General features: G+C 45.9%; 2 protein-coding genes across 2 annotated transcripts; both read left to right on the top strand.

Annotated features, from left to right (window-relative positions):
• The first annotated feature begins 3,266 nt into the window (after positions 1 to 3,266).
• Positions 3,267 to 7,490, top strand: LOC131209678 (prestin). Its single transcript, XM_058202802.1, has 6 exons — positions 3,267 to 3,744; positions 3,851 to 3,963; positions 4,960 to 5,306; positions 5,390 to 5,497; positions 5,612 to 6,015; positions 6,088 to 7,490. The coding sequence occupies exons 1-6, from the start codon at positions 3,710 to 3,712 to the stop codon at positions 7,106 to 7,108; spliced, it is 2,028 nt and encodes a 675-aa protein (XP_058058785.1). The 5' UTR covers positions 3,267 to 3,709; the 3' UTR covers positions 7,109 to 7,490.
• Positions 7,491 to 11,500: 4,010 nt separating this feature from the next.
• LOC131216550 (exostosin-1) lies at positions 11,501 to 71,000 on the top strand. Its single transcript, XM_058211066.1, has 10 exons — positions 11,501 to 12,366; positions 43,723 to 43,875; positions 65,071 to 65,145; positions 65,415 to 65,541; positions 67,618 to 67,737; positions 68,735 to 68,989; positions 69,093 to 69,380; positions 69,462 to 69,706; positions 70,657 to 70,728; positions 70,892 to 71,000. The coding sequence occupies exons 1-10, from the start codon at positions 11,501 to 11,503 to the stop codon at positions 70,998 to 71,000; spliced, it is 2,310 nt and encodes a 769-aa protein (XP_058067049.1).
• The last annotated feature ends 1,089 nt before the right edge of the window (positions 71,001 to 72,089 follow it).

Below are 72,089 nucleotides of genomic sequence, written 5' to 3'. Positions count from 1 at the left end.
AGTGGTCACAGGAAGCCTGAAAATATCCTTTCGGTGAATCCCTCTAAAAGCCCTTCGCCCTGTGTTACAACATTGATCCTGACGAGTAGTAATTTGAGACCTGCTCGAGAGTGAGAGAGAGAGAGAGAGAACGAAAACACAGAGAATAATGACACAACTTTCCTGTACAACAAATCTTTGTTTGTGTTCCTTTCTCGGTCAGTTCTTCGGTGGTCCAAAGGGGTTGTTGCACTCTTATGCGCTCTCTCTTTCTTTCTCTATCTGGCTCCCTTCGTCTATCGCCGAAGCCCTATCAGTGTCAGCGGAAGCGAGAGAGCACTAACCGGCTAAGATGAGATGGCATGCTGGAACAGAATGGTCAGTGCGCAAGCGCATGTTCTGACATTGTTTTGTAGGTTCGCCGTAAACACAGGCACGTGGGAGCGTTTCGTCAAACAGCTGAGACAAAAGAGTAGACTTATCGCGATCGGTGGCGAATCGCACCCAGTTAAAAAGGAGCCACCGTTCGCGAACTTTTATAGGCTAGCAACGGTAATATATCGTGGTGAAGACACACCGACTTGCTCGCAGTTGAAGGTTTTCCCCCGAAGAATCGCGAGTGTGTGTTTGTGTCGGTGTGAACTGGCCAGGTCCGGCTTCAGTGTCGAGTAGTCGAGTGAAACTGCAGAAAGTACGATTTCGCGGAGGCAACACATTCATCGATACGGCAAACCGTGTGCGGTATGTTCGAACAATTGTTGATTCCGTCGCGACCCCGGGCTTGCTTCGATTAACACCCAGCTTTACAAAGGGACGTCTCGTTGCGAAAGCGGTCTCCCGAGTGCCATCTGCCCGTGTCGACAAACAGGCTTTTCCAATGTTACGTCATATGACCTAGTCAATACTGTTTGCATGATTTCCGAGAGGTACTCGGCCGGTGGGCAGCGAGCGAGCCCGAAAAGGGGGGCGGCCAATCTTCGGTGATAGTACAACATTGTGTACAATCTGCTGACACTACCACAACCTTCGGCGCGGCGTACTATGCCTACTGTGATGTTTATAAAAGAACCAAAAACCTATCACAACAAACGAACGAACCGAGCGGCTTATCATCCGCGTTGGAAGTAGATTGAAATGTGACAGATACCGTAACGTGACAGACTCCTTTCGGAGAGCATCATTATATTAATTTTGTGTTTGATTGATTAGCACTCACCATCGTAGTCGAATCGAATGGCATCAACCGTCCATCGCATTGTCTCATTACTGTCACATTACGTACGCTTTTTCGATCTTTGAAACGGCCGAACTGAAGCAAGATGAAGACTCTGGAAGAGATGTGAGTAGAGCACGGAAGATGAGGAGCATAAGTTCGATTTCGTGTTGGTGAAGAAATGTCGAAAACGGTGCCATTGCACCGTCAGTCTGATACGGAGCTTACAGTCTTCACAGATAAGTATAACAAAGGCTCACTGCGGACATAGCAACTCCCAGCCGGAGCAGAAAATGGCCATAATACACCTGATAACGGTGGAGGTAGACCGATACGTGCCGAGTTTCCAAGAAAACGTTCTGAATTTTGGGTTCGAATTATTTGTTTAACGTGCATTTTGATTGTTCAGACTGTCAGCGATAAATTAATCTGTTTGTCCGCGCCGTGGGGACGACGGTAGGCCGCTGGGAATCGACATTTGATTGTGGCTCAATTGAAAGGCGTTCGTGATTGGCGTCTGAGGATCCTGTAGCCCTGATGAAAGATTGATGTGATAGAATTGAGCAACGCAACTGGTAAAATGCGAACCGTTCAAACGTTCAGCGTGGCAACAGTCTTGATCATAAAACGATGCAAATTAGTTAACCTTTTTAATTGAAATGATTCAGAGAACATTGTTCGCGTGATGAATGTTAACTGTCTCGGAGAGCTGCGTGCTGAAGTGAGCCCTTCCGAAATGGTGGTATTCAAATACTTCTGCCATCAGCCTCAAAAATAATGAATGAATGAACAATTAATGTAGCGACCCAATTTATAAGTGGTTCATGTGCGGCAAGTGACTGCAATATTGGTCCGCTTAGTGGTCTGTTAGCTTATCTAAATTGGGTCATCAAAATTACTACTTACCGAGCATTGTTTGGCGCTTCAGATGTTGCACACAATCGCACTGGTTGTTTGAAAAAAAAAAACACTTGGAACCAATTTTACGATCGCAATCATACGTGACACGCAGTTTGTGCCGATCGCGTAGAGGACCGCGGTGTCCGGCTGCGCAGGTGTTGCCAATTACATCAGCCACGGCCAAGTCCAAGGCCGTGCGAGAATCGAAGCCGGTGGCGAGGTCATACGTCAATGTTGGCGACAGTGTGACCGAAGCTTGGCGTTTCTGTGTGCAAAGTCTGACGGACCGCTAAGCGATCGATACTTGGATCATGTTATCCGATGGTCAACAAGAACGGAAGAAGCTATCGCGGAGATCCCCGCTACAATCCCCGCGGAGGGGAACAACCGTCACATATTTGGTCACTTTGAAAGTGAAAACACTAGGTGCCACACTCACACACCGATGAAAGACGCCGCGGCGAGTCTCGACATGCGTTTTTCGTTCGCCTTTTCTCTCTCTCATATTAGTTCGTGTGACTCTCTTTGCCGCGATGGCGTCCTCAATCAGCTGCTTTTGTCAAACGAACCGCGAGCGCGAAGCGATCAAACTGAAACCGCGTGTAATCAAACTCCGATGAGAGGCGCGCTCTTTGAGGTGGAACACCCTTAGGATATGTCATTTGGACTTTCTACAAAAATGAGGCTGTTCTGTGCTTTTGCTTTTGCAGTGCTTTTACAAAACCTGGGCTTCTGTAAATTTGTGGTATATCCAGCAAATCAGCAACCAGTAATTGACAACCGGTTCAGATTGAAACGTTCACACCAACCACCTGTGAATAAACACCAACCACTGGCCTCAAGTTTTTCAACGAAGCTAGTACTTCGTTAGTATTCCCAGATTGTCAGTTGGATTGTAGTAGCAAACGGCTCATATGGGATCAGCATTTTCTAAGCTAAAAGTGATCCACCTTCAACACTTTAAATTAAATGCTCAGCGCCGCGGTAGCTCGCTCTCCATTTTACGTTCAACTGACGCAATTAAACCGCCTCTCTTTCGTGCGTTCGATTCTCAATGAGCGTCGGGTTATCTCTCGCTGACCAAATCGCGGTTGATGTCACAACAACATTTTACGAGCGCATATCTCCCGCTTGACTTTTCAGAACGCTTCCGACCGTACGGTACGGTGGGTTCTGTGCCGGTTTGCGGGAGGCCCTCCAAAAACGCATTGTCGATCGTCGCCGCCTCGTGTTGTGTGTGTCCAGAAAACGGAAGTCAACCCGCACGACTTTTAGCACCATTCACCCATCGATCGTGGCTGAAGTTAGTGTTATCGGAGAGTGCCGTGCACGGGCAGCACGGGTGTCCGTGATTGCGATTGCGATTCGTAGCTGCCTTTGTCTCAGAAGGGACCGATCACAGGATCGCGGCGTTATGCAAGTGTTGGCGTTTCGCGTGTCACACTGAAAGTCGTCTGTCATCGCATCCCGGTCGAGGCGCACTTTCGGTTCAACATTCAGGCGCGTCCGCTAGAGTTCTTCGTCAACTAGCCAAGAGTAACAATCGCAACAGACCCCCCAAGGTGTCGGTGACATTTGAGCTCGAACTCCGTGGGTTGCCCTCGGCCTTCCAGCAAAATGATCAACCAGAAGGCGCCGCTGGAAGACGACAGGTTCGTTTTAGTTTTATCTCTCCTTTGGTTCTATTTCCACCAACCGCGTGCAATCTAATTTTGTATTCCCATTTTCATGCTTTGCCGGCGCCTTTGCCTCTGAAAGAACGACGAAAGGGAAGCCCCAGTACAGCGAGCAATCGTACCTGGTCAGCCGGCAGTGCCTTCAGCGGGAAGATTTTAACCAACTATCGCAGTACGAACGACTCAAACCGACCGGTAAGTGTGTGTTTTTCCGTTTATGTACACACATATCGCAATGCACTTCTCGTGGTGCAGATAACGTCATCCAAAACATTGTAGCTCGTATTAATTGCATAGGGTTTCGCTCGTGCATCAATTTCAGTGTATCGTGTGGTCACATGGCAGTTATGCGCAGCTCATTGGCGATTAAGGCCCAATTGGCGTTGGAAAATTTGTAAATTTTATGTGGTATTTATACAATACTTCGGTAAGCTAGATTCGTGCGGTACGTTTTTGCCACTTTGTATTCGCTGCACGCATTGATCTTATTGCGACCATTGGGCACGTTTTATATCTATTAAGTTGGTTTGACTATATTTGGAAGCGGTCACCTTACTGGTTTTCCTGGTAGTTTGCCAAAAATTTAAAAATATTCTCTACCAACCCGGAGACGCGTTGACACAATTTCTTCACGAATCGCCTGACCCCTTTCTAAAACAAATATTGCCTGTTGCCTATTGAAATGCACTCATTTAGCCGATGGCAAATCTGTGACGATCAGTGAGGATGTGGCCGCACGGCATCGTCATTCCAGTCCGAACTTTAAAAGTGCCGACTCATCTCACATTAACGTTGCTGTAGATCAGTTTGGCACCGAAGAAATCAAATTTGCCAGAAGATGTGAAAACCTTTTCACTGACACAAATTCCAAATGTTTGCAGCCCTCATGATCACGTTATAATTGAATTCGATTGAAATTTTAAGCAACGTTCTTTTCGAATCGTGAGCGACTACTCAATGTAAGCTTTTTAGTTGATATTTTTATTTGGTGCGTTATCAGAAATGTATGTGACGTGGCATCCACGAGGTTTGGCTTCATAATTGACCATTAAATTCAACAGTATTATGATAATGGGTAAGCAATTGCGCAATTAATCATGTCTCTCGTGACACACGCGATAACTGCAGGTTGATGGGGGAAAAGCCACAGAATGGTTCATGAATTGTTTTCCAAATCTGTTTTTTTTTCAGCAATAGATTCGATCGGATCCTCCATACGGAAAGTCAAGTGCCTGACGACCTTAGCAGGATTCTTTCCGATCGTACAATGGCTACCACAATACTCACTGAAGAACGATCTTGTGAGCGACATGACGGCCGGGCTGACGGTGGCGGTCCTGCAAATCCCGCAGGGCATGGCCTATGGAATACTGGCCGGTGTTACCGCGAACGTCGGACTGTACATGGCCTTTTTCAACTGTCTCGTGTACGCTGTCTTCGGTACGTCACGCCACATTTCAATGGGAACGTTCGCCGTAACGAGTTTGATGACGGCGAAAATTGTAGTAACCCACGCGACGGCCATTCCATCGATGGTGGTGAGTTTTTCTTATCAAGTTTCCATTACATGGCTGTTTTCTCATTATTACTAATTTTTGAATGAAATGTTACCGACTTACAGCCCAACGGAACCGATACCGTGATGCCAACGTTAAGCCCAACCGATGATGTCCTTTACACTCCCATCCAAGTCGCGACTGCTGCCTCGTTTGTAGCTGGAATTTATTACGTAAGAACATTGCGTTCATTGATCTGATTCAGATTCCCACTCATTCGTTCGCTCAATTAAGCCATTTTACTGATGTCTACCAACCCTGTATTCTCTGTATTGATTTCGCTGTAGTTTATGATGAGCGTGGCCCGCCTCGGAATGCTTTCGTCGCTGTTGAGTGAACCGCTAGTCAGTGGCTTTACGACGGCGGCCGCCGTCCATGTCATGGTGACGCAAGTGAAGGACCTCCTGGGCATCTCCATACCGCGGTACAAGGGAGCGTTCAAGGTGATCCTCTCGCTGCGGGCGATCTTCGGGGAAGTCCAAAACTCCAATCTGACGGCCGTCTACACCTCCGTGGTGGTGATTCTTTTCATGATCTTTATGAACGAGTACCTAAAACCGTGGCTTGCGGGAAAGTGCCGGTTTCCGCTTCCCGCCGAACTGATCGCCGTTGTAGGCGGTACGGTTGTGTCGTACTTAATAGGATTAGGGCCAAAGTTTGGTGTTGGTTTGGTGGGCGCGATACCGACGGGGTAAGTTGAAGCGAAATCGTATTTTCGCAACCCATCGTCACAAGAACGACTGTTAATTCTTTTCAATTACAGTATTCCACCACCTGAATTTCCCCCATTGGCTCTTATTAAAGCGGTTGCAGTTGACAGTATCGCAGTCACGATCGTGGGCTACTCGATCGTTATGTCGATGGGAATGATTTTCGCCCAGAAGGATAACTACGAGGTGCGCCCGAATCAGGAACTTGTGGCGCTCGGTGCTACGAATGTGGTTGGATCGATGTTTTCCTGCATACCAACCGCCTGCTCACTGTCCCGTTCTCTAATCCAGCACCAGACGGGAGGCAAAACTCAGATTGCGGGAATCTTTTCGTCCCTCATCATACTGGTGATACTCTTGTGGTTGGGTCCGTACTTTGAAAGCTTGCCGCGTTGCGTGCTGGCTGGTATCATCGTGGTGGCGCTCAAGGGCATGCTGATCCAGGTTTACCACATCAAAAAGTTCCATCGTGAGGGACAACTCGAGCTGTTCGTCTGGTTGGTCACGTTTCTTTCGGTCGTCATCATTGACATCGACCTCGGGCTACTGATTGGAGTGGTCGTCTCGCTGGTCGCCTTATACGTGAAGGGCTGGAAGACGTACTACAGCTTACTGGGCACTGTGCCCGATACCGCCATCTACGTTGACATCGGCAGTCACCAGCGGGCTGAGGAGCTGCCGTACATTAAGATCTTCAAGTACACCGGTGCAATAAATTTTGCCAACAAGACCACCTTCAGGAAAGCCCTGTATAAGCAGACGAAGGTTCTGCAGCGCACGAACGTATCGTTAGTGCCACGCTACAACGGCGAATCGACGGGACTGCAAGCGACAAGAACGGTTATAATCGATTTGAGTAGTGTGCCGCATATCGATACTGCGGCTTGCAAAATGTTCACCGATATTAAGACACAGTTGGAGAAGCTCAGTGTAACGCTTCTACTGGCCACTCCGGCGGACTGTGTCTACGATACGTTAATCCACGCGGAAGCAATCGGAGAAGGAGGATTCCTCATCTTCCCAACCATACACGACGCGGTTTTGCACGCACAGGGATCCCTTTCCAATGTGTAACGCTGCGGATGGTTCAATGTCGCTGTTCGTGAACAAACAATGAGCAATCAATTGGCTCTAATCCTCAGAATAGTGCCTTCTTGGGGCTGGCCAATGAAACGGTTACCCAAAATTGGTTAGACAATATATGATGAAGATCTTATGACTAGCCGTAGATGTAGAGTCCTAGGGCCGACGACAGCCGATCTAATTTGGAATGAAAATTGTTAAAAACAGTGCAGGTACGCAATGTGTTTTGTTTTAAAATAGGTTTTTTCCATACCATGCGGGTTGTGGCCCAAAATATAATGCCGCCCATTTTGGCGACGCAGACTTTTCCATGCAGATTATACAAACAAAATGTCACATTTCATTAAATTACTCGTAATAACAGCCTGTAGAGGATGTAGCTCACTAGTTCAAATATATGGTGAAACTTTTTTAAATGCCTTTTATGTTTTGCTCAATCAATCCGAACATGATTGGACACGAAGAAATGTTGCATTCGGTCTGACCATTGCTATTTCGAATGATATGTAATGCAATAACTAAGTACTGTAAAAAGGCGAAAGATTATCTTACTTTACTGTAACCTCATGGGAGAGGTGACATCCTACCAATCATGTTGAACTATTTAGACTTTCGCTCTGCCCCAACGGTCATTTTAAATCCACCTTCGCAATAAACCACTTCGCCAACTTCGCCCCATCAACTCCAGAACGTGTTTCCGTACTGTTCTGTCATTTTAAATCTTCATCCCTGTCGCACCTATCCTCGGCCCTCTCGCTCAGCCTGGGCCGAAGGCCGGAAAATTCAAAACATTGCTCAGCTTTCTCCAGCAATCTCGTTTTACGGTAGTGTGCGTGAGGTGTCTCCGAGCAAGCCACGGCAAATGCTGTCAGTTGCGTTGTGCCAGGCTGTGTGTTGGCTGCGGGCACCGATTTTCGCCGTCCGGAATGTCAGCAGTCGCGCTCGGTACGTCAAACAAATAGGGTTAACGCGAACTCGTGGACTCGGGATAGTGTGTTAAATGTTGACTAAAATAACAGTGTCCACTGTGTGCCGTACCAGGATACGATAGGAGGGAAGTACAAAAGTGGTACCATCGATCGGGGGCTGCCAATTGTCCAACCGTGCCGAAGCGGGGCGTTGTTTTGTGAATGTTTGTGGGCGGTGAGTTCAGCTGTCGTGTGTGGATAATGTTCCTCCCTCGCACGGAAGGACACCGGAATGCCCTGTCGCAGCAAAAATCCTCGGGGCTGGGGCCGATCAACGATTCGAGTGGCTTTTGAACGAGAATTAGCAAAATGTGCTCACCTTCCAAAACCTTTTCAGCATCGCACTGACAGCAGTTTCTTGCATCCCTTTCCTCGGCTCTCTCGATCTCTCTTGGATGCATGTAACGAGACCCACATGCGAATGTAAACAAAGTGTTGTCTGCCCGGGACGCTGCTGACTCCCGCAACGCGCGATTAGAGTTGTCGACGAGAGGCCACTGAGAAAATCGATACTCGCTGCCAACCAGCCATCGAACTAAACCTTGGAGTGGTCCAATAACGAGGGGCTGGTGCTTCTCCCAAACAATTACCCCATGTTGTCAGCGCATGGCACACTCTTGTACAGCTTTCAGTACTGGCAATATAGCTTTGTAGCTTCCTACCGCTACAGTGGTGATCAAAATAATAGCATCCACGTTTCAGTCGGCGAACCAACGTCTCTGTTGGTCGCTGATAAATATTGTACGTAAATAAGCATGAGCTGCGTACATAGTATGTGCTTGCTTGTGTGGTCGTATCAATGTTTGGCGCGCCGCTGACTCATACCGCATGACGTCGTCGTAGGGCAAGCGGCCGCTGGCCCTGGCAAATTCTCGACCAACAATGATTTACTGTTTCAGTTCTGGCGCCACCAAAACCGAGCACTGATTACGTGTCCGTCCACTGCGCCACACATTCCGGAGCCGGCCATACCGAGACACGTTCGAGCCGCTTTTACGATCGTTTCTGTTGATACCAGGCTTCTTCGAACGCCTTGCCGGCTGTCCCCAGCGCGGTTTGGGTGCGATTAAAAATACATCTTAAAAACGCGCTCTGTTTACTTATCCGGCCACCCAAGGGTAGGTGAAACGATCAAAACAAAACCGCATCGGATCACACGATGAGCCGCATCGAAGATGGCGCTAGGTTCGAGCATCGAGAAACCAGAAATGAAGTCGACAAAAGAAAGTGCGAATAAACGAGGCATGTAGTTTGTCGAAGCATACTAAGTTGTATTTTTGACGGTATCCGTCTCAACGATCAACAATTGGCATCTCGAAAGCAGAAAGCAGTGCAGTGATGGTGCTGAAATTGCCCGGCGCTCCCGGTTCGCCAAAGTGTGTATGATTTAATTTTTCGGTTGCCGAAAAAGTTCCCAACTCTTTCCCTCGTTGTAGCGGTGCAAGTTTCAGCGGAGAAACCGGTACGGAAGCTAGGGTGCTCCTGCCAGAGCTACCCACACATCGGCGCATGAAGAGAGAAAAAGGCTACGGCGAAAGGAAATGGCAGTGGAGTGTTTGCTGTCACAAAATTTAAATTATGCAAAACGGAAGCTGTCACTGTGCTAGGTGGTGGCTCGGTTGTGGAGAAGTGCAGCAATACGGTGCACCGCCCGATGCACTTTTTCGCGCGTGTGTTTGTGTGCTGGCCCGAGTGAATTCCGAGTCTGCGGAGGCAGGAGCATATGAGAGGTTCATGTGGCTTCTTTTTCTATGTATTCCCTTCCATCGCGAAACAGGTCCTTCTGCTGTGCACACATTCGTCCGTCCTGTTGGTGTCGTCGGCCGTATATTTGTGTGTGTGTGCGTGCGTATGTGGTGTGCGGGAAAAATGCAAAACTCGGCCAATAGTGTAAAAGGGAAATAAATCGATCAACACGTCCTTATTTTCCCGTCTGGCACGGGCACCTGCAATACCCCCGGCCAGCCCGACCGGTTCGACGTGAATGTTCGGGCTTGCGTGTGCTATGTGTATGTGTGTATGAAAGTGTAGTGTATCCTGAGGGTCCTTTCGGCCGTCGGTCCGCTTTTATTAGGATTCCGAAGCGTCCTCTTGCTGTTTGTTTAGTCAAATGAAGCAGAAAAGCAAAATTCACTGGCGCGCTTGGTATTAGCGCGGTGCAACAGCCTACTGCTGCTGTGAGGTTCTTGTGGCGATTGTTGGGAAACCATGCGAACAGTGCTGTCGGTGTGACCGTGTAGGAAGACCGAATAAATTCGGCAAAAAGTGGTCTTCACGAAGAGATAACCGGGAAGCGGCCAACATTTTGTCCCCAGATTGTGGTGGCGTTAACAAGAATACTGGGAAAATCATGCGCTCAAGGTGTTAAGAAAAAAGGTAAATTATCGTTTCTAAAACTTAAAACTCCTTGTTTTCCAGGATAAATGACGATCCTGCATTCGGTCGCTAATTTGCTCCCTGCGATTACATAACTGTTAATTACGGTCCTTTTGCGTAAAAAGGATACCGAACACCAAAGGAGGCCGAGGAGTAACTGAACATAACCCAGTCACGAAAGGCACATTTGGCGCGTCAATCCATTGGCCCTGAAGATGATGGATTGGACGCCATTTCAGAACCGACAATCAGCCTGAAGTCACACAGAATGCGCCGTTTTGGTCGGCCAATAGTGGATTGTTTATGGAGTTGTAGATTAAATAATTTTGCACTGTTACTGATTAGCCACCGCACGCTTGTATACCGCAGCGAGAGTTGGCGCCAACCGCACGTGACCGTATGTATGTGCGTGTGTTTGTCGTGACTACCAGCCATACAGAATGCGGTTCTACACATCATAATTCATAACTCCACAGGCGCCACCGGCACCCGCCCCATCAACTCACATGCCCCGCGATGTGTCAACAGTTGATAAACGGGGAACTTCAATTTCGTGTTTCGCGCTTCACGCTTCAAACGTCGGGGCTAGCGGGAATGTTTTCCTTTTTTTGGCATTCCCCTCGTTTCGGAGGTGGTCGGCCTTGGTGGTTTGGCCAAAATTACTTACACTTCGAGCATATTTACCGAAAAACCAAGTTTACTTTGATGCGGCTTAACCACCGAAGTTTCTAATCTCTGCCTTTCGGCCTCTACAGTTTGTGTTTTTGTTTGTTTGCTGTACTTCTCAGGAATTACGCAGGAGGGCGTAGCATCGGGGCACTTCGCCAACTCGGAAATCGCAGAGCAGTTCGGAGCGCGCCAAACAGATAGGTAGAATGCCGATCGTCGTTGGCCGGATGCTAAGGTGGACGCAGCGCACGAATGATAGCACCTCCGGTGGCGGTTCCCGTACGCACAGCGATCGTTAGCCGTCGCCACCGGGCCACCGGATCGTGGGTCGTCGCACTGCCGCACCCAGCCGCGGTGAAGGGGCGGAAAAATGCAGGCCAAAAAACGCTACATCCTGGTGATCATCTGTTGCGCCTTTCTGGGCTACTGCTACTTCGGTGGCTACCGGCTGAAATGGTTACAGACCGTGTTCCACATCCGGGTGCGCCGTAACCCGGACACGCTGCCCTGCTACCACCAGCGGCACTATCAGTACGCCGACCCGGAGGCAGCGTACGCCGGTGCGGACGAAGTGCCGGACGATGAGCTGTATGCGAGTCCACCGGGACTGTACGAGCCGCGGTACCGGGTGGAGGGCAGTCCGAATCTACGGACGTCGGATGGTGCTGGCGGCGCGAACCTGCCGGTCAAATCGTGCCGCATGGAGACTTGCTTCGACTTTGACAAGTGCACCGACAAGAGCAGCTTCCTCGTATACGTGTATCCGCCGGAGCCGCTCAACTCGCTCGGGGCGCCGCCGCCGATTAGCCAAAACTATCAGAAAATCATTTCCGCCGTCCAGGAGAGCCGGTACCACACTACGGACCCCGAGCGGGCCTGCCTGTTCGTGCTCGGCATCGACACGCTCGATCGGGACGCGCTGAGCGAAGACTTTGTGCGAAACGTGCCGTCGCGGTTACAGCGGCTCCCGTACTGGAACAATGGCCGTAACCACATCATCTTCAATCTATACTCGGGCACCTGGCCGGATTACAACGAAAACGGCCTGGGGTTCGACACCGGGCAGGCGATTCTGGCCAAGGCGAGCATGAGCGTCCAGTCGCACCGGCCCGGCTTCGACGTCAGCATTCCGCTGTTCCACAAACAGTTTCCCCTGCGCGGTGGCAACACTGGCTTCGTGGTCAGCAACAACTTTCCCGCCAACAAGAAGTATCTACTGGCCTTCAAAGGCAAACGGTAAGTTCCCGCGGGAGGAGTCTCGGTTCGACAGGGGATGCTGGGTGTCTGAATTCTGAATCTACCGCAACCATTGATGCAAACTATTCGACTTTTCTTCGGAGTCACAACGTGTTGTCGTTAACATGTTCATCGTGAGAAGTTTATCTGCCTGTTAATCTTTTGGTTTATCTTGTAGCTCTGCATGAATCGAATGATGAATGTAGCGACAAGTACGGTCAACATGGGCCAGTGGCAAAGTCAACATGGGCCAACGCAGACATAGGTTCACAACAAACAGTCGTGAGTGTTGTGTTTGCACTCCGTATTGGCAAGGTGCGCGAGTTTTTCCTTTGCCAAGTACCCTCCAGACGCCTTGCAGTTCATGTGCTGGTGCGTGCGCAATTGTCACGGCAAATTGAAGTGTAGTGCTGTTGACATTTCATTCCATGGCTCAGGTCACGTACGCGGAAGGATGCTTCCAATTGGAAATGCTGTTAATTACGGACCTTGCACCTCGCAAAACGAGATTTATCGTTCCACAATCACACCACAATCGAGTTAGAAGGGCCCACGTTGCCGTTGCGTCAATCTTTACGGACGCATTTTAGCTTAATAAACAATTAAGATGTCTGCTATCTGATCTGCATTCATTCTAGGTACGGTTCATCACCATGTGCGGGGGCCACCTCCTGCCTGACAAATCACTGTCCGTGCGGATAAATTGTAACATGTGCTGGCTTCCGGAAAAGTTCCAGTAGCCCCATAGAAGAACCGAGCGGGGGTCGGCGTTCTTCATTCCGGTGGGCTTGGCATCCTTGTTGTCTGCCTTTTTCTGCAAAGTAATTGGCCCGCCAGAGTGGTAATGGCACTCTTTCTTTCGCTCGTCCTGTGCGCTCGTTACGCACCAATGCCAACCCGGGGCTGTGCGCCATTGCCGGGTTGCAGGTCTGCCAACATGAAAGGTATCCCGGTTCCCCGTTGTTCCCTTTCGAGTAATAAATATTGTCGGCTGCGTGCGTCGGTGTTGGCGTGAAGCATGGTGAATCGAATCGGTGTTAAGGGCTGTGGGTTGCCAGTGCCCGACGTCCTTTCTTCGTCATCATCGGAGCCACATTAAACCTTCACACCGACCAACGGACCGACCCAACCATTTGCCGTTGCGATACTCTGTTTATGCATTCATTAGGGAGAGTGATACGTGTCTACACAATTTCCCACTCTCTGGCACTTTGACACAAACGCCCGCACACAGGACCCGAGTGCGACACATTCACGGAAGCCCCTTCTGGGATTTCTTCTCCGGCTGTTGCCGGGCCGGGTCTTGCAATCTGGCGGTGTGTGTGTTGGGGAGCTGACTGACTTTTACAAAATCCACTTCCCTCGAAGGGTGGAACCGCACTGCGAACGCGGCGAACAGTTGTCCGGAGGGTGTACCGAACCTCACGATGCACCTTGCGATTCACGGAGAACGTGCCATTCTTACGTGACTTTATGGCACCAGGCGCTGGGGAAGCCACAGACAGGGGCGCAATCAATATTTGGCCTCGCGTTTACGATTTGTTCATTATTGCGACGGGATTGCTTTCAGGGAGTTTGATGTGGCGCGCGTTTGGAGGGTTTCTCCGCTTGACGCCAGGGGGTTTTGTACCTTCGGATGGCGACTATTGGAGTGATTTTAATATTCTTTTATGTGGAATTTAGTGTCGTTCCCGTAATTACGCAGTTTAGTAGCACCAACAACGCACCAATCGAAACATACCAAACGCGGGGAAGCACGGATTTGCACAAATGACCAACGATGGTCTATTTTGTACGTCTCGAATTAAGGGGCATCGTTCCACGATCAATTGAGAGATTTTTTAAATAGAAGAGAACTTCCAATGTGTCTTTTTTAGTAACTTTTTCTTCGCGTTTTGCGGGTTAAAGTTTTACTTTAAACCTATCCTAATAGGAATCCCTCTCGACCGAGGCGAGCTTGCACGAAGATGGTAAATGTTTGCTACTCAAATTGCTGCACTCTTTGCCTTCGATCGTCTCTCGGAGTCCTCGATACGTAATCCATTTCTTTCTATTTGTTCGCCGACGACAACTAATCACGGTGACAGTGCCCGATATCGTATCACCGGACACGCCGAGTAAACGGGGACAGTTTATGAGCCGCGCCGGGAAGCTACGGGTACCTAGAGCAATCTAGATTACCGAGAGCCAGAGCAGTTGTTCGAACGAATTAGGACATAAATTCAATTGATCCGTGGCCGGCCGAATCGAAATTGAGTTCAATCCCGGGGTTCCACGATTGAGGGACCATCGAAGAAGCGAACCGAGGCAGCAGCACTAGTAATTGGTCCTGAGCAGGACCTCGGGCTGTGGACCACAATGGAGAATCTATCGAGCTCGGTTCCATGGGTAATCAGATACATATACATTTTTCTGGTTGCATCGTCCGTGTTTCTCTCGGTCGGATCGAACCGATGATTAGGATCCGGTGCCTCCCTCCGTCAAAGGAGCGCGGCAGGCGTTCTGCGAGGCATGGTCTTTCTCAAGAAGAACGGCAGACACATGAAGATGTGCTTCTTCCAGGTCAGGTGCGCTTTCGGGTGATTCGATTTCCAATTAAAAGCTCAGCCTTCGCTTCGATGCTGAGACCGGACCACATGCTGCTAGTTGCATTAAACGTTGGTCTTCAGAGATGACGGGAAAGTCTCAGTATACGTGGCAATTCTTCGCTGAATGCTGAAGATGTTGTGCCTGTCCATTTTTGTGTTAATATTTTCATTTGGCACACTTACCCCAAATCTGTGATTAAAATATTATAGCTTCTGTAGTTTTCGAATAGCAACCTTCGCAGCGTTGAATTTGGGTCCTCTTTGCATATGGTCCCTTCGACACCACGCAGCTACTTCACTTCAATCGTTGATTGTATGTCTTCTCCGTGCTCTAGAGCGTCTCTAGCTACTGGTAGCAAAGTGTGTACCATTTCAGGTCACTAGGGATCGCTGGGGGCTCTTTCGAGTTCGCATGTTTATCCAAAGCCCACCGATGCGCGTGAGTGAAAAGTGTCCTCGCAGCGTCGTCCTGTGTAAACGACGCTCCGATCCTCTGTGACGCTGCGCAAGGTCCTTGATAATAGTTCTTGCTGGGTCGCTGCGAGGAGAGTGGGCCGTCGGCGATCCACCACGGCTCCATCGTCCGACACAACAAAACCTCGGGCGCGAACATTGTACCTAGGTTAAACTATTTCCAAGTGCAAATAAGTAGCAATGTGGGCGATGTGCTCTGTAGGCACAGCCAAGGTCCCTAGCCGAGCGGCATCCCCACACACACCCAGTTCAGTTCCTGTGCCGTGCTGTAGCCAAATCCTCTCGAGCACAAAACCGGAAACCCCTCGGAAATATGGCGGCCGCAGTCGCCGCACCACTCCACCCCGCGCTTTACGGGGTGTGTACGGAAAACTTTCCGCACACAGCACAGTGCGGAGAAAATAAATAATTCGCTAGAAAATTGCATTAACGCAAAGTTTTATAAACTCCTAAACTTCGTTCTATGGGCGGTGGCTGCGGCGGCGACGTGGTGGGTGGTATGGAATGTTCGTGATGTTTCCGTTTCGTGATGGAATTGGTTTTTCGGGATCCGCACACAAACACGGTTTATTTATGTGATTTACACGATTTTTTATAATTTTCACCCATTCTTGGTTTTGTACAGGGGTTGCATGCGAAAGGGCACTTTGGGACGGCATTTTTCACCTCAGTGTCCTTCAAACCGGGCGGTCGTGTCTGTAGATTGACCCCAATTAATAATGCCAAGGTTTTTCTCGTTATGTTTATGCTGTTTTGGAATGATCACAATGTTGAACATAAGTGCGTTTGTTAGAAGATGTTCGATACATCAACAAACGATTAATCACATACGATTAAGCGACTGAATATGTAGCTTAGTTTAACTTTGAAGATCGTAATGGACTAGTCTTTTAACTGCTTCGCTCGGGTTGCATTGCTGGTTTCGGGGTGGCTCGTTGGATCGATGGCTAAATTACTGACAAAAAGACATACATTTTTTAGTTGTTTTTATTGCTCCCCTATTGCTCCCTCCCTTCACAAGAGTATGCTTATTCTGACAAGAATAATTGAAATATTTAGGAAGTAATTTAAAGTACAAAGAAAAATTTAATTTAATCAAATCCAGGCGAAATATTTACAAAATATTTGCTCTAATCCTCAAGAACAAACTAATCGTTGGACATACATAAACGATACTAAGCATCAATCATGGTGCAGTAAATGGACATTAAGAAAGCGGTCCTCTCAATACAAATCCTTTCAAAATGTCCTCCAAATTAGGTATCCGTGTATCTTCTCAAATGATCATTGCCTTTCGAAAAAATAATCAACTTTATCACGATCAAAAGCTAATATTATGGCTCATCAAAACTGGTTGAAACGAAAGAATACACAATGTTACTTCTTTCGTCGAGGTTCTCTGTCATGTCTCTGACACTCCTAAACGCTTCTCTTAATCATGACAAAAGGTTACATTTCTGTTGCAAATTTTGTTCGATTTGACATCAGTTTGAAACTAATTTGATCTTTCCTATCTTGAATTTGCTATCCCTCTATGAAATCATCAAATAAACAGCTTAAATCTCAAGAGGGAGGCCACAGTATCGATGGTAAAGATAACGCAAACGGTAGTAGTGCCATCAAATTACACTACGGAACGCCGAGGAAATACACATAGAAGTACCACCCAGAGATGGACAGTGGGCCGGAAAATGTGTCTCTCGCAGCTTCCCCATAAGAAATGTGGCCAAAAGCAGCTTTCGCTAAATTAAGTTTTCCTTGTAGCAGCCTCTGTTGGTCGTTTGTTTCTTTTTAGAGGGATGTTTCAAACATGTTCCAACGTTACTGGCGCCTTCTCTACGCATGTTTTCGCGAGTGTTGGGCCGGATCGTTGGTGCCGTGGATGGGCAATTTCTACCTCAAGTTGTTTGGTGGCCTAGTACGTGGATGATACGTACGATAAAAAGTTCCAAGTTTGATTAAATAAAAATTGAACGTCGCAGCATCTCGGGGTGTTTCGTCCGCGTTCCCGCTTCAAAGGCGCACGATAAACTACCAGCCCCGACGGAGACCGACAGGCCGAGGGTTGTAGCCCGAGTTAATCTAGCCCGAAGAAGTCCCTCATCGTGTACGGATCGTTCGCTGTCGCGCACAATCTATTTGTATTTTCAGATTTAATTTTACTTTAAACAAATTGCTTTCTTGTCGATGGCACGGCCTCCCCCGGGGAGGCTCAGATTATCGTTAAAATAATGCAGTTGATTTTGAAAAGATGTCGCGTAATTTTGCCATCCATCTTGTTGACGGCGGCAGGGTCCGAAGGTTTTGTTGGGAGCAATTTCGCTCCTAAATTGAAGCACAATTCGGTTAATGTTATTCTTGGGCTGTTACAATCGTGACGCCATTGAGTTTTCAATATCGCCATCGTGTAGTTGGTAGCTTAAACAGTACCAATTTCGTTTCAATTTTTGATCGTCAAAATGGGGGTGCTTTAAGAGAGAGAAAAAATCGGGAAATTGTTTCAGATGTGGATGCCAAAATTGTCGCAATTCAGCTCGCAACACCATAACGTTTCATTTGTTCTCACCACATACGCATCATTATTTACTTGGTTAACCAACAATAATCGTTCTCTTGGGGTACGGATAATTTTGTCGTCGAAACACACCGCCACCACAATTGAAACACGGCACACACGCCTAGCTGAATAATTATTTTTGGTGCTGCCATAATTACTCAGAGCGTCCTTTTGCATTGCCTTTACGGAATGCACTGCATAATACGATTCATGCGGTGCTTGTTCGAGAGGAACACTACACCATCGGCCATTGTTTCGAACCATTACATGCATAATGAGATTCGCTGTACACGAGCTACATTTGAAATGTAGGCCTGGGCCCCGTGAACCGAGTCTGCAACTGGCAACTGGCGTAGAACTGGTACATCCGCTGGAAATTGAATGCATTGCATCGCGGATTTAATTCAAAATTAACTCGAAATTCACGAAAACAGTATGTAACATCGAGCTGTAATCTGTCATAAATCTCCCGTAATAAGTTGATCAGCTAAGTTTGATGTCTCTAGTTTTAGTCGCAAAACAGTCGTTATCCTTCCGCCTTTTTAGTCGAAAAGTTAATGATTTTGCAGAGTTTTTTTTGCTTTTCTTGTCCCGATCAAAATGACTGGAACTGCTGAATCTTGCTCTTGAGTGTTTTCTCACTCAAGAGCAAAAAAGACACCGGAAGGTGCCTCCGAAACATCTTCTAAACGGAGCAAAAGATGGCAGCAAAAGATGGTGTAACGTAACGTAGCTTCGGAAAGAAGGAAATTGAATGGAATTTCGTCACCGAACCGATTCGTAAACGATTTCGATTCGGTTCTTATACGACGTTGCTCGAATCGGTTATCGTACCATTTAAACTACTGTAATCGGTTCTGAACTAATCACGAACCGATTTGGAATGAGTTTCGATGCTTTGCCGCTTATGGCTCAGTACGGGTAATGCTTTTTCATGCGCTTTGATATAGTTTTAACCATTCAAAAACACGCTCCAAAAGTTTAAACAAACATTGAAAAACATTGAGAACATATTGTGTGTACAGCTTCGAGCTTGTACTGTCCGACCGACCCACTTGTTTCAAGTGTTGCTATCGGTTGGATATCATTAATCCAACACACAGCTTCCGCAATTGCCTTGCGAAAAGTTTTCATCAAAAAAACAAGACTTTTTTCGGTGAAATAAAAATAGCATTTATTAATGATAGAAATAACCTTGAAATAAAAAAACACCATTCAAAACATGGCCCGAAAGCCGCGACGTGCTACCGGAATGAGTACCTCTAACTCCCTGTGCTAATTATGTTTTCCCATTTACAATGCGGAGCAGAGTAATATCCGGAATTGAATTTAATTCCGCTTATGAGGGTGAAGGGTTCCAGTTTTTATTCGGTAGAAAAAAGTTCATATTATTAAAACCCAAACCCGGGGTCGCTTTTCGGCGTCATTAGGATTGCCACCGTGCGCATATACGATGGCGGCCGGCGATAAACTTCTTTTCCATATGCTGATTTGCCGGCAATAAAAGCAGCATTGTTGAGCGCCGGGACGGACGAGCCTGTGCTCGGAATTTGAATTATTTTGCATAGTTTTATTCCAGTGTGCCGAGTGCCATCGTTGGCGCTGGTGACAACGGCAAGCCTCCGCGGAGCTTGGATTTGATTGAGAAGTGGCGGCAGCATTTCGCGAGGAACGCGCGCCCCGGGGGGGGGGGGCACCCTTCTATGCTCGCCGCGTTCTCGGTGTTGAGATTCTTTTCCAAAAACCCCATGCGTGTGTGGGTTGGCCCCGGTCCGCTCGTCGTCGTCGTCGGGGTTGATGGGTTTCGCAGAAGACAAACGCGCGGAGCACAATGTGTTCCCATAAAAAAGGGTCAGCCGGTAGCGGGCGGCCGGCTAGCTGGCAACGCTCGCCGGGCTACATCTCGGTCCGGTCTTATGCTGCGCTCCACTCCGCTTTTATGCTCCGTCGCAACCGTTCTTCGCCAGATGGCTGGGTGCTGCGGTGAACCTCGGAGATAAAAGCGTTTTGCTTGGTGCATGTTTGGAATATAAAATGTTTTAAGCATTTCGACTGGCGGCGGCCGTTGTCTTTATTTATCATTTTTGTAACCAGTGCCGAGAGGTGGGAGTTGCGAACGCGAAAAATTTCTCCCCGCGTCCGGTGTGATAAAACCTTCTCCCGCTCCCGAACGTGAGCCGGTGGTGGCCACGAAGGGTGTCACGAAGTAAGTTTGTCGTGTTTCACGGTAAATACACGCGTGCGCACTCATGTCCAAATGGTCTGGATGGAGGTCTGGAAAGTAAAACCGCGGCCATCTGTGTGCGATGCTGCAGCCCACAGCATAGCAGCGCATCCGTTGCGGCGAAGTAGAAGAAATGGCACCAGTGTGACAAATGATGTTCAATATGATTTGCAGTCTTACTGCTGCTTCGTGCAGTACCCGTGTCGAACAAGCAAACACAACGGTCGTCTTGTTGAAGTCGTGCTAGGTGCGGTGTTCCTCAGTTCGTCGGTCACGCTCTCCTTTTGATTGTTTGTATTTTATTACTAATTTAAATGTTGTCCAAAATTTAAAAAAAACGTCTTGGCTCGATGGATGTTTTCCATCTTTTTGGTCGCTCGGCATACTGGCTGCGCCGAAGGCGGTTGTGTGTGCAGTAAAATATGGCCCTGCCAGTGTGCCGTTTCAAACATTTTTCAAAGATGTCAACATGAAGGATTAAAAGCATAAGCCTCTCGGGTTCGGGTGCGGGCGCTGCGGTGACACACTAATAGATCTCGGGGTTTTCCACGTCATCCAGAGCGTGTATGTATCAGCATGGGGAGAGCGGATTCACAACCAGCGTGCTCCGGCTGATGAGGAGCTGAAGCCGAAGTGCTAGATTTGAATTAATTACATTTTGTCTTGATTACGGTGCTGCTGCTGCTGCCTCTTTTTGCGGCGTCGTGACGAAACTTGAGAACCCCGTTCGTGTCTTCACTACCCGAGTGAAGGAGATGGTAAACTTATTCTGAAGAGTTGTTAGCACGCTTTTCCCACGCTGTTTCCAGTTGTAATTTAAATTCCCAAAGGCACATTTGCAGTGCTTTCGGAGTGTAGAAGATTGCCTAGAAAGCATTCTTTATTATAAAAATCTCTCGCGGAATACGGACATACTTTCTTTCTGTTTTATGCTTAAAACCACTCCGGCATTGATGTGTTCGGTGTTTAATACACGCCGTAAAATGACAACTAAGGAAAATTGACCTAATTTAAAGTGACCTTGAAGAGCCGTATTTTCCGCCTTTTGTGGATAAATGTTGTGTATGTTACATATTGTGAATTTTATTTAGTAAAACCACTACAGAGTAGCGTTTTTGTTTCTTATCTGCTTTCTGTCTCTGCTTGCATTATCAATCAGTAGTTGTTTGGTTTTTTAATGCTATCGTTGATAACTTATCCAAAAACGATAGAAAAGGATAAGGTTTATCATTAAGGATAAGGATAATTATCATTACATGACTTTTAAAACACGACAGTACAAAAAATACTCGACCATGAAAGGAATAAGAAGAACTATTTCGTCGGGATTACTTCTTCCAGCACGATGGCTTGACAACAACAACTTCTTGTGTTTATCATAATTTAATTTCGGGAACAATTATCCTTTTTCGACAACTCCAACGAATGTCTTTCGATCAGAGCAGATTACAGAAAACCTTGATTGTTGCGGTCATTATCAGAAGTTTTCAATTGTTTAAGTAAAGCAATAAATGTTGTTGAAATCAACTCGACGCCAGTCTGATCATTCTAGCTGATACTCGTACTAACAATTGGAAACAAGATTGTTTCAGCGTAAAACTCCTTAGTACCTTATTAAAAATGGAACCTTTTCAACATGAAATTATCGCATAAACGACGAAACATGCATTACTGTCTCACACAGGAGTCCGCTGAGCTGGCTGTTAATGTAATGCCAGAAAAAGGGATCAGTATTATTTTACATCAAATGAATGTTTATGAAAAGGAAATTAAGATACGCCATGAGATCATTATTTCGGTGTTGTGGAGCTTACAAAAAAAACGGAATAATTTAGTACTAATTTCAAGTTCTCCGTAAAAGGTGTTTTTGGCGGTTCAGTAGCCGCCGTTTAAAAGGGGCCATTAGCGCCATTGGTTGCAGCACCGGGCTTTTACAAGCATTCAACACTCCCAACCGTGGCGGTGGCGACGCAATCAGACTTTAATAAACATGTTATGGAACGTTATGGCGGTGTGCAGTTCGTACGGAACGGAACCGGATGGTACATCGCTGCTCACACAACCGTACACATTACAGGTTCCGTTATTAATGATTACCTCGTTTGAGTGATACTGGCACACCGTCCATGTTCTTTTGTCAACCCGGGTTTCGTCCGGGTTCCGTTCCTCGGCGTCCCGAAAACATCCCCCCTCACCGGGAACTTTCCCGGGTGGCGCCCTCACGAGCATAAAGCAAAAAGGAACGGAAGCCTATTATAAGTCTCGTTCAGCCGAGTGACAGGAAGCGCAGACGATGTCGCGCACATCGCCATCATCATCGTCATCATCACCATCACTATCACACGCCGGTCCCGAAGGACGACGATGCTCAATCACGTAAAAGTTTCACAAACCAACCTGCTGGCCATCGCCTCTTCGTCGGGGCTGGCAATGATGAGGTGAAAATGCGATCGAAGGTGTTTGATTTTATAGCTTATCCTGCTGTGTGGGTGTGTGAGTGGAGTGCATGATGAGGGAAAATGCGGATCCGGATCTGCCTTCATGTATCAGAGCGCTGGGCTCTGTTCCGGTGGCAGCCGTCCCGAAATGGGCCGGCCCCCGAGTGGCGCTGTTGTCAAAAATATCATGAATTCCGCGTGATGGTGGTCGGGGCGTCCTTTTTTGGCAGCAGGACGCGAACCCATCGAAATTGACGGCGTTAGTGGATTACGTGGCGTGCTGTGTTGCGTCGGACACGCGGAGCATAGCGTGCGGTTACGGCGGCAGACTCCCGTAAAGGCGCTAAAAGGATATTGAAATGAAAACCGAGAGGTGCCCACCGCCACCGGTCCGATGATGAGCCGCCGTGTTCGTGCCGCGCTGATGTGGAGCTCAATAGACTTTGCTTGATGTGGGTCACACCGATTTCAATTCGGGAGCGCGCGCGTACCACCTTTTATGAACCACACGGCGGCGGCGGGGTTTTTGATCCTACCGTGGCGCTTGCATAATCGATACTGCCACGGGGGTCTCTTATGCAAAAACTTGATGGGACAGGCTACTCATGTTTTACTGTTGGGGTCACATGAACAAAATACTAAAATGTGCCATAATATGAAAACATACTAATGCATGTTTCCACCAAAAGCATCGTCAACGGGAACAACAATGAAAAAATGAAATAAAATGAAAGGGCAATAAACTGAATACAAAATGGGCGCAATAAACGAAAGAATAAAATTAGCAAAACGAAAATAAAACCATCAAAATAAAACAGTTCAGAAGACAAAAGGTGCTTAGGGACCAGAAGTAGACTCGGAACGTACCACTTGGTATGGATACAAAACAGTAGCTCAAAACTAGCACAAACTCGGTCCCAGACCGTCACACTGTAATGTGTTGATTCAAACGTTCCGATTATTATCGAGTTTTGGACGTCCAAAGCGTCATCGACGTTATCAATTACTGAAGAATCATCATCGCTTTTTGGCAAACTCCGCCTTTTGGCAAACTGAGGTTCGCGCCGCACTAGAGTGCATGTGCATTAGAGGTGCGAGATTATTAGCCCGGTCGAGGCGTTCAAACGAAACCACACCTCAGGGGACACAAACCGATTGATGATGGCTCGAAGAGGACGACGACACATCGCCGACGAAACGGTATTTGGTTTTGACTGCCACAGAGCCCACGGTACGCGAGTTGTGGTTGTGTCTCGATTCGTGGTTCGGTGATAAAATTTTGATTGGTGACATGTTCGATCGGGAGCAGTGGCAGCGACCACATGGCACCCACGTATGCTCCGTGAGCGCGATGTTTATCCGCCAAAAGGCGCGCTTATTGCCGGCACGACGGACGCGGAAAGAATCAGCATTGGCGCTCAATTATTGTCACCACCCGGGGACCGGCGAAAAACAAGACAAGCAAACGGACGCGAGCACACTCCAATCCGTCGGAAGAGCGTCCCGATAGGTTGCTATACGTTTGGGGTCCATCTTTCCTGCTTATGCAACGAGGGACACCATGCTTCAGGCCCAAAAGAGCGTATACATCTGAAGTCATCGATGCAGCTGATGATGTGTACATTTCTTTAGCGTGGCGATCGGCGACATGCGGGATGTGTTCGAAAAGCTCTGACAATTTAGTATATACGCGGGCTACGTATATTCGATTTTCGATTTTTTAATGGCGTCGATGATGAGCGAAAAAGACGAAGAACAATCGATGATGAGCGGAAGAACATCCAAGCCAAACAGCTGTCAAAAATTGACTAATCACTCAAAAAGGTCGAACTTGTCACCATAAGTCATTCCGACACCGTTTACATCCGACATTTTCGAGACAGGTTTTGACCAATTTTGCGATGTGGGCTCGATCGTTGACATTTAAAAAAAAAATCAGCCTATCATGTCTTTTATCTCATTCTCGTTATTTTATGGCCAAAGCTTGCTGCAAACGCATGAATTGTTGTGGATGGAGTTATCCTTTAATAATTTCATTAGGTTTTAAAAGCTCCACACGTTGCATATCCACCATATGCACCGCATAATCTTTGCAAAGTGAATATTTCGCTTTGGTTGCGATGGACTTGGTTCACCAAGCTGTATCAAGTGCTTCTTGCGTTTAGGATTCTTGTAATAGCTCCCCTTTTCATCACCAGTGACGATTCGATACAAAACCCCCTTTCTTTTCAGCCGCACAGTCACAAAATCGCAAATGGTTTTCCTTCTTTCGATGTCTCTTTCTTTCAATTCATGAGGAATCGAATAAGACATTTTTTTAATAATTCCCACGGCACTCAGGGGATGCGGAACTGTCGTGTGGTCAACTACTCACATTTCTTTTTGCATCTGACATGCGTTCCGATCGATCAATGCTATCAATTCTTTATCATCAACCTTTTTTGGCTGTTCAGGCGGATCAACCTTTTTTGGCTGACATTCGTAAAAATTAGATGACTTTCGGAAAAACTTTTCGTCATATTAAGATAATCCCCGCAAAAACACTTTACGAGGAACAAAACTTGACATGTTCAAATGCTTAAAAAGGTGTTGTTTACACTTTAACATAAAAAGCCTATACTGCGTTAAATGCGTAATGACAGTAGCTATCAAACACGTATTTCATAAAAAAAAATTAGTTATATTTAGTGAGTAACGCTCTATTGTTGTATCTATCTATCTATTGTACAACCGCATGAATTAATTGGCAGACCTAATACTTGCATACGAACCTCGTTTAATGACACAGTCCACGAATGATTAATAATAAAACAAAACTCTTCTTCAAGCAACTTCTTAAATGCTCGCGGCAAAATAAAGGTCACACTATCGCGCTATCATCGGCGGACCCGACCGGATCGCGACCGGACGCGGTCTTCATTTTGACCACTCAATCGAATCTGCGTTCGTTCGAAAATTCGTCAATAGATTCGATTTGTCCCTCGTGATGGGATCTCGTGCTCCCGCACGATTGCCAATTAATAGCAGCAGCGACGGGTAGTGTCTATTTTAACCACTGCTGATAAGCAAACACACCGCGCACCATCGGCGGCCATGCCGCGAAATATGCGCCATGTTTGGTGCTTTTTTGATGGGGCTGGTTCGGATGTTTCGGAGCGCTTCCATCGACGACGACGACGACGCTCCGTTTCGATGGCCGCAGGTAGTGCCTTCCAAAAGCGCACTGTGTGGAGACATATTGATCACCTCATGCTGTTTGAATAGTGTGCGGCCGGACAAATTTGACTAATTGTGTTGACTGTTGCGTTCGATGCGCATCATTTTAAACCCATTAGCGATCGGAATGGCGCCCACCCGCCATTTTAGGTTTTGGGGGGAAGGTGGCGTAAAAAAAGTGTCTTCGCCCAGAAGCACCTTCCCGAGTATGGGAGGGTAATGTAATTTCGGTACCGGCGGGACTCGCTGAATGTTAAACAACTGCCGCCCGTGTGGCCGCTTTTGTGGTGCCGTTTTGTGATATACGCGTAGCCATTTTTCATCCCTTTCATAGTGTACGTAACTAACATGTTGTTCGATCGTGATGTAAATATGCACGCCGGTTATTCAACATCCGGAGCGATCGATCATTCCGCTGCATGGTGCGCCCCACAGTTCGACAAGTAAACTGTAACGGCAGTAACCCGGTTAAAAATAGTGTGTCCTATTGTGCGAATATTGTGATTTATTCTTATTACTCCTCGTGTACAATAGAAAGCGTGACACAACAATGATTAATAACGGAATAATCGGGAAAATATTGACTCGTTTTTGGGTCACCATTCTTTTTATCATGTGTTGATTGTCATGTTTGCTCTTAAAATATTCTAAAAATCGAACGCTCGCAATTCAAAATTGATCCAATTTTCGAACACTCAATTCGGCGGGAATGCAGAAGCTCATCCGATTACGAAGGCTTACGGACGCGGCACTGACCGCAGGGCTTAAAGTTTGCACAATCTATCACAGCGCACAGATAGTGAAATTATTGCACACCACCGATTAGGGTGTCAAATTTGGGTCTTTGTGACCAGGACACATATGAAAATGGGAAAATGTTTTTATCGTTCAATCCAATTGAGGGGCGAATGCAACTAACGACACAACAACATAGCAAGTGTGGCAGCATTGTTGCAGCTGATAACAGTTTAATGCGCATGTTATTTTGTCATACGTCCTGGCGCAGGGCGCAAGGATTTCCCATCGATTTACCGTCACCCGATGGTGGGGCCTAATCAAAACATGTTATGTATCGGTTACATGCTGTTTTCGTGATGTATGGTGCATCGTTTGCCAAACCACCACCCCAATCGAACGCAACGGGTTCTCAACGGGGGGCCATCCTGCTGGACACGCACAGCTCAAATTAACCTTTGCGCGAAATTAACATCGATTACGCTTCGGTGCGCAGCGAGAGTTTACATCACACACCACCACCCTTTCAAGCTTTTCGGCGGATATACCGCCAGCGATAAACAAACCAATTAAATTTTCATTATCTGCTATAAATTATGGGACCACCTGGTTCTTTGCGCACCCTTTCTGGCTGGCTGTGGCGAGGGTGACACGGTGGTGATTAATCCTTCCGGTGCACCCTTGGCACCAAATCGTTCAGCAGGAAAAAATAGGACGCTGGGCCAGAGACCAACGATTAACGATTAATTAACTCTCTGCGTGGCGTGTGGCGTAACATTTGTGAAAATGTCATCAATTTTGCTGGCGGCTGTAGGATTCTGCGGTTCGTCGTTCCTTGTTTTCGTTGCAAATTTTTCACACCGAAAAGAGTTGATTGATGATTGAAAATTGATTGATTTGGCAACTGTGCTAAAGTATTATAGAAAGAATGAAGAAAAAGCGTTACTAAATTAAACAGAAGCACAGAGAAAGGATGTGGAATATTATTTAATAACTGTTACATATGTTACGAAAATCAACAAAATTATGCGTATTAGTATTATAATTTCCAGATGACTAATATGTGGACAGGGGACACAATTGGTCCCGCGCCATAATGTTTCTACTCACCGTAGCTGATTTCGCTTATCCATAGAATAAAACTGAAACAATTGTCGCTCTTTTGTACTACGATCATCCTAGGATTTGTTGCCCTTGGGTTTGTGTCGCCAGTTGCCAGCGATCGAACGGAAGGGTGCAGAGGGTTCCCATTCATCGGGCCAGTTATTCGGTTATGCGCTTTTTTTTCCTCCCAAACGGTGCTGTACTTGGCACAACATTGTGTGTTGTGGTGCCACTGCCGCCACTAACACTGAGTATGTCTGCCAATGAACACGGCCGACCGGCTGCTGCGGCAGCCTTCAAAGTCGGTTTGGTGAATGTGCAACCCATACGAGATCTCTGCAATGAGTCATAAATCAGGCCAAAATTAGATTGTCAGAATGATTAAGTGGCGCCAGTGGCTGGGTGAATAAATTCTCGACATCGACGTTTTTTTGGGCTATCTTCTGTCTGGTCTTCGGGCTGGCCGTTTTCATGCTCCTAATCACCCACCGACCGAGCAATAATCTTTCGAGAATTTGATGATTGACTAAGTTGTAGAGTGACAGCGAGATTTGATGCAAATTTGTACTGATAGGTGCGTTTGTTCATCGACACAATAATCTGACACAAAAATGGTTTAAAATATTATACTTAAAATGTTAAGTTGGGGAAAAACAATTTTTTGCGTGATCTTTCAAACTTTTTTTTAAATGTTTGCTGTGGTTCGATTTGTTTTTCGGGGATTATTATTTTTCTGCTACTTCTTGAGGAAAACTGCTTCGGAATCGCACCAAACACTTTCGGGACTTGTTTTTAGTAGATCGCAGTGCTTTAATTGTTTTAAAAAATTGCAAAATGGCCATTTTGGCTTAACAAAAAAAGAGCATCGGAGGACTCCAAAAAACGGACTTTCTAATGGAACAGAAAGGTGTGATGCTTCATAAGTTCCTAAAACTAGATGAAAACGTTAATTCTGATCGCTACTAACAACAAATGATCAATTTGAACCATGCATTGATCAAAAAACGATCAAAATACAGTTTCTAGTATTCCGAATGGAGACGCCTGGTGGGGCATAATGGCCAAAATAACCTGGCGTCCCCAATATTTCGTAATTCAAGAAGTATCTTCAAAACGAGCAAGTGATGATGTGTACTATGAAAGTAACTTCATAATTTTATGAATATCGTTTGTTTAGTTATTAATAATTGGAAGAGGGATTTTAGAATGAAGATAAATGTAAAGAAATGTGAAATTGACCAAAAATCCTAAAAAGGGATGCTCGTCTGTTGAACTTGTTTAACTATTTCTACATTCGCTACTCGTTACTTTTTGACAAAAAAGTATATGTTCCCACAGAACGGTTTTAGCCCTTGTTTTTAGAAACAAACACAAACTTATTGATTTAAATGTGGTTTCATTCATCCCACCGCATTTGGCCACTTTTAACACTTCCGTTTCACCATTTGTTGTTCAGTCGTTCGTTCGGCACGTTGTAAGTTCGAGTTCCCCACTTTTGCCCGGCGAATGGGCCGCGAATGGTTCCGTAAAAATAGCTTCCAGCCTTTCCAGTCGTCAGTCACACTGTTTGATTGATGTCACAGCAGCGTTACAGGGAAGGGAAGCCACAGAACCGATGGAACGTGACCTTGTGTGGCAGTAGGCAGCAGCATCAGGCACCCCACATGTACACTATTCGATAGCATCGGCCGCACGCGCCCTTTGGCACATCTTTCGTGACGTTTCCGTTTTTTTTGTGCGCCTTCGTGCTGCCGACGGTGCCGACCACCCGGCATGGGAAGACTATTTTCCGCCTCGCAGGATAGTGTCAAAGTTCCGGTATTTTTTCCCACCACTATCCTTCGCTGGTTGCCTCTGTTAATGCAACGCAGGATCTGGTTTGAACGGCGCAACATCAATCGTGTACCCTACCACCGTGTGCCTAAACAAGGGATCGATTCAATTTCGCAGCCTTCGAAAGGGCCCGATCCTTCCCACACGCCGATGGCGCGATGCTCTGCGCGACGCGGTGATCTTGGCAGGAGATTGATGTTTGAAATTTGCTTCCGCCGCGCGACCATTTGGGACCACACGGACGTGCGCTCGTTTATGGTTCGAACGTGGCCGATGGGCTTTTTTTGCCTGCCAATAGCAAAGTTTCCCTTTTCTGTTTTTGTTGGTTCTCCTAAATTCCTCTGACGCGCGCTTTGCCAACCAGATGTCAGAGTAGATCATCACCACGACCACCACGGAAGCCATACCGTGCGTCGACCGCTTTTCTTTCGCATACCCCACATTCGAGCCGTGTAGCCGTGTAATTGAAAATGAAGCTCCCCATCGTTGATAAGCACCGAGAAGGGGCTGCCGTTGTTGTGCTGCTGCGTGTCATACCGTGACGAAGATTGCATTCCCGTGACCGGTGTTTTTCCGCCTGGTGTTTGGTTTGTTTTTTTTTGGCACGCTCAAAAAAGGGAAAATCGGAAAATGGATTCCCAGGGGCTGAATTAAATCATTCCGCATGTTTTTAAATGCTGCACCCTTTGGCACACCATAAAATTATCGAAAGTGCTTTAAACGTTCAACAACAACCTGCACACGGCAAACGGCAGCCCCCGTCCGCTCTGTGGTGATGAGCCACCAATTTCCTCGGGGCGCTATCCGAGCCACCATCAAATTTCCTTTTGCGATTCCGCCGACGCGGTCGCCGCCGAGGTTGTGGTGTGGAAAATTGATTGAAACGTTGAGCATAATTCATGTGTCAACCACACTACTACACTGTAGGGGGTGTTGCGTCACCGTCGTCAGCACAGGTGTGCGTTATGATAATTCAATACCAGCGCAAAGCTTGTTACATTCGTCGTATGGTTTGCGTGAAGTGCATTTTACCTTGGGCGTAGCCAAAACATAAGAGCCCTTTGGTCTGAAACGGGAAGTAAGATTGATGAATAAGTAGTACTGATGGGTACAGTACGTTATGGACGAACCGAGATGGCCAGAGGGTTCCGTTTCCGGCAAATGGATTAATGAAATTGACGTTTGATTGTCGTGTGTAGTTTTGGTAGTCACCACCCCCAGGGAACAGCCCCGAGAGTTTAGCATTCGATAGGTTGTGTCGTTCCGAGTGGACTAGACTAGTGGGCGAAGGGTTATGGTGGGTAGCATTTGTTCACACATCATTACGTCTATTGCGGGCATCAATTTTGACATTTCATGATTATTTATGATCTGATGGCTCATGAGAATGACCGTGGGTGGCGTGTCAGGATAGTTCGAAATCGATTTGGAGGAATTTATTTTTAAATGGTCTAAACTAGCAACCCAAGCGTAGGATTGTTACAGGTCCTGTCTGTTCTTGTTTAACAGGATCTACTTTGTGTTCTTAACATTGAAATATTAAGTGAGCAGCAAAACTTAATCCGAATAAATTGATTTCATCCCTTCTGATTCGGTGATTCCTTGTAATATGGAGAGCGTTTTGCATGTTTAACCAGCCAGGATGCGATGATGTGTGGATAGATGGTTTAAAATTCGAAGCGGAACACACATTTCCCAGTTCGCCTAAATGTGGAATAAAGTTTGAAAAAAGTTACCGGCGACGAAAGTCTTTCTCGTACTTTATCCAAAGAATCAAACGATAAAACCCGGAATATACAATAGACTAAAAGACTTGTTTCTTACTCTAACAATGCTTTCCGTAACGCGATTATGTCAATTCGTTTCGGGCAGTCGTTGCTCGAAGATTTGTTTACACAGAATTATACTTCCGTTTCTTATAACCATAAATATTTCAGATTATTGCTTATTTCAATTCATTCGTCTCTATTATGTTCGCCTTGCTCGTGCCATCATTCAGCTGTAAAATCAAACAATTAGTCATTCCAAGAGGCATGGATTGAATCTCAAAGATTCAACCTTAGGAAGAACTTTCCGCCTTCGCTTCTTGGGAAATTCCCAGTACGACCCAAAAACCAAAGGCATCACCAAAAAGGCAATACCGAAAATGGTCCAGCCGCCAGTGGTTGATGAGCGGATTTTTTATTCAATCACCGCCCATGTTTATGTTCGAAATGTCGCCGAAGACCGTCGTCAAACTAATGTGAAATTCATGAACCCGAAAGCGAAAACAATCCGCAGTTCCTCAGAAATGAAAGCATAATTTTCTAACCATCGTTTAAGAAAACGTGAAGGTGTCCGTTCGTTGAAGGACGAAGCTTTGTCGGTGCTTCTCAGTTTGCGGATAAGTCATTCTTGGTGTTTACTTTTGTCAATTTCGTGTGTCTTGACATCTTTACGAAAGAGAGGGCTTACTCTTTCCTGCTTATGCTTATCAACCCAAATAGGACGAATTTTATCGGTCGAAATGACTTAAGACCGGTTTTGTACAAGATTTACGTCAATTTTTGTCAAAACGCTTCGTTCGCCATTTTTGCCAACTGCAAACATTCTTCACAGCATAATTGTGGGCAATATTCCGCCCGACGGAGTGCTTTCATTAGAATCGCAACGACAACGGTAGACATTCCTAAGTGGGTTAACTCATGCTCACCACAGAGCGACGGGGGAGACGTTTAATTTTCATCGTTTTCCCTGCTCAACATCGCTCGCTCTTTGGCAAGCCATTGCCATGAACGGAATGAGCGCCATTGTGCTGGCAGAAACCATAAAAACGGAAATGGCGGCACTATCCATTTCTCGCTTGTGTCACTACTATCCCTGCTAAGGATCCAACCACTTTGGTTTCGCAAACCGAGCATGGTTTGGATCTTAATCTTTCTTTCTTTGCTCCAACTCCTAAGACAGAACTCCTTACGCGTCAGCCAGAAGAATGGAGGAATATGGTACAAAAGTTTTCGACTGCTTCTGCACAACGATCCATCCATTATGCGAATGTCGGATTGTCGGATTGTCTTATAGGTTTTCGCAGCAAAAATTACACCTACAAATCGGAGCAAATTCTCAACGGTGCAGATTTTAACGTACGCTCCTATTCAGTGTGGTTGTTGGTGAAGGAGTCACATACCTTCGGAGGACACAGAAGTTGTACTAGCATCGTCGTCGTTCCATAAAGGATATGGTAGTTTGGTAATGTTACTTCAAGAACTTCCTATTTTCCTTTTGGATGTGGTTCACGGTTGAACAGAAGTTGGATTTAAAACATCAACTTGGAATAGAACATATCTTTTGCCCGTTGCACGGGAAACTTGATTCGCTAAGCTTACCCTCTAATTAAAATGGACCGTCGTGGGCCGCACGGACGCATCAGAGAGACACGTTGCACGTTTTCCGTCAACTTTCCTATTTGCATTCTGAGTCCCTTTTTCTCTTCCCTTTCCGAATAAGGCTTAGTTTTTCCATGTTGCTGCCCGTGCCTTGTGGTCAACTGTTGTTCGTTTCGTGTCAGTGGCACGGTTTCTTATGGTCGGCTGTCATTTGCATGTTTTTTTCCGGATCAAGTACATACACTCATTAAACACTGAAACAAATGCGGAAGAAGTACCATACGGTAGTCTTTTGGGGCACGTGCGGTAATAGTTTTTGAGCAGTTCGATATCTTTCACAACCGAGTTCGGTTACACTTATTACACTCTTCTGTTCTGGCGTTTTCATGTCATAAAACTAGATAAATAAGAAATATCCAAACAAAAGAAATCAATTTTAACGGAATAAGCACGTCATAGAAAAGAATCAAAATTAAACAGAACCCCCCAGCATAGTGGCAATCCTTTAAACATGATTAAGGATATGAACAAAATTGAACTAAAATTTCTTTTGATGCTTTTCTGCACTGCATATTTTTTGCTGTAAAACAAACGCAATTTTGTTTATTTGTTCCCTAGTTCACGATAACTTTATTGCACGATAAACAAAAACAAATTCGTTTATCATCAAATTTGACTGCAAACGGCACTACTAGCAGTAGTCAGCGATTCGCTTTTTAAGGACATGGTTTACATTGTTTACAATTGCCTTGCGAAAAAGAAACGTGAAACGCTGTTACAGAAAGGCGTCACCATGAAAAAGGACCCTTTTCTGCATAATGAAGGACTACAGGAGCGCCCAACCGCACAACGGCAGCGAGTTTTTATTTTGCTAGATTGAAATATGATGAAGCTCTCGCCGTTGTCTTGCTTGCGTCGGTTTTTGTGTACGTCCACTGCTTTAAGTGCTTTTTGTTTTGACTAGTTGCCGTTGCTGAAATTCTATTAAACGGAATATAATAACAGTGTGGGAAAAAATATAAACGATTCGCCCATGTTTTTCTCCCTCGTCAGATTCGCTCTCCGCGCGAAAGGTCCGGACAGTAGCAAGCTCAGCAGCAAAAGCACGCCCGGCGAGGTTTAAAACTAAGACCAAGCGAATCTGGTCGATGGGGTGTTCAGGCACGTTCAACTGGTCAATTGCTCTGGTGTCTTTAGTTTTTTGTTTTTGCGCCCCTTTCAGGGCTGGTGGCTTTCTCGGAGGGCTTGTTGACTGATGAAGGGGTTGATGGGTCAGAGTGATTGTGAGACGATGTATCGCATAATTGTAAAATCGTGATCAAGTGCGGAAAAACTCTTTTCCAATCGCTTTCAGTGTCCGCTTCGTTTTTGGGTCAACCACAGGGCACAGTGATGAAAAATGGTGCAAAGCTGCTTAAAGAGGGCGTTTCGATCAATATAACTCACGGAGTACCCGTCATCATTATATTTCCATTGGTTATTTCGCTTTATTGTTTATTGATATTTTCGTTTTAATTTAATTTTATGTTACGAAATTTTTTCTAAATATTTTGTCGTTTCCGTAACCGTTTTGAATTGTTGTTTCATAGCTTAAATTTTATACTTTTTTTAAATTCACATTGATTTGTTGCAAGCAGTCACATTTATTAACCTGATTTAGATATGCCATTTAGTGGTCAGATGACTTTTCAGTCATTTCTATGCTGACTCGCTTAAACTCACTAAACATATAAAATGTTACTTTCCAGATATTCCGACTCAAAATTCGCGGAGCTTCAAGCCAAGGCTTCTTGAGTGCCTTGAGTGGTTTCAATTTCCCATTTCCCGTTGGCTAACCGTGTTACGAACCCGCCACATGCATATGTAACATCGCGACATAGCTCGATACTTTCTATGCGCGCCAGACGAAAACAAATAAAAGTTTCCGTGCAGCAGCTGCTTGTGCTCCCCTGTTCAATATCCGCTGTTCGAAGTCAGCCGTTCTCCCCGGATGTCATTGTATCACCATCCATCGGCAGTGGTCAATGTCGCCGGAAACAAAATGGTAAAACTATTCCCTCCCACGCGGGGTTGGGCTCTTGGAGCTGGGAAAACTTACCCATTTATACCCTTTGCACCGCTTTTTTGGGCGGTGCTTGACTTGAGCAGTTGAAATAGAAAAATAGACGACGGCGAAATTGAAAAGTTTTCTGTTGACACCACCGAAACAGTATGGTGCAGTGGTGCGTGTGTATGTGTGTGGTGGTTAACATGTAACGGCTTATTGTGGCAAAACAAAAGGAAAAGTCCTTCTCTCAAGATGTGCGGGAAGAAAATACAACATTTGGAGCAACAAAAACTCCCCAATACTATGCCTCCCGAATATTGGGTTTTGTGAAGATAAAGTTGCTCTTCAAACTACAGGAAACATGGGAAAAAGGTTTCGCTGTGTTACTAGCGAGAAGCTAAAATTTCATGCTTTAGTTCAATAGATATCTTTCTACTGGTGCTTTTTTCACTCGAATCACACCAACAATCGGTAGACAACTTTGTTGCGGCTGCGTTTGATTTTTGTAATCAAGTGCCAGGCTCGCTAGAATATGGATATTTTATTGTCCGGTGCGATTGTTTAACACTACCAGATAGCTTATTTCCGGATTTACAACATATAAATAGTTTCTACCAATCAAGACACAAGGATAACTGTTTTGTGATTGTCAAACGGAAAAAGGGCCGATGGAAAAGGCCGGCGGCGTTGACCATATCTATAGGTGTATCATTTTTTTCAGTCACAAATGTTACACATATTGAAATAAAAAAAAACACAAAAAACACTGCAATATTCAAATATTTTGTAACAAAAAGTGTAACAAGTTAGCATAAGACACAAAGTAAATCCTTAATAGTAACGAGTGGCAGAGCGTTGAGTAAGGTCGCTTAATTCGCTTCAAGGACACTGTAATTAATACAGGAGCCCCCAGTCCTGCAGGATTATTTGCCCAGTTCCGCAGAGCGCCCGGGCCATCAATCTACACTATTATTTCGGCCATATTTCATTTCATAATATGCTCGGTCGGGAGGGGTATTTTTGTAAGATCACGTCTCTCGGTCTTCGGTCGCTCGAGAACAAGAGAGAGAGAGATAGGGTCCTTCGCTCGATAGAAATCCTTCGTCCTTCGTGTCTGTTTCACTGGCGCGACGACGAGGACGGTGTGGCCGGTGGCCCCGAATTGCTGCTCGCTGTCTGGCCCGTGACTGCGTTGTGTGTTTGTTAATTACATTTGATGATATAATCTAATCACAACGAACTTCTCCCCCGAGGAGCAACAGTCTCACGCGCGCGCTGCACACACTGCTGCTGTCGCTGATGCCGCTGCTGCTGCTGCTGCAGTGTGACTAATGACCACCGGAGTGGAACTCTGGCAGGACTCGGGCAGGCGAGTCCAGCATCGTTCGCGAATAATTTGGCTAATTGAAGAATAATTAACTTTCGTCCCTAATTCGATACACCGTGCCGAGCGCGTAAAGTGGCCAGCCGCGCTCTGCTGCGTCGGTGTGGCTTGTTCTTTTATTGTTATTTGGTGAGGTAGTTACGGGCAGTTTTTGCCTCGTGCTGCTAAATACGTTTATGCTTTATTGTTCCAGGACCGACGCCATGCTTAGAGGTTGGCAGGACTCTGTGCGTTTGCTTAATGATCGAAGTTTTACCGTATGATATCTGGGTCAAATCAAGATGTACTGATTACGCCATCCCATTTGTGCTTTTGAGCAGTTAAAAATGTTCATATCAATAATATTAAAACTCCAATAGACTCTAAAATCACCGAAGCATTCAAAACAATGGCCATTAAGAATAGGTTTATATTTCAATGTATTCTCTATTTAAATTATAATACTTAAAAGTGATTATATTTATTTAAAAACCGTTGCAAAATCATTGCAAAATGACAGCCAAATATATAATATATAATTTATATAAATACGGCCCGGTTTGTTCTTGTAAGAATGCAGTTCTTCATAATGAGACAAATAATTTTTAAACAAGCGCTTTGCACAAAACGAGTTGGGATGCTGATCTGCGCAGACATCTCCTTTTACTGCTCGAATATGTTCCCCGACTCAAGAGTGTGTTAACAGCCGAATAATGTTATTCTGAGAAATAGGAAAAAAAATGGTGCTGATCGGTATCGGGCCTTTCAAAATCAATACCAGGAAATCGTAAGGAACTACCCAACTCAAAGCTAAAGATTAAAGCCTTTTAGCTAGAAGAACCTTCCCTCCCGAAGAACGACGCATTTAACATTGAACTCAATGCACGTTCTTCAACCGCTCCCTAAAGTAACCCTGCGTACTGCGCTCCAATCGAGCCCCTTTTTTATCGTACGATGCGAGTCGGGCTGTGTGTATTTTATGGACAGTATAAACAGGAGTCTTGTGAGCAATAAGCCCAACGAAGCTCATGGTGTCTCGTCGTCGTCGCTCGACGCTTCGTATGGGGATCGCTTTGCTTCGATCTCGTTTATTGGCGGCGGCCCACATGAGACTAAATGTGGCGCTCTGGTGCTCCGGGGGCCACTGTATAAAATCAACAGATTGTATGCGCCGCTGCAGGAATATGAAAATAATGAATGTTAGCATCGTACCAGAACGTGGCCGGGGAGTATATTACATTTTGCCGGTTTCTTTTTCGAAAAGTGCTGCAAGTTCGGAACGGTCTCGTTGGCACACCATATACCGTGTTCCAATATCCGTTTTCACATCGCATCGCCATCCAAAAATCCACCCCAGAAACCGCAGCCATACACACACACACACAGACATAGACACAGACCCACACCCGGAGAGTATCGTCCGATGATCCCAGTTCCGGTGTCGGGCACGACAACTCGTGGTGCACGGCAATAAAGCGAGATTTAATTTTTAATTTCAAATCGGTGGTCCTTCGTCCTGCCGCACCGCGACCCACCAGACCTTTTTGGGGTACGGAGAGGAACTCCGAAAACCGATTACTAATATCGACAAATTATCCCGAAAGCGTGTAACCGCCGGGAATCCTTTCCGGGATCGGTTCAAATCGGTGCGGTTTTATGGTGGAACACATTCCAACCACCACCTAGTCTGACCATTCAGCATTACCGTTACCACTACCCCGCTGCTGCTGCCGTGTTCCTGTGGGGTTTCCTGATCGGTTTGATTCCACCAGGGAGCCCGAAAGCAGACGTTCTATGGGGTTGTAATTTCAGGACTCGCAGCTCGATTCGGTTTGCCGAGCGCGCGCCGGTCGATCCGGCAGTCGGCAAGGGCTGCTACCGAAACCAGAGGGGCACGTTCTCCAACAGGAAAAAAAATCCTCACATCTCGGAAGCTCGGATTGCAACTAAACCCGAAATGCTGCTGAAATCGATTTATGCAGAAATTTTCGGGCCGGATTTGCATCGATTTGCGATTGAACTAAGGGCCAGTTTCCACCGGCGCAAACCCCTGAAATCCTGTAAAATGCGGGAGCAAACCCGTTTAATGCTTTGGACGGAAAGGGACCATAGCTTCCCTAGTGGGGTACTGAGCGCAAAAGTGTGAACCTCTGGATTTGAAGTAATGCAGAGCAATCGGCCGTAAGTAGTGTTCTGTTGATCTTTAATAAAAAATAGAAACGTGAAGCTTGTTGTTCATAATGGGCAATAATGGCCTGTTTGGTGCATAACAATATCGTTTTGCACTAGAGTGCAGTTTCCAATCCTGCCAATACTGATTCCATAGGAATTCACGTCGGCTTCGGTCAATTCAGTGAACATTTTGTCAGGCAATTGTATGTTTGGCTGGATTTTGTTGAACATTTCTGAATCTATGATTTTCAATGGCACTAATGAGTTGCAGCTTTCTCTCACACTCCGAGCTCTATTGATAGCGTTAGCATTTCAGTTACAAATTCTGTTTTCCTCGTCCTTTATCTGGGACTTTCCTATCATTATGGAAGGAATCCCGGATGTTTTCCCCTTCGACAAGAAAATAAACAATAAAATAAATAAAACAATAAACGAACTTGGATAAGTAAATAAAATATTAATCGGAGTTGTTGGGTGCAATAGGCAGGTCCAAATAATTAAATTAACCAAAACATCGGAACGTGCAATCTAATAATCCTTTCTTTAAGTTTAATTTCGAAAGTCTTCACCTAAAATAGTGCCAATGCTGTTTGTTAACGGAAATGTATGGCAATTGATTTAATTATCTTTTAATTTTATTTATATCTCTTGATGCATTAACATGTTATTCATAATTTGTATCTAATACTAAATTAAATACACACAGCTCTGTTAATTACTATAGCGAAACTCAATGAATTGTGCTTCAAATGGAAGGTACTGGCTACCCCTAAGGGATACGATGCGATATCCTTTAAACGATGCAAGGTACTCCTAACTAGCGAAGGAGCTTCTGATTGGGCAATTCTTCGATCGTCCCTTTATAGGCTCAGGAGAATGATCACTTTTTGGATCCACCTTTCAATGTAAAGGTACTAAACGGTATGCGGGACACCGAATGGCTCCTCAAGTTTCGGGTTCGGCAACTTAAAAGTTCCACCCTTGTTGCACCGTCCATTCCATTCCGGCCGCTCAAATGCCTCATAAAGTCACCCGAATAATATGCTCAACCGGAAACGGCGTAGCCAATAAAAATCATTTCCAAAATGTTTCCAAATCGGGGCGAATCGAACCAAAACGACAGCCCCAGATAGATAGTAAACATGGTAAGAAATTGTTAACGATTCGTACCGCCGGGTGTGTTGTGCGGGATCAGGCAATGCCATTTCACAGATTTGGAACTTTTGCGGCCAAGGAGCGGCAGCGTACGCCTCGCATCGCAATCCACTGAATACTTCACCGAATCCCGAATCCGGAACTAGTTTGCCGAACTTTCCCAAGCCAATCGACGGTTTCAAATATCTCGTCCAGATTCGCATCCCGCCGGGCTGCTGCGGACTATTTGCCGAGCCCACTGAGATTGGTCGTCGTCCTGCCCGGCTGCTCCGGACTCGTAAAGGGGCGCTTCATAAAATCGAAAGTACATGATTGCTCCTCAAGGGATAGAATCCCGGGCGCTCGGTTGGTGCCCGCTCTGCTTTCGTCCCGGGCTCGGTGCTGCGGTCAGCAGAGTCCGACACAGTCGACGACAAAACTCGGAAGCACCCGACTGTGTGGACCACCTCATCTTCTCTTTTTGTGTGCCACAGTAGACCTCGACCGGAATCTGCGCTAGGGATGCACCAGGATGCGCCGCGTCACGGGACCGGCACCGACGGGCTGCTGCACCGGAGCAGAACTTCATAAATTGTTGCTCTTGGGCCGGCTACCGGGTTTTTGGAGTTGCAGTTGAACCAAAGTTCGACGAGATATTGCTCCGTTGCGTTGCGTGTGCAGGCCAGCGGTAGTTGATTTTAATGGGCATCAGCCCAGTGCTTTCGGGTGGCCGGCCAACGATGCTGCCGAGAACGTCGGCGTGCCATTACTCGCTCCCAAACTGTGACGGATGAGTTTATCACGGTTGAATGTTGAAATTGCTGCCAGCCGAGCTCGGCCCCGATGAAGTCGTCGGGATCGAGATGAGCAGATCCACTCTCTGTCGCTCATGGGCTCATGGTTTCAACGAATTGGTTGGCAAAATGTGAAATTATTTCCCCTAAACCGATTGGATTTAATTCGAAACCTAACAGGAAAATAATGGCTCCACTCTGGTAGGAGTTACGTATGACCCCGTGCTAATGTACCTCCTTATGAAACAAAAAAAAACCACTTGGATGCTTTCAGGCGGCACCGAGGGACAGCAACGTCCCATTGGGTACGTCGTTTCGAGTTCTCCAAAGAGTCGCTTACTGAATGCTGATTAGATTACCGTTTGCTTCACGAAAATTGGCTAATCGATGGCACACAATCCCCATGATATGCTAATAGCAGCATGTTGCAAGCGGCGGTGACCTTCACGGAAACTGTGAGTTTTTGGTGTGCGTTTTACGACGTTTCGCTTTTACCGGCAATGTATGCCGTGAATGACGAATTATTATGGGTTTTAATGATTGTGAACTACTTCATGGAACTCGGCGGCGCGGACGTGATCAGCAATCAGTCGGTCGGCAAATGGTTCCATACCGGGCACTCAATGCTATCATATGGCAAACACTCTACCACGGAGCAAGCAGCATACTATCACCATGGTTGGGTGTTCTTCCTACTTTCGACCGTCTGGGGCTCGAGCTGTGACCCACGTGAGTTAGCCTGCAATTAATGGTGGCGTTTTTTAAGCTAAAAGCTGTATTTAGCATTTCGTGTTTGGTGGAATTGAATCAAAGTGTTAGTGGGAAAATATGAACCGCTATAGCCAGCACACCCGTTTGCCCCACTTCGTTTCGAAGGCCTGCATTCTCCACATTCCGGTTTCTTTTTTGCTACTAACTCCAGACATTCCGCACTACGAGTGGCGCGGGTTTAGTCGCGTGTGCCAAACCGGCGCGTCGTGTGGTTATGTTCCGAACTGAAACCGATATCAAGGCATACAGAAGGTGCCAGTAAAGGAATTAGCGTGTGCAAGATGCAGTGTTCAACCGGGGCTACAGAGGCCGTAAATTACAGTCTTTAAAGCCGAAGGTTAAATTAAGTACATTTAATTCGGTACGTACTTACTCCGCACGACAATTTCGCACGGGAACGAGCTTTCCTCCGAGTCGAATGACGGAAACAGGTTGCTCTTATTTGGCAAGGAATGTGAATTATTTTTACCGTTTATCCGTTTATTGGAATTTGGCAAGCGAGCAAACACAGTGAAGCTGTCTGCTTTGTGCTGTTTGCCATTGTCAAAGTAATTGATTTAATTTTTTTTAAATGGCTAATTCTATAATGTTCCAAATTAATGGCGTTTATTGCTTCCGACATGCGGTTGCAGCTGGTTGGGAATTAAAGTGGTTCAGGATTTTTTTTTATGATTAATCAAACACAGATCGTTTTACAGCCAAAGTCACATCATCGTGATAGTCACCTTTCTCAGTCTGAAAAATAAACGGCAATTTTTAGCCATCGAATAACCAACCACATGAAGCTACGATTATTATATCGCAAAAATATCCAGATAGGACTTTGTCACCTTTGACAGTAATGAAATGATAGGATGGAGAGGGGACTTTTACCTATTTGCGGAACAAGCGATTCAGTGCCTTATCCGTTGCGAGAGCAACAAGCAGGATGGCTTTAAGTATGTCGTTACGGAAAACTAGAACTAACCGGATAAAACTTTCCGGATCTGTTCGTTAACAAATTTTCGAGCCCTAGTCGAGCAGCCCAACGTGCCAAACGAGCGGGCTGAAGTAAATTTAGATTGATCCGCTTGCTATCCTCGGCGTTGCGAAGCGATTTTCGGCGTAGGAAAAATGGGCAATATAGGATGGTAACATAAAACTTAACGGCGCCATTTAGGCTCGGCATCATCGGCGTGAGCCACCTTTGTCTGATAACCTCGGCAATTGCCTCTTGGTACAGGTAACACGGCTCCGGCCGGGGAGGCCTATGAATAGAGTTAGAACTTTATTAGTAGATCCCACGAATGGAGGTGTAACCTTAAAGAGGGACCAGATTATTAGGGGCAGACTCATCGTTACGAGTATCCTGCGTGTAATAAGTGGGTTGCTGTACAGGTAACGGAACGGGAAGGCACCCGGTGCAGAAATCTCACCCACTCCAAAAACATGAATATCGATTAACATAACCCGATGATGGTGTTGGTACCCAGAATCGGTTGCCACAAAACCGCCCCAAAACCGTACACGATAAACTTATTAGCGTGTTTTGCGTTTCCGAATGATAATTGAACCATGTTACGCCTGGATAATTGCCTGAAGATATCAGCCAATTGAATAATGACGCGTTCATTGGGTGTTTGAGATGCAAATAATGCATGGTGCGAGTGTTTGCGGTGTTGATTATTCAGATTATTATAGTTTTTTTGTCTTTGCGGCGTCCGTCGCTCATTTTGCTGTGGTTTATATCGATTTTATTTTGGTTTTTAATTGTTAACTTTTATATTACACGGTATGCTTTATATTCGAGTGTTGTTCTAGTCCTTTTATTCTGTTAGCTGATTTTCTTCTCTTAGAGTTCTTCTTTAGTTCTGTTTTGTAATTATGTTTTTTATTGCGTCTTCTCTTGGGGGCTTTACGAGAACAATACATGTATAGTTTAACGGTAAAGTGCTTCTCGACAATATTTTTTATGTGTGTTTATGTTAGTTTTGATATATTATTTTATACTTTTCATTTATTACATTTTACTTTTCCGTTTTATGTCTTATTCCAAAGTTCACGTTTGCCAATCAGTCTGCCATGTACACTGTAAGACATGCCATTCGTTCACTGCACAAGATCCTTTATTAGATAAGTCCTAGACCCTTCTGATCACTTTGTAGTTTCGCTGCCAATCGCTTACACTGCTTCGCCGGAACTGCAACAATTGTAATTTGTTCGGGGAGCATTCTGGCTTTTGGCGTGATCGAAAATGGAACACGATCGGGATGAGACCACTTCGCTTCCGTGTTCCTTCGCTCTCCGTCCGCCTCGCCCATCGTTTCCGAAGGCAACGCAAGCCGATTTTGCCGTTTCGATAAGAAACATCAACAGGGAAAGTTCTTCAATCAAAGAGCAGTAGCGCAACGCAGGGCAGGGTTGATGATGATTTTTCCACCACTCTGGGCACAGTCTCGGGCGCTGGGCGCCACTTCGTTCCATTTCGCTGCGTTTTCACTAACGAATCCTTTTTCCGGTTTTCCGGGACTCTTTCTTTCTCTCTCTTTCTTTCGCCCGCAGATACGTTCACGGAATTGGTTCGGAAACACGTAACTCATTGTTCCATTTACACAATGCTCGAGATTTAGTGCTGGTCACGACGTGCAAGCATGGGAAGAGCTGGCGCGAGCTGCAGGATGCTCGGTGCGACGAAGATAATCGAGAGTATGATAGGTGAGTGTACACTGCCAACCTGCCATCCCTGTGCTGCCGTCCTACCCGTGAACTCCTTTAACCTGCTTTCGGTCACGCTGCTGCTCCTGGCGAGATGATTTCATCTCATTACAATGCTTTCTGAGGAACTCTTGGCTGGCGCGGCTGCCGCTACTTGAAACGGAAAAGTGTTTGCCTCCCTCTTATCTTACTCTCCTTTTTCTAACTCTACTTACTCTAAGTTCGATAAAGTTCTTCGACCGCTCCAATTAATATTGGAAAACGTTGTTAAACTGACGCTTCCGCTGAGACTGAAACAAAGAAATGAGCTATCGTTGATTGACCGCTTTGTTTGTTGAATATTCGTGAATTTTTAGTAATATTTTTCCTTGTAACTTAAATTTTTTCAATTATTCTCATTTTAACATTTGTTTTTTTTTGGTTTTATCTCCGTGATACTACTTGGGATAAAAAATGACCGGAATTTTAAATTTTTTATTTGATTTCTATATTACGGACGGCAGAAATATTTTTTTCTTATTCTAGAACCCTATCCTTTCCTATTTCCTAGGATTGCCTCTCGAATATTGCTACATTTTATTTACTACGTTTGGGTTTGAGAAATAGTTATACTTTTTGTGTTCAGAATGTAAGGTTTTGAAGAAAAAATCAACAAAACAGATACATTAAGAATGTTACAAAAAGCCTTCAGTGAAGTGCCTCTACCAAACCGCATTAAGATGGTAGAGAACGCATTCCCGTCATGTTTCACTCACAGTAGTACTAACGGTCATCGTTTCGTAGCATATGTGCTACGACTTGGACCTATCACATGTCTATGTTATAGGCCATCAACGTCAGAAAATGACATTACACTCTACCGTATTGCGCGATCGATGAAACGTGAATCGTAGAGACAGCCAGCTGCCGTCCTGAGATGCTTCAAATTCCCGGACTTCGAAATCGAATTCAAACAAACAAAATGTATACTTTTACACGCCGCAGTTGTGTCCATCTCGAGGAGTGGAGTTTTTCTCTGTTGGCGACTGCAGTTTATACTCGGACACTAGCCGGATCGCCGAAAAGTGGTGTTTTTTTCTGAACCCAAGTGTGTAAACCACTCTCGTTCGCGAAGGGTTCGTGCTCTGGCCTCCAACATTCGATTATCGTCATGTTCCTGCTGACGACGACGAGTACAGCACCGAGCCGATAGCCACAAGGGTTTGCAAACAATATAAAGGCCCCAGCTGCAGGTTGTGTAGCACCAGCAGCACCAATATCCTTATGATATGTCAGAAAATATATCAGGATGGGTTTACCGCGTTCCGCGTTCTTCGGTCTTCTTGAGACATTCTGTGCTCTTCTGTGTTGCGCTCGCGGTGGTGTAGGCGATGGCTGGCCGAAGTGTTGGGGGCCCGGAGCGTGGAAAAGTGTCACAATGCATCGCACTTGCTTTCGACGGCAACTGGAGCTCCCAGTAGCGGCCACCACCTCAATCTCAACCGAGAAAGGGTGGGCGCCCTATGGCGCCGTTTTCAATCTCGTAAATGTTGCAAGACAATCGAACGCGCCTTGCGGTACTCTGGTGAGCCAACCGGTGGTGGTGTACTAGCAGCGCCAGCAGAGGCAACCGAGTGTCCCGTGGGTGATGTTACGGAGAACGATTTACGATCCGGATCTCGGATCGCTTCCGGGTGCGATTTAAATATGACAAACTTCTTTCTGCTCGTGAGATTTTATTTTTTATGTTTATGCGGGAAAATTGATGGGACTAGCGCCACGCGCATAAGCATCGTGCATTGTGTGGTTTCACGCCACTGGGTGCTCTTCCACACGCTGGATTGGAAATCTGGGCTGTGCTCGGCGAGCAATAAGTTTTCGGTCGTTACTGCACCGAGCACCGTTTGTTACAAATTCGTTAGAAACTCGATTCAGCTTCGGATGAAAATAAAAGCTGCTGGCTACGTCTTGATACTAATACCTGGATATTGGCACTCAAAAGAAATGGAAAGAATTTTTGGGAACAACGTTAACGGAAACCGTAGCTATTAAGGTTTTTGTTGCTTATCATCGATTCATTTTCGAGGAGTTGTAGAGCAGTCTCGGTTACGCTAAGACTTTAGAATTTTTAAGACGTTTTTAAAGATTTTTTGATTAGTGTTTTATTGAGACATTTTTGGGACTCAATTCAAAATGCCCATAACTTTTTGTTTGATCCAAATCATTGGTAAAAATCCATTCCCACGAACCAATCGATACGTATCAGGTCCTTAGCAACTTCCCTAATGGCCGTTCAACAATTAGTGAACACTATTTTCCCACACTTCTTGAATGTTTTCGTCTGTTCTTGATGAGCTCGGACGTCCGATATGCTCCTCAGGCGTCCTCAGAACTTCTCGGCCTTCCTGGAACTTTTTTGTATTCCGATAAACGTTGCTTCGGCTTAAGCTCGCTGCACCATTAGCCATGGTCAACATTTCGAATGTACCCCCGTTCGAGCGAGTAGTCCGTTCTCAAACTAATTTCAAAATGGTGATAATTGCGGATAAGGGTAGAAAGCACGACTACCGCAACATGAAGGCCCAAACAATTGCGCACGCCGGATTCACAGATTCCTTGAATTGTCCTCCAGAAAATTCAAAAGTCCTCGTACTGTTTGCACTAACCCCGTATGCGTTACGCAGCTCAATAATTTTAACGCTTTCGAGGGCTCCCTTTCCGATCTCTTGGAATAATTTCTTAAAACAGTTTGTAACTGTTGCCCGCTGCGAAACATTTTAAAATATTTTATAGTTTTAACGTTTGCATCATTTTATTCAACAAACAACTAATCGAGAAGATGTTGACAAATTGTCGCCAAACATAGAAAGAAACATAGAGAGATTTAGTCCAAAAAAGAAGCGTACTGACTTAGCTGTGAAATTCCCACAGTGAAACCCACAGTGAAAGTGCTTAAGGAATCGGTGGACTTTGTCAATTCGGCCCAATTCTTCAACTCACTGGAATCGAACCCCAAAGTTTGAATGTTGCATCAGTATTAGTTACGAAGTATCAACCCTTTGTTTAGGAAGCCAAAACGATCGTCTCAGTATCACAAATTTAATTTATTATCAAGCAATAAACTAATCTAATCACTAAACTGATCATGATTTTCATAAGGTGTACTTCATGTTGACTGTTCCCGGGTAGCCATCGACGCAACTTTTTTTAGTAGCATACACTAGGGACAATCAGTCTGGTTTGCCAGCGAAACAGTTTACATCAAATGAGAAATATTGCCCCATGAATAAAATGTTTTGTCAAAAATGTATTGTCAAACGTAACCGCCCAAAATTGACATCATCTGCCTAATGGCGGAGGGCTGAGAATGAGAGAGATTAATACCCTTGTCAAACATCAAGGGCACTGCCAAAACCCCCAAGCTCCTTTGATCATTTTAAAGCTCGCTGCCAAACGACAATCCGTTATCGTGGCAGCTACTTTCGTGCGTCTTCCTCCTCTTCTCAGAAACAAAGAAATGGAATCGCTTTTCGTCGAAAACATCGGCCCAGTTCGCGCTTTGCATTGTGTCTAGGCAGTTGAGGAAGCTGGCCGCCGGGGAAGCTTTGGTGAAAGGTTATGGGGAAGGATTTTCCAAAGCTTTTGAATGCCATTATATTAGATAGCAATCGTGGCTGTTTGGAGTTGGAATTTTCCGCAGAAGTTAACGGTAGAATCCGTCTCGCGCATAACGATGGGGCGGTCAATCGAACGTGGTCTCATGACAAACCGGATCGCACCCAAGCTGTTCGTGCGGGTTTTCGTTAAATACCTTATTTCTTCTTTAATTCAAACGAGCCTAACACAATTTGTGTGTACAAAGTAAATGGTCTCCAGAACGGCCGTTGAGCTCGCGGTAATCACAGCACGGCCCAACACAACGGCCCCGCAACGGCTGATGGTGGTTTCAATCCTGAATTTAATTTCCCCAACAATTTAATTGAATCGCTTTGCTCGGATAAGAATTTCCTTATAAACAAGCGGGTGGACGCGAAAGCCCCAAAAGCCACGCACCGCGAATTGTCCGGAATTTCCAGGTACCGGCACCCGGAGCACCACGGGTTGGACTGGTCTGGAAAAAAGTGGGACAGTGGCTGGGAAAGGCTGGGCGCGCATATGTAGGTCGTGCTGAGCGGAGTGCACGGGGTTAAAATTAAATTTTTGATTAAATCTCCGGCGCGCACGCTTTGGCGCGGTGGCTACGAACGGTGATGGGAGCCAATTTTAATGAGTCGAAGCCAGTTGGGCCTAGAGGCTGGGATCTCGTCACGGGTTCTTGCGCCTTGCGAAATCGTACTCACTTTTCTTTTCGCGCGAGGAACAAAGTTTTCTTATCTTTTCAACCGTTTGAGGGGCGATATTTTCGCGGGCACCGCCGAAGAAGCGGATTATGTGGCTTCGAAATGAAGCATTTATTTAATTATGTGGTTTTATTTTTTTACCGAGTGAAAGGGTCGATTGAAAATTCGCATCCTGTGCATGGCGCCGGTTGATAACAAATGTTGTGGCGGTGCTATCGTGGTTGGAATATTATTTGTTGAAAACCATGTCATGATTCTATTTTGGGTTTTTTTTTGTTTATTTTTTTTAAATATTTTCACCAAAGATGTTTTTGGTGCATCAAGAAATGGGAAATGCTCTCCATACTGAACGTGCAAAATTTTAACTTGAACCTTTTTCTGTTGAAAACAAAATTTCAAAAGATTTCACATTCTACAATTTGTATTGTCCTTGTCTGTGGTTCCATGAAATGCCTTGTTGGTTAATATTTGCGAATCAAAACCTGAACCATTAGCTCAAATCCATCTTGAACATAACAGAGACTGCGTCGTGACAAAATTGTCTACTGATTTGAACATATCGATTTTTGTAATCTGTCTGAATATCGCTTATCATTAAGTCACTTTTTTGCATTTGATTGATTCACTAACAATCGGTTTTTTTAGACTTTAAACTGTGCCAAAATAAACTACAAACGTATTAGATTGTTCTCCTTATTGAGTATAGTAAGAAAACTAAAAATGCTTGTTGTGTTGCAAAATGCTCAAAATGTTGAGTGTTAATAATATTATATTAGTTGTGATTTTCAGATTTATAAAGTCTTTTGTTCGCATGATCAGGATGTTTCTCAAATCAGAGCCTCAGGTTGCCTAATATCTCTACACCTGGACGGCTCTTTAGTCCGTTTTGATCAACCTTACGATGATTCTGTTTCTATGCAGCTTCCTCGGTGATGGCGATAATATCGTTTAGGGTGACAAAAATGAATACTTTAACAGAGGAACTTTTCTCCTTTATAGCCTGTTTCGTTACCCCCCCCCCCCCCCCCCCTTCCCCCCCCCACACACACATACACACTACTATTTGACTTTCAACTTGCCACCACTAGTGTTGGGGCGATCGCAATGGCGGATAAAGGAAGCAAACACACCTATCAGCTCGCCTGGTTTCGATGTCCGGCTGCCGGAAGGTAGTTCGAAGAGAAGGAGTCCCAAAATGAGACATTCCTTATTTCGTCGAGTAATTTTTCTTTCCCCGAAGCCCACGGTTCTTCGACGGCTGTGGAAGGTTTTTTGCCGACCGAATTTTAATGGCATGGGCTCCGAACTACGACGCGTGGGGCCCGCCAGGCAAAGGTGGCGGTGTGGTGGCGTCCGGAAAGACGACCTGCGATACGGCGGTGCTTTCCTTTTTTCCTGTTTTTTTTTGTTTCACTGAAATGGTTGGTTGGACTGCATAATTTATGGCCTTGCTTTACACCGGAACGAAAAAGATAGTACCCCGGTCGGTCCTCGACCGACGCTGATCGTTCGTGTAGTGCTTTTCCGTTTCTGTTAGTTAGTTGGCTTTTCCATTCTGCTGACGTGCGCGCACGTGTGTGTCTGTGTGGCCACTAATGAATTTTTCGTTCTTCGGATTGATGAAAGGGAACAGGAAAACCCATATTCATCTCACGTGTGTTCCCATGTGTTGTAGGACAATTTTAAGGAAACGAAGAACGTGAAAAGGTTCGACCTACGGCACGGAATCCTTTGCTGGCTCTAGCCTTTGTCTACTGAATTTATTCCATGGCATTTTATTGAATAGTTCCATTTGGAACGCCACTTTCGTTCGGTCCGTAGTGCTTTCGGGCTTTCCTTATGCCCGGCCCGGCTCGAAAGCCAGACATTGCCCTTCATTGGCTAGACACGGTCATAAAATCGTGTCACGCTTTTTACCGCCATCGATTGTTTGGACAACTTGATGCGGCTTTATTTTTACGAACAACAAACATGGCATCTAACCATAACCGCCGCCTAACCCACGTTTTACATTTATGTGTTTTACGGTAAAACTCTTGTTGGGCTTTTGTTTAAAAGCGCAGGGTCAACAGTCTTCACCCAATTATCATAATAGCAAACCACATCTGCAATATCACGCCCGTTTCGGCCCAAGCTTCTGTAACTGTAAAAGTTCACCGACTTGATTTTATATACAGTTTTTACAAAAATTCATAAAAATCGAACAAACGACCATAAAAAGTATAACCATGACGACTGTAATGGTAAAAAACAAAAAAAAATTAAATACATGTATTTAAAATGTATTTCATTTGTATTCACGTAAAACATTTAAAATGTAACCGAATGAGTACTTCGGTTACCAATTCGGTTATTTTTCCCCTTGTTCTCGATATTTTTGGCTTATCGCTGCCTTATTTCGTAACACTTCCTATTCCAATTCACACCTGTTTCGGAAGCCACGCTTTCAATAGTTTCTGCAACTAAAATAAAAATTTCAAAACTCCCAAATCCTACTAGCAAGTGCTGCCCTGCCATAGAAACTAGATTTGAACAAGAGTTCCAATCTAGAACCCTAAACCATGCCGCGAGAATCGTATTGCTCAAGGTGTGGCATTCTCGGAACATCGCAACCGAACCTCGTTGCGAAATGAAGAAATCTGCACCCGTTTAGCCTGTACTAGTGTGTAACGAGATCCAAATCTGTCGTCTCAAACAAATTTTACGATACAAGCCAACGCCCGAGAGCGGTTCGTTCGTTTGCCTTCGTCGCGGCGGCGATATCGTGTCTTGGCAATCGCGCACCGTGCCATACCAATCGAAGTTTAACGATTATTTGAAGAAATCCAAAAGTGATTTCATCGTTGCCCGCGCCAACGACACCGTGGCCCATCCCGTAACGAGGGGCGGGATCGAGGGCCAGGCCACACAATGGCAAGTATGCTGTTCGTCTTTTCGCGAAGAACCGCGCGCTTTTCCAGCCACGGTTCTCGTTTTTTTGGTAGCCATTTATGCTTAGCCTCCGTGTTCGGGGAAGGCACCGACAGATTCTTCATGCTTTCTAATGGAGCAAATGATGTCACTCGTTTAGAGGGAAGAGCACGGGTGCACGAGCGATACGCGATACGATTTCCGGCAGCGTTGGCCCTCAGTGTCCCCGATTTTCCCGGGGCCAACGTTGGGAAACGACGACGAAACGTTCTCGTCGTGGGGCGCGGGACATCCAAATGAGCTTTAGATGAAATATCCTGCCGCAGGAAAAATATTGTATCCGGTTTCCGGATCCGGGTCCAGTCCCGGTTCTGGCCGGCGCACCCGATTCATGCTCCTTATTACTATCGTCTCGCATTTTTCGTCCGCTTCTCTGTGGTCATCAATTTCCATTCGGGTTTTGCGTTCCTCGCGCGCGCTCTTTGAAGAATTTGTGGATGGTCCGAATGTGAGACCATCTCGGGACAACCATAAAACACAACCTAAGGCTTCTGCTATGCAAGAAAAAAAAAACAAGGAAGGACACAGGAAACCTCCTCCAGACGACTACCCCGGGCGGTATCCAAAATCGAAACAAAACCGAAACTACCCCAGGTTCGGATTGCGCATTCTCGCCACGGTCTGCCAGAATCGCTTTCTCTCGATGGTTTCCTTTTATTACGAGGTTAAAAAATGCCAGGAATTTCAAAGTTAATTTGGACTGAAAGGTTCAAGCTAAAGTGGATTTTTCTAATTTTAAAGTGTCTGACAGTCAACCACAGAAAAGAAACAATGTTGCAGAAAACAAGCTTTCAGAGAGCAGGTTCTACCGAAAAACCAAACCTATTTCTACCTAGTTGAAAGGAATAAAATGTTTAAAGAGGAACGGGTGCTGGGAAACCTTCGATTAATTCATAGACGCGACGATTAAAATCATACTGGGAGGCCTCACGAAGCGTAAAAACTAGCGTAAAATTAATTTGTAATGCGGAACTGTTTACGCCTTTGACAGAAGCGCAGCAGTTTGACATTAATCTGTAATGTCAAAAAAATTACGTTACGCATCGTCTGTCACCGCAGTTAGATTTTTATGGTCTCATTGAAATCAGTGATTTAAGATCAGTGATTGCCATTTAGAAAGATCATATGTGCCTCATCCAGTAAGGTCAAATGATCACTCCGTTGACACAGTATCTCTTTTTAAAAAAAACGAATATGTTATAACATAAAACCCGGCCTTATAATTTATTAGTATAGTTAGAAAGGCACTTTCTTCCTCTTTGAAATGCATTCCATTTCATTCAAATCGGATGACTGATTAAAACGTTATGCGTGTTTATGTGTCCGTAGATCTACAGCCGCTTGAATCGCTGGAATGTCTTCGTAAAATGATCCTTTCATAGCCATTTTCGACTTTATACAGATACAGGAGATTCAGATGGCCGAATCGAAAAAAGGTGTTAAGGGCCATCCCCAAGTTTCGAGGAGTGCAATAATTGCTGACGTCTAGCAACTGGTGGTGAACTTAAACTTATTAGACTACTACTTATCGAAAGCTTGAAAAAGGATGCCTTATACATTTTGGAGAACAAAACTGATGTCAATAGTTGTCAAAGTCTCGCTACTTTTGGCCCCTGGTAGCACTTTTCCGTGTCGAAAAATATAACCGACATTTCGGGTGTTATGTTCCGAAAACTCTAAAAGCTCAAAATAAGAAATCGATGCCTTAGTAAAGGGTGACTCCGTGTGTCGCGGGGAATATTTGTTTTAAAATCATCGTCTTTTTTCATGGACCCGAAACCCCACATCAAATCTTAGCACAAGCAGACAGTAGACTTCCATGCTGTGGAACAACGAGAAAGTGAGAGATTGTGAAAGGAACGTACGGAAAAGAAACGACTTTCTAAGGGTCTCCGAGAAAAGGACCCTTTGGTGTTGCTGCTGCTGCTACTGCTCGAGGATAGTAAAATGTCGAGATGGATGTACTCTGGAACCTGTCCCTTTTTATGCAAAACAGAGGCCTTCTCCTTACCCATCGGACATAATTTGAAACAATGGAAGTTTTATGTAAGCTAGCGCCCCCCGTGCCGTGCGTGTGGAGTCTCGGTGGTTGTATTTTTTTTGTCGTTGGTCGAAGGCGTTTGCATAGGACAGCAGCAGCAGCAGCATGTGTGTTGTGCGGGTGGTGAAGCAATTTACTGTCGCGTTAGCCCGAAGTAAATAAGTAGTCCCGCTTGCTCCGGAGCGGCCCGCAAAATCAGCGGTAAAGGATCTCGGTGCTGCGAGGTGGCTCCGTTCACCGGCGTTTTGAAGTAGGTTCATGTTTATGGCACGAAATTTAGCTGCCATCAGCATAAGTTATAGGCACTTGATGCGGATTGGATGCTCTAGCATGAAATTTGCGTTTTCGTCTTTCGTGCCTTTTTTCGCATGTTTTTAGAAAAGCTATACATTTTGTGGGGGGCTAATCCGCCGCGTGTCGTGTGCTGTGGATCTCTGTGTGTGCGGCAACGTCGCATGTCTTGGCGGAGTACAATAGGCGAGAGTAGTATTTGTTTGATGAGGTGTTAACAACACAAATATACCAAATAATAGCCAAATGATTAAAGACATCGCGCTGCGAAGGGGGCCACCCGGCAGCTAAGGTTTTTACGGCGAGCCGAACAAACTGGGACCGTTCTCTAGTGTAGTCCCGTTGGAGCATAAATAGTTAAACCAGCACAAAAGCCAGCGCTGGTATAACCTTGCTACTATTCTTTTATTGATAAGCATGTAAGTTATTTAGCATTTCTTCTCAGCCATTTTTGCCCTTTAGCAATCGGCCGTAGGCCGTAGAGCATTTTGTGTAGCTTTTGTGTTCTCAGTTTTTTTTTGTCAGCCGCCAAGCCCAAACTGTGACATCGATAATTATTAAAGTAGCAGTACTGGATTTAGGGCAACAATTTCAAGTCGAAAGCGGAATCAAGCATATCGCGCCTGATACCTAAGGTGTTTTACAGCATCACACTCATCAATTTCACAAAACTTTCTCTGTGTTTTTTAAGATTGTTTTTGTTCACTATATGTTCACTATCTATGCCACTGTGTTCAAAATCATAGGCTGAAATTTCTCCTTTCGAACCCTTATTATATCCTTCATCTCCAGCCATTGTAAACTCGTAGTTTAGTTGTTGAACCTTTTATTTTCACTCATGCTCACTGATACTGTCCAACTGTTCTCTGTTCTGTTTCTGAACGGCTGTCACAGTTGAACGGCCAAGGTTCATATAAGTCAGCCCTCGTACGATCGAATCACAGCAAGATGGGCACAATGTGCCCATCAACGTTATCCAGATTGTTTAAATCAAATCTGTCAGAATTTGGTTACCATTCAAAAATTTCTCAATATGGTCAAAAGCACGACAGAATGGTGTGCTTTAATAAACATCTAAAATAAAACATCGAACAACGGCAGCCGGATGAATGGCTCGATACAGTCTTGAAAAGATGTTTAAATTCAGCCTTTGCTCCTAGTTTTGTTATCGAGATTATTTAATAGATGCAGAAGGAGCTTGGTGTTAGTTTTAGATAAACATCTACATTGATCCAATCCAAAGTATAGTTCGTTCCTTTTTTCCACTATAATCTTAAAAGCGCCCATCAGGAGGAGCTCCGCAGAATTCTCATTTAGTACTGGTGTGCCTCTGTCCTCTATCGGGGTGGCCAATGTGCTCCACTAAACCACACCGAACCACACGCAGCACGAGCCCTCGATTCGATTTCCGCTTCTCTCGGGCGTTTCGGGACATTTCTGACAAACGATTCGCCTGCCAATCAGCCGCGCGCAACCTTTGGAGGTTCGAGTTCGAAAGGTCCGCCGTTCGGGTTGCGTAATGGGGTATGTTTGAAATTCTTTTCGAACGTCAGTTTGGGCGAATGAATGAAAATCGTTTCCCCAGCGGACTGTGGTTTCTTCCGATTTCTTGCCGCCCGATCGCGTAAGTTTCTTTCCCTTTCTTTCCTGAGCTGGGCTAACGGCAAACTAGAACTCCTCCAGCGGCGGTGGCGGCAAAGTTGCACGCTGGCGCTAACTTTCGCTTACCAGAAAGCAGAAAACAGGAGGTCGGAGCAGAGAACCGGCACAACTTTGTCACATCGGGATGTCAAATGAATTTTTCATTCTAATACCTGCCACAGATCAGGAGGAATTTTACCTTCAACCTGCAAGCGGCGTCGGCAATCATGAATAAGATTACGCGCTGCATTCGGACGAGCGGAAAGCATTAACCACCGTCGTCGTCGTCGTCGGGCGGAGTTCGATGTTCTGCCAACCCAGATGTCTTCTGGGTTTGCTTTCTTCCCAAGGCGTCCGGGAAATGGGAACGCGGATTGCAAATCCCATTTTTCGGCCAACCGAACGTTACCGGGGTACATTTTTCATGTTCGGTTTTTGTGGTCGTCGCCCGGATCGTCCCGAACAAAGTGTCTCGCAGAAAGATGGAACAAGTCTTACGGAGGAACTTGAGTAGTTTCGAAAAGAAACCATTTTTAGAATTTATTCGAGACCATATCTATTTTTATAAATTAATGCTCTCTATCAAGATGCACTGTTCAAGATAATAACTTCGGTATGTTTTGTGTCGAAGCCTAGGAATGTTACACTTTAGGTAAAATACTAAATGAAATTCCTACAAAAGCCTTTATTACTACTATTAGAACGGACAGAGCCGTATTGAGAGCCAACCCGAACACTGACGAGCCTTTAGATCATATTCATTGAATCATTTTCAAAATAAAGTTGACAAAAAGTTGGTCAAAAAACAAAAAATCAAATCAGTTGAAGCTCAACTTTAAATAATAGCGTTAATAGGCAAAAGTGGTAATCACAGCGTTTGGTGTGATGACAAAACTCGCAATGACGCGACTTCACAGAAAAAGCCTAAAATGCCACTGACAAAATGACATTTCGAATTGCTGCAGCTTTCGCTAGATTTTCCGGAACAAATGGTTCAAAATACGACTCTTGATACTTCGAAAAGATGATTCAACTGTACGTCATTGGGGTCTGATGAAGAAGAGTCGTTCAGTCGGACAGTATATTAAAAAGTGTGTATCTAAAAAGCGTTGAAACTAAATGTCATATAAGAATTTTGGCCGTTCAACGGTTACAACGGTGATTGTTAGAGACGGTCAGTGTACTGCTAAGTGCTCGGTGTTCTCAACAAATTTTTTATGTCACAAAACCCAGTAACGTGGGTTTGACAAAATTTTCCTTTGAATCCATTGACCAACTAGTTAATACAAACTGGCTACCGCTAACGGACTTTTTAAACAAATCTTACATCGCGTCGGGTCGTGAAAAGCTTCATCTCGCAACTGATTAAATCGATTTTAGCAGAGCACACTCTAGTGCGTAGTTCCGAAATGTGTTATAAATCTCTTGTAGAACCCAGTCAGCTTCGTAAGTAAAACGCCAACGAAGGGAAATTAGTTACTCGATGTGATCACCATCGGTGCATGTGTCAAAGTGGCATTCACACTTTATCAGCCACGAGAACCCCGAGGAAAAGGGCCCAAAAGAGCTGCGAGCGGGTAATGCTTCACCCCCCGGGGCGTCATTTATGCTACCATTTGGCATCTCGTTTTTAAACAATCGCTCCCTCTACAGTGGTTTCACCATATTCCGTCCCGCGGGAGCAGGACACCGGGTGCCGGCGTCTGTGGTGGTAACATCATATCCTCACTTTAACCTCAGCCTCGTATCGTTGGCAGAGATCAACCCCAGGCTGCTGCAGTGTGCCCCGTGAAATGTGTTTAGCTTCGCAAACACTCGACCCTCGGAGAAGCTACGGTTGATATTTTGTGTTTATGGCGCCGGCACCGGGTTTCGGCAACCTCTCCCGACCGACCGTGCCGTAGGTGAAACTGCATCCGCCCATCACCGGGGCGGGGTCCCTAACCTCCACTGGTTTGCCGGTCAAACCCAACTCCCAGACGTGTACGTACCGAAGGTGCTGGCGGTAGCAAAGCGTTACCATGTCGCACACCGCAAAAGAATGGCTGGAATAGAGATGCATACGCAACACGGCGCACATACCGTTCTGTCCGTCGCCGATGTGCAAATGTTCGTTCTTTGTCTCGATGGGGCGGAAAGGCAAAATAAGGAGCATACCTATAAAAAAGCGTCGGGAAAATGGAGTCCGAGCAACGGCACCAAGAGTGGAGTGGTTGGCCAGCCATCACACCACGCCACAGCCTCTCATGAAGCGGTTCGGTGAACCAGAATATAAGCCTACAGACAGCAGCGCGCCCGGTTGACGCTCGGTTTGGGGGCTTTCGTTTAAGTTGGCCACCCGGTTTTATAACTATGCAGAATACTTTTTCTTATCCCCACCGGCAGCGGCTTGGCTAATCCGCTTCACAGTTTGGTCACGGTGCTTGTGTGGGCCTCACAAATTTAAGGCAACCCCCACGGCAAAAAACGGCCAAGAAATACGAGGTGTTGGTGTGATTACTTTTTGTCTCTCTAGCCGTACGTTCCGAGTGTTGCGGAATGTCGGAGGTGGCGCACCTTCACTAACTGGTGTGGCTTTGGAAAACTAAATCGTCGTCACGGCGAACAGATTAAAGCGCCTTTTGGTGGCAATATTTAAGTGTTTTCTCGACATCCAAGAAAACGTGAAGCACCATGCGTCTCCATCGGGCGCATAGAGAAATGGTAGCTATAATAACATAAACTGCGCTACAGTGCACATGGAGCGGTCGCAGTTTCATACGTTGTACTATAATTCTATTGTGCTAGCGGCATGTTTCTTGCTTTCATAAAATTACTAGCACCTTTTGGAAAGGTTGTAACATGGCGCCTCCATCAGCCACCAGGCGTCTCCATTCTGTAGCAAAAAGTTAATTTAACATGCAGCCAACCTTTTACGCTGAGCAACATATTCACATTCAACAAAATGTTGCTTTCATCATGAAAATTTTGCAATTTTGTAATTTTTAATTAAGATGTTTTGGTGTTCCGTTTCAGTTACTTGACCCAACGAAGCCTCCAATGGGTCCAATCCATTTAATCTTTTTTCAAAGTACCTAAAGCTCTCTTGTTTACCTTCAAACTCTCTGTCGCTCTCTTTTCAACCACAGCATTCGTTGGTCCTGCTCACGAAACCAGAAACGATACGCCGGTCGCTCGGAGTCGGAAAACCGTTCTTTGGGCCTTGTTAACGACGGCCGTCCCAAAAATATGCTGCTGATAGGGATTGAACGAAGCCAATTTCTCGATACCGTCTCAATGTTTGCGTTAGGGTGTTTAGGTTTTTTTGCATCTGTTGCATCTCGTAGAGGTCATAGGAGGAGCAGCAGCAGAAAGGTTATTGATGTTCCCAAGGGGCACCAAAGGTGCCATCTGGGTACGGAATGTATTGTGCCTATCTCGTGATACTTGAACATGTTCGCATGTTTTGATTTGCTCTTCCCCACTGACGATGGTACGTGTGGGAAACATAGTTTTTGACACACTTCTAGTAAGGTTTTCGATTTCAATATTTAAAGTATCAATAGGAAGCGTTCGCGTTTAGCGTCTAACATAATCTCTTGTTCTCAAATGTCTTGTTGTCGTGTCTTGTTCTCAACATGTTCCCGATCTTAACTTATCCTATTTGAAATTCTCTGATTTTCTCTACATTAAGCACTGGTCATAATTTATTAAATGGCAGCATCATGAATTTTGGCAGGAAAACGTCACTGTTTGGCAATATTGACCGAAGGTTTTCGGGAAGGGATTTAGGTTGTTTTAAATATGTATGGCTAACACTAATCATTGTTTTCGCAAGAATATTATTAATTTTCTTGAAATAAACTTTATCAATTAGCCACTGTATGAACCATAAATCTAGTAAAAGTGAGCATACACTAACACAAAACCCGTCTTATTATGTTGCATCGTTCAAAAATGCATTACGCAGTTCATTTCTGCACTTGCACTCAAGTTTTCCTCCAGCTAATTTGCATACTTACAAGTTCTGCTTTCTGCTTTCCAGTCGGGCAATCTTCAGGGAGATTTCTTGGTACATTTTTTCCTACACATGGCAGGATATCGAATTACCCTAAGCGACGGTGGGCCCTTGGGCTGCTTTACAATTGTAATGGCGAAGGGAAAGTTTTTAATTAAACTTATAATAAAAATAACCGCCTGCCAGCCAGCCAGTCAGCCAGCTATGAGCTGCGCAAAAAATGGGACTGTGAACGTAGAAGATGCACAGAAGCGGCCAGCAGCGGGCCATAGATAATCCGACGCGCAAGCCGACGTGCTGACCTTTTCCGAGTGTGTCCTTGCGTGGGGCTTGGCGAACGGCTCGGGTGGGAGCGGTGAAATAACTCAACCACTGGTCGGGCCGCTACGTTGCCACGTTCGCCTGACAGACCAGACAGAAACCGACGGTGTTGGCGTTGACAGGTCCGGGTTTTGGCTTGAGGTTTTTCGGGTCTGGCTCGCTGCATTCGCTCTGTTCGCTTATCACCGCCACACGATTTTCTTGCGCTGCGTCCACACCTCTCAGTGACCCTTCCTTTTTAATTTATTTCCCCCGTAATCATATGGTTCGTCGCCATCGTCGGCCTACCGATAGCTTCATGAAAAACTCCTCCGTTCGTATCCGTTGACCGGAACAACGGTAGCAGCTGTTTATCGCGCTTCCGTTCTGTCCGGCCGAATGTTCGTCCTGTGGGGATATCGTACTTCCCGTACTACTACAGTGGGACCCATTCCAGGTGCGGACGCAACTCGTACCACCCGCCGGTGGTGGCCACCCAAACGGTGCTAATTCATTACGCCTCGCGAGTGTCCCGGGAGTGTTCGGGATTTCCGTTTCTCTTTTTTCGTTTGCGGAGGTCGAAACCTCCTTCGCGGATCCCATTCGATCCGCGCGCATCGTACGATTGGAATCCCTCGGGCAGCCATGAACGCGATACCGCCACCGTCACCACCCCCTTCTCACAAGTGTTTGGCATGTTAATTTAATGAAGTGAGAAAAAGGTGAACTGCCTTCGCATTTTAGCAAATTTATGTATCTTTACTGGGGTCGCGCGCTGGAAATCTCCCAACGGACCACGAGGGCCCCGGCTCCCTTTGCTTTATGTTTGCGCTATCGGCGACGTGGTCCCGGGTTTGTGTTTCTCCTCGGCCCGGGTACAGTGGGGCTTCAGTTCGCTCGGCTACTAATGTCTTTATTTGTGTGCGTTCATAAATTACCTAAGTTACTGCACTCTTTATCATCGTGGGTTGTACGAGATAAAATATCGGACATTTATTTTATAGATTGCTTCTCGAACGACTCTAGTCGGAACCTTGTGGACACTTCACTGTGTAGGGTTAGTAGGCGTAGTGAGGCTCCGTATTCCGACGTCGTGGTGCTAAATGTGAATTGGTGCTTCGAAAACTCCTTCTTGAGATCTCCCACGTGAACAGCAGGAAGTGGAGACCTCATGCCTCAATTACGCACACGTAAGCTGCGTGTTTTATCCAGTAGAGGATACTTTTCTAGTGAAATGAAACACTAAGTTGGAAGCTTTGCCGGTTCGGAAAAAAACGTTCGATTCTACGGAGCCAACTACGTGCCAAGTGCTTATCCAGATGCGGGCTTCGAGATTGTGTTTTTCTGATTGCCTTCCGTTGGTTTAGTTACGAGTAGCATCGTGGTTAGCTCGCTCCCTCCAGACGAGAGCTGCGTGAACCCACGGATTCGAAGAATTTTTTCAAAGAAAACTTCACGGAGGTGGTTTTGTGACAAAAGTTATGCCATATTCCGCTGCATAATGCATTAGAATAACTGTGAACTGCGGTGAAAACCTGAACCGGAGCGCAGCTCTCGTGTCTTTCAAGAGCCACTTACCACACACCGTCCGGTTTTCTTTGCCACACCAACAACTGATACTTTTTCCTGGTTTGTCGGTAGCTCTGAAGTTTGTTTTGTCAGAGTATTTTTTTTTATTATTCCCTCTGCACTATCTTTATAGCATAGATACCGTACCTAAATTTGTCATATCATGAAATGTGTGTCTTTTATTGCATTTAAAAGCACTTATTTGGTGATACGCTAGCGAACCACACTGTAAACTGAAACCGGCAAGAAAATGGCTATGATTTTTTTGCTTCCTGTGCTCATACTAAATATTTAATAGCACTTATAAATAATGTTATTAAAATTTGCGATTTGATTCGCGTTTTTAATATTTGTTTGACAAGGTGAGCGAATACCCAAAGTACGGTCACACAAAAATATGGAACCGTGCGATACTTTGCTCGAGAGACTGATCTACCCACCAAACAATTCACCTTCATGGTCCATTCTACACGTTCGGTGACTACTGATTCCAGCTTTACTTTAATTCGGGTTACGTTATCAGCTTCGAGGATATTAGGTACAGTACACAACGTTCCTCGGGGGTAGACTAGTGCTGCACAAAACCAATGCCAAATATTAGTAACCAGAAGGTTGGTTACTAGTACTAAGATGGTAAATAGATGGAGATATGCAAACATTAATTGTGTCGATGCAGCCATTTAAACAGCGCCACAGCCAAAGGCCAAACACACGATCCCGACCCCGCACGATACGACTTTCGGTGTGACCTCTGCAGTGTGCACCACAAGACCCGGGGACCGTATTGAGGATAGTTCCGAAAATTATCTTTGTGACACTCCAACACCCCACGGGATGGGCCATCATCATTAGCGACAGAGCTTATGCTTTCAAACCCGAAAGCCGTGTTCAAGTGATGCACACTCCCCGGGCGGGATACTTTATGGCACAGACCACAGGATGCTCGAACCACCTTCTCCGGAGTCGGCTCGGTTCGCACGGCTCGAGACTTCTGTGCTTTTGCTCAACCCGTCAGGATATTTACGCGCGTGCCTTTGACATGACGCCCAGCACTGCCGTTAGGGGGTTGGAATCTCGCCCTTTCAGGCAGAAAAATGGCCAATAGATCCTCAGTTCCCTCTGGAGCCCACCGGTGTGATACTTGTGTGTGTGGAAAAAGAGTATAAATCACGAGGCGCTCCGCGAAAGTTTCCCACCCATGAGTTACAACCTGCGGACGATAAAAATCAACCACGTCCGGTGGCCGGCCGCCGGCCGACGTTACACATTTCTCATTAGTTTGAAAGTCACACCTGTTCGGGGCGTTCGGCGGGCCACTCACTGCTCTCGCCGGAGCTTTCGGTGGGTTCGGTGTGTTTCGGCGAACCGCGGTTCGCGCCAAGATATATGATGGTAACTGGCGGAGCCGAGCCGAGCGCCTCCGACTGGCACCAGAAAAAACAAAAGCGACATAAAGAAAATAGCTCACCCGGGAAGATATATGGGTTCACCTATTTTCCTTCGCTCACCGGAAACCCGGTACCCGGTCCGGTATTGGTTCTCCGACGTTCCGTTTCCGCTCTATTTAAAAGTTACCACTTCGTTACAGCACACCCACAGCAATGCACCGGTCTGCTGGCTGTATGTGTGTGTCTGTTGTGAAGTGGACACCATTTTTCAAACCCCGTGTCACGGTCGCCATGTAAGAACCGTAACGGATATTTTTTTACTACGACAACCGTTTAATAGTAATATCAATTTAATAAAATACAAAATTCCAACTTCAAGGTTCTACAAACGATATTTTGTGTTGGTTATTGTTGCGCCAGGCAAATAGGATGGCCATTCACGCCGCACGATTTATGTTCGAATTAGTGCGGCATGCCAGCCACGTTTATCATTTACCTGCAGGCTAATGTGCCGTTCGCTGCCCACACCTTGATTTTGGCGCAATATTTATTCTCGCCCATTTCGATACGATAGCCTCAAGGCTCTATTTATTCTCATCTCGAGGGTCTCCTCTTTAGAGACCCCTTTGGTACCAGAAATCAGATACAAAACACCCATTTCGTTGGAAAAAGAGGCACCATTTGTCGACGTTTCCCTCGTGCTGTCCCCGTTGCGGTTGCGTTAGAATGTCCGTTTTTCTGGGTTCTGCCCGCACCCCACGGAACCACTCTCATCACTCTCGGCACACACGCGTCTTAAATGGGTGTTCGACCGGGTGAGGGCGCACCCGGGGATGTGAGTGGGTGACAAGTAAATAATAAATTGCGCCGAATTTATGCTACCACTCGCCGCCCCCGGGGGCTACGATTTATCAAAAAGGCGATCACTCGTTTTTGCGGCGACGACCCATGGTTGTGCAAAGGCCAGTCCCAGGAATTCGACGCCACCGGGCCAAATAATCCGATCTTCCGCCGTGGCCGCTATTCCCCAACGAACAACCCCGGAGCGGGCCGGTGGGAAAGGTTCCCGGTGACAAACTTCCGTCTTGGTGGGGTTGTTGGTACTTTATTTCAATATCAACGGCAACGGCCCCGACAGGATTCGCCGTCCTGCCCGCCGGCCATTCCGGTGGAAGATCCTCCTCCAGCCCATAATTAAGAGCGGCCAGCGCCAGTTTGCCCTTATCTGTGGAATTTTTCCGGAACAAACGGAAAAATACGCCATTCTGTGGCCTTATCGAGCACCACCACCACCGCAGCTTCCGTCGCTGTTCTCCTTTCAAGAAACTTTTCGCACTTTAAAAAGAAGGACAGCCGTAGGACCAGCCAGTTACCAGTTATGGGTCGGCAAAGACGTCAGATATTTACGTAAATTCGGTCGTAGCAGCCACACTCGTTGGCAAACTTGGAGAAAGGCTTAAAGATCCGCCCGTTGATGGTGCGACTTGTCGAATGGCGCTTCTAAGAGGAAGTAGTTTTTCTGGCATGTTTATTTGTTTATTTTAATTTTTAGCCTTATAGTATTTCATTTTTGTCTCATATTATATACAGCTTGTTTTAAATTCGCTTGTGTTTGTGGTTTCTGTTATTTAACTTATCGTTATTTTAATTATGTACTGTTATCTTTCTGTTTTCTTTAATAACACTCAGTTCCACCACCATCAGAAGGCCATCCAGCCCCTGATTCGTTCTTTGTCTCTATTTTGGTCTAATTGTTTTTAGAGGTATCTTAAAGATTTCACCATAGATACTTTACAGATTGCCTCATACTCAGAAAATTTGTTATCTATGTTTCATTTAATAATTTTGTTTTAAATTTATTTTGTTTTATCTTTTATTTTACTAATCGATTCTATCAAAGTTTACTAATCAACCCGTTTGATGTTTCGCTGAACAGAACAAAACTTGTTACTCATTTTTTGTCCTTTATCAGGGCTACTATGTATGCATTGGATAGTATGATATCATGCCAGCGGAAAAGTGTTCAAAAATTCCACAGGCACCTGAAGGTTCTCACCCACGGAGTCGCGGAAAGAAGGTCGCCCAAGGTGCCGATGCAAAGGCGCACCAAGTAACAACGGGCGGCCACCATTCGTAGAAGCATCACTCGGGAAAACAAAAAATTGTGCCGAGCCTCGCCTCGAAACATTACTTACTGCTTGCCCATCGCTCTCGGTTTCCCATCGGTTCCAGTGTGGGAAAATTCGCTCTATTACTCCATTCTGCGCCCCCGGAGCTCTCACGGCACGGGGACCTCTGCGGTCTCTAATTTAAAGTCTCATCCTTTCTGCGAAGGACATTCTCATACAATTCTCATTAATTTCATCACTTAAGGGCGGCTTTTTTCTCGTTGCCCTTTGGGTACCTTTCGCCAACGGTGGGCAATCGGGCGGCCGTCGGTGTGCGGCGGTTTTCTGCATGGAAAGGAAGCATGCTAAACGAGAATTTCTTCGCCATTAACATCAGCGTCCGGGCGGTGGCGGTGGCATTCTCGAGGTCCACTAGCGCCCGCTTGGCGCTACATAATCGTTTTTATGGGATGCTCTTGCTGTGTAAACGAACTGTGCTAATGTTTGGACATGCAATTTTTTCTCCGCGCCCAACACATTCTCTTATCCCTTTCCTCTTCTTTCATTACAGATATGATTACGAGACTTTATTACAAAATTCTACATTCTGTCTTGTGCCGAGAGGACGTCGTCTAGGATCGTTTAGGTAAATATTGGCCCCGAGCAGTAGCGACACGCCGGTTTTCAATGAACAGCTTAATGAGGACACTGAGCTCGAGCAACAAACGGCTGACGGTTCCGCTTAGTGAATTCTCAGCGTCGGCGATTTTAAAAAGAGAATACATGCTCCACAAATTTACGTAACCTTTTCGTTAAACAAAATAAAAGATACTGCCAGCAGCGTGAATTACGTGAAAACAAAACCCACGTGGGTCTGCACTCAACCTGTTAACCGGTTTTGCTGCGTTCTTTTAGGTTTCTGGAGGCGTTACAGGCGGGCTGTATACCGGTGCTGTTATCCAACTCGTGGGTGTTGCCGTTTCAATCGAAAATTGACTGGAAACAGGCGGCAATTTGGGCCGACGAAAGACTGCTGCTGCAGGTAAGCTCTCGCTGGACGCTCCATTTAAAGGCAATTAAGACGTTTTAGAAAACCACCCCCCTCAAAATGGCTGACGATTGGCGATGTAATTAAGACCTTTGCCAGTTTTATCATCGGCGTAAGCTAGCCTGATTGGAATGTATTACTATCCAAAACGAGCCGATTCTGGCTGACGCCGTCTGTTGGTGATTAAAAATGTGTTCTAATGAAATTTTAGTGCCGATACACGTCGCTGCTTCCTGATAAGCCGATTATAAATCAGAACCACGTCTGTCAACCAACAACCGGCGCACACCCAAAGCATCATCATCGCCAGTGTGTGCAGCATACGTGTGATGCTGATGGTGATGCTAAGCGAAATGATAAAATGATTGCTGATAATGATTGGGCGGTGACGGCGTGAGATGGAATTCGTTTAGCCTAATGCGTTGATTGTGGGCCACAATATATAATGGTGCTGATGATGGGTGATGAGTAGGCCCCCCGCACGAACCGAGGCCGACGAAATAAGGACCCGCTGACACTTGAATCGGGGCGTTGATCGAGTGTTTATTTTCCGGTACGGTACGGACTCGTCGGTGACATTCTCTAGTTTCGGCTGGTGGGGGGATGGATTAGCATGATTCAACGGAAACCGACCGCCCGGTCCGACCGGGTGGGGCGTCTAGTGTGTCTACTCGATTGCGATAAAGTTGACACCGAGTGACTCATTTGCGATGTGATTGACATACGGAGATCAAGATACACGTGGCCACTCGGATTGGCCGATGGGCGGGTGTAGTGTTTGGGTTCGGCATCCACGATGCCATAAGGCCAGCAGCACTCCAGGTACTGCGCTCTCGAGCTCGGAACGAACTGGGTGTGCGTAGACCATGCCTGTGTGAGGACCTTAAAGGTCCTTTTTTAACTCCAATTAAATGTGACGCTGACTGCGCGCTGTTAATGTAAAACTAAGAAATGATTGACAATTAGATATAAATGGCTATTCCTTCAAGATCTCAGAAGGATGATCTTGAAGGAATAATATAACAATTAGAAAATACAATTTGTAAAGATCATTTGTGTCTATTTTAGGTTTGTTAGACTTTTAACGGCCATCCGCTAAACTCTCTGTGGAATTGACTTGTGGATCAATGAATTGGAAACAATCTAAAGGGCTTTAGGGGCATTCCAGAAACGAACTATTTCGAGAGCTAGAAGAAACGTTGTCAAAGGTTTATTGCATAGGATAAAGCAGCTTATTTTTATGCAAGTTTCGACACCTTTTGCCCACAATAGTTATAATACCACCGATACCTTTAATTGACACCTTGACCTTGATGTCGGCTACATGAAAATGTCACATTTCCAATGTCACAAAAATGCGCTTCCCATTGATATACATTGCTTACGATTCGTTGCAATAAAACATAAAAGAAAAAATGCCTTTTAAAAGAAAGCAACTTCTGCTGATTCCAACAGACATACACCACACAGCCCACGCGGCGGACCGTATGAGAAGTAACCCAATGAAAGAAAATGGACACCGAGCTCCGACAGAGGTCCAAAAAGATGGCTCACTTTCCGCAAAATGGCTCTTTGGGGACACCCACTGTCCGGAGCCCCTAAGTATTCTCGGAAGTAATATTCAGTCAAGAGCCTAAAACAGCGTAGCGAAAATCAAAATATTTGTTTCACTGTCATGTCATAACAGAGCATAATTCGACACTGCGCACGAAAAACTGTACAAATCACCCCGCGGACAGTGCGGGGCAGCCAATGATGCGGCCTCCCGAAGGGGATGCGCCCAGTAAGTCACGTGATTCGTGTTTTTTGGGATGGCGAAATCTTCCATTTGCGATTTCGCTCGGTGAGTTCCGATTTCTTCGGAATGTCCAGCCACGCACACAGACAGTGGTTCCAAGGTTGGAAGTATTTTTACTTCGCAGGTTCTCAGGGGATGTCGTTCGGTACACGTCGGGTCGGCCCCCCCAAAGTCAATCTTAAGTCGTTTGAACTACCATCCCGGCTCAGCTCGCGAAAATGTTTAAGTGTTCTTCTATCTATCTTTCCATTTTATTCTCTCTCTCGCTGCAGGTACCGGATATCGTGCGTTCTATTTCCGCCAGCCGCATTTTAGCTTTACGTCAACAAACACAAGTGCTTTGGGAGCGATACTTTAGTTCCATCGAGAAGATAGTTTTTACTACGTTTGAGGTAAGATTCTGTCTGTTTTCATTATGTGAAACAAACAATTGTTTTCCTAAAAATACCAATCGTTACTTAGAGATAGAAACAGGATGGATAATTCGTCATTTGTCATAAACAAAACATAAACGATGCAGTAAATTTAACACAAAGTAAAACAATATCTGGTTTCATCCGCACCGGTTGCCAAACGAAACAATCTTTGCACGGTTGTAAAACGCATGATTAACCTCCTGAAGCAGACACCGTAAAGGTGCTACGAGCACGTACGTCATCAGCTGCATCAAGGGACGCCAGTGATTCGCTCGCCAAACAAACAATAGCAGCAGCGGAATGCTGGATATACGTTGATCGCCAATTTCGCATGCTACCATTTTTTTATAGCTTCGTCTGTAGCTTCCATTAACATCCGCACATCCCTTTTTGAACCTTCTTATGTGCATATCTTGTGCTCTTCGAATTGTGACACTGCTTGCGGTTCACAATACAAGCTGCCGGTAATGTCAAGCTACGGTTCCGCACTAACAGCTTCCTAAGACCGTCGCGCTTAGCTTAGTCGAATGTTTTTGATGTCTTGATGTAGCGCTGTGTTCTTTCTTTCTTGGGAGTGGGTCCAGCCCCCCCACAAAACCTCCCCTCCCCGAAGAGCTGCCTATTGCCTAGACCGGTTTATTGTTTTGTAAGTACAATGACCGTCCGTGTTCGTTCTTGCATTACTTTTTACTTAACGTTCACTACCGCGAGCTTAACGCTTTCACTTTGCACTTCCTTCGAGGGTCTCCTTTGAGAGGAGGTTTCCTTTGTGGCGACGAAAACAATAGGATTCATCAGCTGGAAAATGCGTCATTTTTGTGGTTGCTTGTTGGCGAGCGTAAGATTAATGATAGCATGTTCCTTGTTCTTCCTTTCATCGTCCGCGACCTCGCGCGGAAATTTGTACTACTTTGGCGAAAATTGTTAAACACAACAGAATTGTTGGCTTTGCGCGTTTCTTCGCCTTCAACAGATTATCCGGGAAAGACTGCCAGACTATCCGCATCGGAATGGACTGACATGGAATACGTCGCCAGGTGCGCTGCTGACAATTCCAACATTCTCCGATACTCCCCGGCGGTTTCCGTTCCTGTTGGACACGCTCGGCTACGCGCCCGGACTGAACTATACCGCCGTTATATTTGTACAGATCGGTACACAGCTTACACCAAATACTGCTTTATACAAGCTAGTCAAAAGTATTACCAAAAGCCAATTTGTAGATAAGGTAAGCGTCACCCGTCCCCGATCCCCAGACCTGATAGTCGGCTTGGGGGAAGTGCACCAAAACAGGTGTGCTCGGAATAACGCATTTGGTTTGACATTTTCAGATTTTGATTCTGTGGGCCAGCGATAGGGCCGTTCCGGCGAGGAAACGTTGGCCATCGACCGGTCACATTCCAATGCACATCATATCGGGCAGCACGACCGAGAACCGACCGAGCATATCCCAAAGATTCTATCCCCACGAGCACATCGAGACTGATGCCGTCCTGTCGCTGGACGAGGACGCGATACTGAACACCGACGAGCTGGACTTTGCCTACGAGGTGTGGCGAGACTTTCCGGACCGCATCGTAGGCTATCCGGCCCGGGCCCACTTCTGGGACGATTCCAAGGTACGGCTCTGCAAACCGCGCTGTTCGCTGTTCGCTTCCGCTAACTAACGGCCTTTCTCTCGATTCGCCCGCCGACCGCAGAACGCCTGGGGCTACACCTCCAAGTGGACGAACTACTACTCGATCGTCTTGACGGGGGCCGCGTTCTACCATCGCTACTACAACTATCTCTACACGAACTGGCTGTCGTACCTGCTGCTCAAAACCGTACAGCAGTCGTCGAACTGCGAAGACATTCTGATGAATCTGCTCGTGTCGCACGTAACGCGCAAACCACCAATTAAGGTGACCCAGCGCAAGGGTTACAAGGATCGGGAAAGCGGAAGGTAGGTACCATCGAGGGGGGGGATTCCTAGTTCCCACGTGAGCACAGGAGGCCGTGATCGATTCGCCGACCACCACCAAGGGACCACTTCATCTTACTCGCGCGTCACTTTATTGATTGGGTGGCCACACGGCTGTCCCATACCCGGCAGCAGTGAAGTAATTTACAAGTGAATTCCACGTTCGAAATGTTCACTGCTTATCGAGGGCTGAGCTACGCGTTAATGCAGAAAATGGCCTGAAAGGTGATGATAGTGGCGTTGGGTAGCGCGCCAGCTCTGGCTGCTGCTTGTGATACCCAATTTCGGTAATGGATGTCACTCAGATCGGTGAACGATTCCCCAATCACAGTTTTGTGGGGCCCGCCATTTCAGTCGACTGCTGAGCTGCTGGTAAAGTGCTGCTGGCGGCCGTCTGCTGATGCTTTCAAATTTTCCGGTCTCCATCAACTGCTGACTTATTAGTTCGGAGCTTGGGAGCTTGGGCAAAGATCAATAGAACCACCATCTATGGGGTGGAAATCAGTCTCCCACCTTTTTGGACGGGAACTATTGAAAAATAAACTTGCCTTCGGTTGATTTAATTAAAGTGCGAACGAATAGCACGTTTCAGCATTGAGTGGCAAAATCAAAGCTAATAGTGTGGCCCTCGGAACGGGCTTTCTAATCAATACTTTTTCACTTTCACTGTTTTCATGAAGTCGAGAGTATTGAAACGCTCATTTAATAAAGCGTAATAAGCTACCCGACAGATCGGGAAAGGGGATGATCGATTAATCAGGATTAGTTGGTGAAGCTAACGGAACGCATTATGACATCCCAAGCAACTACCCATGTATCGGGCCCTTTGGGAGTCATCAGCTGACGTAGTGTTTGTGCTGCATTATCCACCATTATGCGTGGCCCCTCCGCTCGGTCGATAAACCAACTACTAAGAATAATTTTGTTTTCAGATCACCGTGGAACGATCCGGACCACTTCATTCAACGGCAAAGTTGTCTGAATACGTTTGCCGCTGTTTTCGGGTACGTTACAACGCGCGTGTGTTCCGTATGCCAAAGCCTAAAGAAAGCACCCGCCCATTCGAAACGCGGCTCCACTTCGGCCGTTGGGTGTAACATTTGTAAATGGCACGGCTGTGGCGGCGTCCACTAATTACATATTTCTCGCCCTTTTTGCACTCGACAGCTACATGCCGTTGCTGCGGTCCAACCTGCGTCTGGACCCGGTGCTGTACCGCGATTCGGTGTCCAATTTGCGGAAAAAGTATCGCCAGATCGAACTGGTCGGTAGCTAGCGGTTTCTGTACGTGTACTAAATCGGCTCACGGCTTTCCGCTGCACCGCTCCACGCTCCACGCTGCACTCTAGCCGCTGCCTGTCTGCAAACGCGCAGCCCAGGAACGGATCACAGGGACGTGCAAAACACATATCGCCGCTACACCGCTGCTCTACAACACATCGGATTAGTAATTTATAATGCAGAGGAATCGGAGGCCTGACTGAATGAGCGTGCTTGGTCGATTGGTTGCGTATGTAGCGAGGCACCACCACTTCCTTTCTGTCTGTCGCTAGCGTGTTTTGGATAATTGTAGTCATCCCACACGGCCACCGGCACACACCCCCCAGTGGCCAGGGGCAAGGAATAAGGGTAGTGAAACGGAGGCACAGGAAAAGGGCCAACAATCAGAGTCAAATCAATCAAACTAAGGAGAAAATTGGAACTCATTTTTAATTTCGCCACTCGATTGAAGGCGCAGCAAGCAAGCATTTAGTGAAAGTTTTTCCTTTCGTTGGTTGTTAACCAATAACGGACGATAATGTTGCAAACATTGCGTGAAGTTTTAAGTTTTTATGGCGTAGCTAATCGAACGGTGAACCAAAAGTGTTTAATGTGTGACGTAATCAACAAACCGTGTAACAAACCAGTACGTAAATTGTAGGAAGAAAACGCCTTTCGTGAACCACGCGGATCGGATCGGTATCGGGCGGTCAACCCGAGATGAAACGCTGCGGTCCAGAGTCCAGAGATTGTAACAGCCACCGGCAGAGTTATAAGTATCAAAGAGCGCGCCCCTCGGCAGTGTGTCGGGGCTGGCGGACGGCTCCACAAGGGGCTACAACGTTTTAGCACTTTAGAGGTTAAGTAGGAAAATTATAACCCAATTTGTTACACTCTGTTAAATCTTGAAACAGAACTAGTGTTACGGTATTAAGGCAGTTAATCAAGGTTTTTGGTACTAGTTGCGCATATGCAGGCTATGTGTGTGTCTATGTGTGCGCGCAGCTGGTCGGAAACCCGGAAACCAAACGAGGCAGGAGGAACCGTAAACCGTGTTTGCGAACTCAACATATGCCCTGCTCGGGGGCGCACGATGGTTTAGGAT

This window comes from Anopheles bellator, chromosome 1 (assembly GCF_943735745.2).
Source record: "Anopheles bellator chromosome 1, idAnoBellAS_SP24_06.2, whole genome shotgun sequence".
Classification (NCBI taxonomy): Eukaryota; Metazoa; Arthropoda; class Insecta; order Diptera; family Culicidae; genus Anopheles; species Anopheles bellator.
This window is presented reverse-complemented; position numbering and strand designations above follow the sequence as displayed.

Coding starts and splice junctions, on each gene's coding strand:
- LOC131216550 (XM_058211066.1), top strand. CDS start 11,501: ATGCAGGCCAAAAAACGCTACATCCTGGTGATCATCTGTTGCGCCTTT. Junction 69,707..70,656: donor AAGGATCGGGAAAGCGGAAG/GTAGGTACCATC, acceptor TTTTGTTTTCAG/ATCACCGTGGAACGATCCGG. Junction 70,729..70,891: donor ACGTTTGCCGCTGTTTTCGG/GTACGTTACAAC, acceptor TGCACTCGACAG/CTACATGCCGTTGCTGCGGT.
- LOC131209678 (XM_058202802.1), top strand. CDS start 3,710: ATGATCAACCAGAAGGCGCCGCTGGAAGACGACAG. Junction 3,964..4,959: donor CGAACGACTCAAACCGACCG/GTAAGTGTGTGT, acceptor TTTTTTTTTCAG/CAATAGATTCGATCGGATCC. Junction 5,307..5,389: donor CGGCCATTCCATCGATGGTG/GTGAGTTTTTCT, acceptor ACCGACTTACAG/CCCAACGGAACCGATACCGT.